Source organism: Erpetoichthys calabaricus, chromosome 5 (assembly GCF_900747795.2).
Source record: "Erpetoichthys calabaricus chromosome 5, fErpCal1.3, whole genome shotgun sequence".
Lineage (NCBI taxonomy): Eukaryota > Metazoa > Chordata > Cladistia > Polypteriformes > Polypteridae > Erpetoichthys > Erpetoichthys calabaricus.
The window spans coordinates 99,494,535-99,566,623 of record NC_041398.2 but is presented as its reverse complement, the minus strand read 5'-3'; the positions used below and the strand labels follow the sequence as shown (position 1 = coordinate 99,566,623).

Sequence of the window (72,089 nt, the reverse complement as noted above, 5' to 3'; positions counted from 1 at the left end):
CACTCCACTATACTCAAACACTACAATAATACAATACAATCAATAATCAATACACAATCCTCCACTCCCAGACACTTAGCCACCCTTCCTCCCAGCTCAGCTCACTCGTCTGGGGCTTCCCACAGTCCTTTATAGTCCCTGACCCGGAAGTGGTTCCAACCCTGTAGTCCATGACTTGTTATCACTTCCGGGTCAGATTAAAAGTCCTTTTCTTCATCCCGGAAGCATGTCGTTCCTTCTGGTCATGTGATCAGGACGTACTTCCGGGTTATAGGGCATGTATAAGTCCTTGAGCCTCCCTGCAGCATCCTCTGGTGGGCCCTACGGTGTCCAGCAGGGTTGGGAATAAAAACTCCATTGTCCATGATTTCCTGCTGGTCTTCGGGGCACTCCCATGTTACAGGGAGGGCTCCATGTAGCGGCCTGGGGGTATTGGCCGGGATGAACAGCCGGCCATCTCCCACATCATTAAAGTGAATGTTGTGCCTCTCAGCCCAACACTCTTTTCACCACGACTGACTTGTGAACAAGACCATGAAATACTTAACCTCCTCTGTTTGAGGCAGCACCTTATGCCTAACCTGGAAAGAGTACTCCACCCTTTTCTGAATGAAAAACATGACCTCAGACGTGGAGGTGCTCATCCCCATCTTGGCTGCTTTACAATCAGCTACAAAACAGAGATCCGATCCTGAGGTGACCGAACTGGAGTCCCTATACTCCTTGGCTACACCTAGAAATTCTGTCAATAAAAATTATGAACAAAATCAGTGACAGAGGGCAGCCCTGGACAAGTCCCACACCTTCTGGGAAAGAGTCTGACTTACTGCTGGCAATGTGAACCAAGCTTTCCCTCTGGTTGTAAAGGGACTGAAGTGTGGAAGGTCCGGAACTCCATAGTCCTGAAGCAATCCCCAAATGACAACCAGAAGGACATGGTTGCATGCCTTTTTCAAGACCACAAAACAAATGTAGACTGGTTGGACACACTACATGAACACTCCAGAATCTTTGTGAGGGCAAAATACTAGTCCAATGTTGTTTGACGAGGACAAAATCTACATTTTTCCTCCTTTGCTAAGGTTTAAAACTGTTAATGTTTATTTTTCTTGCTGTGTGACTCCCTGGTAGAGTACAGTTTGGGAAAGAGGTATGATAAGAAAACTGGTTTGGCTCTTGCAATAGTTTCCTGTTTCCAGATCCTCTCTTCACATGGATGAATATATGGCCTTTTTTACAAATCATTTTCAGAACTCTTCATCATTTTATTCCATTATATATTTCTCAGCTTCCCCTTTCATACACACTTGATCCGCATTTAAGATCCATTTGCCCCTCAGCTGCATTTACATCCATATCTGGCACTGGTGGTAGGGCATTTTCCTCATTATTTCTCCACTTTTAGAATATCCTTCCCACATACATTAAGATCTGCTGACTGCTGGGTCTGCTGAAAGCTGAGTTTTGAGTTGATGAGCTTTTCTTAAATGCTTATTTAAAATATATTTTTGAATTGAGTGACTTAATCTATTTTTTGGTTGCTGGCAGGCTGACGGTCTGTAGCCTCCTCTCACCAAGAATAAAAGAAATTGCTTTTTATTATAAATTGGTGTTTTTGCCCGTTGTTGTTCTCGACTTTCGTCCACACTCTGCATAAGCAGCAAATTGTAAACACAGATTAGCAGAGACTGAAGGCAGTTTTACACAGAAGATTTTTCTGCACTCAAAAGAGCAGACAGACACCTTTTGCAGACAAATAGGATTTAGAGAAAGGTCAAAACTTTAAAAATAGCAACATTATATATTAAGAAAGGTCAAGTTCTAATGGTCATTTTATGGACTTCCAAAATATGTGAAAAATGTGACACCTTCAAACCACTGATTACCTTTGTGCATACACATCTCGCAAACATGTTTTGATATGGTCTGTTAAAATGACATTGCACAAGACAGGGTGTTCACCTTGGCCCTGAAAATGTTTAAATAGTCAGCTGTTAGAAACAGGAAGAGTGAGAGCCAGGAAGAAGGGCAAGAAGGAAGAACACAGTCACCAAAAAGACTCATGCTGTGTGATGCAGCAATGCAACCTTAATAGATAGAACACCACATACATTAGGTGTAGGTCAGCATCATCTATGACAGCTCCTGAAATATCCAGATTGTATCAGGACTCAAAATAAAAATAAAATCACCAGCAAACACCAATACATGAAAGTTGAGAAATTAACAAAAAAGGTTGTTTCAAAACAATGAAAGCTGCTGTTTATCCTTCCTGCATATTTGAAATACAGAGCAGAATTGGAGTTGAGGTGAACCAGATGGATTAGCACTTATGCACCACTGAATTCACATGTCACAAACTGAGTAGATAAGTGTTCAAAAATAACTTCTTCCAAAAACTGAAAGTATCAGACAGTTCATTTGAGGGGGCAATCCCCCTTTTTCCCCCTGTGGCACCAGGGCTGAATAAAATTTACTGATTCTAATTAACAAAATTCTGAGTTACCATCCCAGCCATGTCATCTCAGGCAGAATAGCCACCCTGAGTGAATTCCTCAGCAGAAACAAATGGTGTCATGATCTAGATTTGCTAAGGGCAGGAACAAACATAACTGTTAGCACATGTATAGTAAAGTTGGGACAGACACTCATTGCTTTACTTTTGCCACAGTATAGAAGCTATATCAGATGGTTACCTAAATGGAGTTTTCTGGCGATACAACCCATATTGGTAATCCCAATATCCTGAGTTTACATCCCATTCATGCCAGCTCAGGAAGGATAATTGGAGGGAGCAGACAGTAATACTTTGAGCAAATTGCCCAAAAGAGGCAGACAATTCTCTACTCTGTGCTTTTAAACTTTACTCTGTCACCTAATTCTCTTTTTGTCCTTTCTTTTTCACTCAATTTCCCATATACAGTTATTATACAGATTACAACACCTATGTCTCTAACATGTAGCAGGCGGCCAACTTCTTCAAATTTTTTACTCTAAATCCCAAAACAAGGTCAGATGCCAGACATCACATTATTTTATTACAACCAGAAAAGAAAACTCAGTGAACAAGACAAAAGAACTGCTTCCCTCACATTTTCCCAGTGCCTACTGTTGTTTTACTTGTAGGAAGGTAGTTGGTCAAGAGTTTGGTCAGTGGCCACACTGAAGTTTAAATACAAAGTGAGGCCACTTAATATATTTCCTATAGTTTTGCAAACTCTTCCCGGTTCCTCCCTGTGTGGATAGCGCTTTGAGTACTGAGAAAAGCGCTATAAAAATGAAATGAATTATTATTATTATTATATGTTGTCACATACATGTGCATGGAGGGGGGAGGGGGTCAGCTCAGATAATAATAATTTACTGATGGAATACCAGTGGGCGCTGTTCACTGTTCTTTTCTCTACAGACCAGAAGATTGACAATTTTAACATCTCTGATGGTATAATGCCTGCCAGGAGTCCATATTTCTGGAAGCACCACCATATTGAGACAGTCTATCTGGAGACTCATGTCTATACGACGTCTATCTTTTGCTTTTTAGATGTTTGAACCTGTGTTTTATTTATATTATACTGGGTTATTTTTCAGGTGCCCTAAAGATGTATAATCTTTCTGTCTCTTTTGTTTCAGTGTATAATTTTAAGTAAGTGAAGAAACAGCTGTGTGAACATTTTAATACCTCTGTATATGTAAATTATGGCCCCATTCACCATCCGCACAAGTTTTGCCTTTCAATTCAGCTTGGAAATCTTTAACAGAACGTTTGGACAATGAATGGAAGTCTAGATAGTATAAAGTTCTTAAATACTGTATGTATCACAACATGCAGAACAAATAGAGACAGAATTCTACAGTACATATTGAGCACAACAAAGTGTAAAAACTACTGCTATGCATCAAGGAAAAATCAGAAAAAGAATGGTGTTGGAGCATCTCATTGTTACTCTGAATGATTATGTAGAAGTTTCAAACTGAACTCAATAGATTGATTCTAATTGTGATTCTGAAATGCCCCGGAAACCAACATACAGTATAGTAGTGTAGCGAGCTGTGAGTTTATATCATAATGGTACGTGACACAGGTTAGCATCTTAGCAAAAGTAAACTGCTCAAAAAAATTAAAGGAACACTTTGAAAATACATCACATCTCAGTGGGAAAAAAAATCATGCTGGATATCTATACTGATATGGATTGGGTAATGTGTTAGGAACTAAAGGATGACACATCGTTTGATGGAAATGAAAGTTATCAACCTATAGAGGGCTGAATTCAAAGACACCCCGAAAATCAAAGTGAAAAAATGGTGCGGCAGGCTAGTCCATTTTGCTGAAATTTCATTTCAGCAACTCAAAATCATACTCAATAGTTTGTATGGCCCCCACATGCTTGTATGCATGCCTGACAACAGGTTGGGGTTGCGGGGGGGCATGCTCCTAATGAGACAATGGATGGTGTCCTGGGGGATCTCCTCCCAGATCTGGACCAGGGCATCACTGAGCTCTTGGACAGTCTGAGGTGCAACCTGGCAGCATTGAATGGACCGAAACATAATGTCTCCATGGATATGACTCTCTAGACCATCACTGACCCACCACCAAACCATTCTCCATGGCTTCTCCAGACCCTTTCACGTCTGTCACATGTGCTCAGGGTGAACCTCCTCTCATCTGTGAAAAGCACAGGGTGCCAGTGGTGGATCTGCTAATTATGGTATTCTATGGCAAATGCCAATCGATTCCATGGTGTTGGGCAGTGAGCACAGGGCCCACTAGAGGACATCGGACCCTCAGACCACCCTCATGAAGTCTGTTTCTGATTGTTTGGTCAAAGACATTTACACCAGTGGTCTGCTGGAGGTCATTTTGTAGGGCTCTGGCAGTGCTCATCCTGTTCCTCCTTGCCCAAAGGAGCAGATACCAGTCCTGCTGATGGGTTAAGGACCTTCTACGGCCCTGTCCAGCTATCCTAGAGTAACTGCCTGTCTCCTGGAATCTCCTCCATGCCCTTGAGACTGCGCTGGGAGACAGAGCAAACCTTCTGGCAATGGCACATATTGATGTGTCATCCTGGAGAACTTGGACTACCTGTGCAACCTCTTTAGGGTCCAGGTATTGCCTCATGCTACCAGTAGTGACACTGACTATAGCCACATGTAAAACTAGTGAAAAAACAGTCAGAAAATATGAGGAGGGAAAAATGTCAGTGGCCTCCACCTGTTAAACCATTCCTGTTTTGGGGGTCATCTCATTTGTGCCCCTCTAGTGCACCTGTTGTTAATTTCATTAACACCAAAGCAGCTGAAACTGATTAATAACCCCCTCTGCTACTTAACTGACCAGATCAATATCCCTGAAGTTTCAGTGACATGATACTGTAGCCTGATTAAAAAGTGTTCCTTTAATGTTTTTGAGCAGTATATTTAAGATCAACTATATTGTCTGTTATTTCAAATGCACCGCTGTATATTGCTTTTTCAAATTTAGTTGATATATAACCAGAATTCATATTTTTTCCAAATCAACTATGTTAACAGAGTACGGATTTCAAAACAAAATCAGGCTGTGATTTTGACCAAATAAACATGGTATTCAAGTGTTACAATTTATCAATTATCATTTTGTAGTTTTAGCATATTTTGAAGCAAACTGTTTCTGTATTACTCTTAAACAAATGATTCATTATAAAGACAAAAAAACAGTTATAGATGTTGTAATGGCAAATTTTGCTGGGTACAATTACGGAAAACATTCATGCTATTTTGTTTCTTTAGAAGATCAGGTGCCAGTATTTCCACTCATTTTCGTATTATATTTCCTCCCCTCCAGCAGATATACATATGCTATAATTACCTGAAAGATACACGTGGGCAGAGGTTACAAAAGTGGATCAAATTATTGTGAATACTTTAGAAAGTTTAAGTAATGTATTACAAACCCCTAGGGAAGAAGATAATAAACATGGGTGCTTAAAGCATCATTATTGCATAAGTTAAATCTCTTCATTGACTCAAGCTTATTAATGTATGTTTTTTGTCAGAACATTTTACACAAATATTATACACTGAATATAATACATATTCTGAAACAGCATCAGGGAAAGAAAGAAAGAAAGAAAGAAAGAAAGAAAGAAAGAAAGAAAGAAAGAAAGAAAGAAAGAAAGAAAGAAAGAAACTTTGTTTTTATCAGCTAATTATTAACATTATGATAGTTTGGTAGGAATCTAGCAATAGTTGAGAAAAAGCCTTTTTCTTATTCCAGATGTTTGAACCCTCCAAGAAAAAGAGTTTCCAGTGCTGGGAGTTCACTTACTTTCATGAAGAGTCTGTGGTTGGATCTGAAAACCTCTTGGCAAATAAAAGAATACTTCTGTGTTTAAGGAGAAAGAATAGATGAGTATTCATTGCCTGATACAGACAAGTGTGAGCGCCAGTGTGAGACAGAAAAAAATGGAAAAATTGTGCTTTGTGACAAAAATAGCTGAAGAAGACTTGAACCAAAGTTGAACAAAGAGTAGCATTAGTGTATTGGAAAGTAACTGTCGAGTGGTGCTTGTGCTTGGTGGGATAACTTGAAGATGTGTAGCCTTTATAGATCGAAATGGCTGAAAAACATGATTAATCTCATGTGAAAGGTGGGCGATAACTTGGGTCTGTGAAATAGATTTGAGGGTGTTTTACAAGCAAAAACCTTGGATATAAGTGGTATACAGTACAGTTGGTTTTATAAGGTTTTATATAGCTAAGCACCCCAGGTGGCAGCAGTGGAATTCGATTGTCATGAATACTGAGTATGCTGCACAAGGGATTTCTGCCTTAATGGTTTTGGGAGGTTACAAGAGACAGGCTATTTACCTAATGTTTTAAAGTAATTGTTTAGGGAGGAGAGGTTTTTCGACTTAGGGTGTCTTGCTGTATGTCCGACTTGTACACACTGAAAATGCTTGGGTTTTACTCTGCACATGTGCACATGTTTAAGAAGATTAACTGATTCTGACCTTAGATTATACTGGGTGAGATATCAGGTTAGTGCTCTAAGTAATGACTTTTAATTTTAAAGAGATTCCTGGTTATGTTTCCTAACTTTAAAATTTTGATTCCAGATTTGTCTGGTGTCTGGGTTGCCTAAGGTTCTGCCATTCCAGGTAAAATGAAAAATCTAACAGCCATTAAGAAAATTCATTTTAATTTTTTTACAGCAAATTGGATCTTGTCGTTTAACTTTTTTTCATAATTTTCCAGTTGGAATGATGTATACCTTAGATCTTCTTTTGAAGATACGGACTGTGTTTTAAATTTTGCAAAACATCTGCAACCAGTTTTTATGTGTTGGATGTATAATATAGACTTAGACCAACAGGAAATTTAATGCTGGACATAGTATTGTATTTGGGCAAGAACATTTTATACATGTTTTGATGAAAGTGTTGCCATTTGTGTATTTATAGATTTGTGCCAGGTATACAGTGAAATAAAAAATTAACAACCTAGGTAGAATTCAAGAGAAATTCATTAATTTATTCATTCATTCATTCTTTTTCCACCACTACTCTGAGACCAGGTTGCTGGGGAAAAAGTTTCAGCAGTGAGATCCATACGTCCCTTTCCACAGGCACAAATGCCAAATCATATGGTGGGATCCCAAGGCATTCAAAGGTCATCTGAGAAATACAATCCTCCCCACTGGTCGTGTCTGTAAAACCTCCACAGATAGGGGACTGGGAGGCATCCTTATGAGATGCCCGAACAGCCTCAATTGTCTTCTCTCAATGCAGAGGGTTAACGGCTCTACTCCAGGCCTCTTTGAGATGTTTATGCTTCTCACCCTATTTCTAAGGGAGAGGGCAGCGACCCTGTGGAGAAAGCTTGTTTGAGCTACTTTTACCCACTATCTTGTCCTTTTTATCATTATCCATAGCTCATGTCCATAGGTGAGGGTGGGGATGAAAATTGACTGGAAAATTGAGCGCTTTGCCTTCTAGCTCATCTCCTTCTTCACCACTACAGATTGTTATAGTAGCCGCATAACTATGCTTGCTGCCTCGATCCGTCTGTCAATTTCACCATCCCGCTTTCTCTCACTCAAGAAAAAAATGTTGATTTTTAAAAAAATATTATGTTTGCTTTGTGGCATAAGAATTTTACATGCTCAAAATATTATTTGAAGTATATTCTGAGATAATAAATGCCAGTCTTCTTCATTTTTAACATTACTTGAGGTGAAAAAAACCAAAATCAAGTATTTGCAACACTTTTTGCTTGATTTTATTTCTCTGTTGTTATTACTTCAAAATAACAGTCAGCAGAATATGCTAAGATTATTCAAATGAGGTTTGTAACAGAATATTGCTGAAAAAGTTGTGTAATGTAACAGGGCCTTTAAGCAAGCATAAGCTCAATGTTTTGACTTTAAACAACATCTGCTTCCCGAAATTTTGAATGTATAAATAAGCCTCCCCATTAATGAATTCAGACAGATCTGTATGGTGAGATTTCTCTTCATTTTAAGGAAGCTTTTGATAAGGCCCCATAAGAGAGAGATCAAAGTAAAAGAAGTGGGGATTTAGGTAGGTTTGTAAATAGGTACTTAATAGATATAGTGAGAATAACTTATTTTTCATAATTAAGCGATGTTAAAAGTGGAGTCACTCATCAGGGATGTGTGCTGGGGTCACTGTGGATTTTAATATGCATAAATGATCTGTATAAGAATATAAACAACCTTGTGAAGTTTGCATATTATACTAATCTAGGTGGAAATGTACATAACGTAGAATCAGCTGAATCATTCCAGAGAGACCAAGACAGAATACAAGCTTGGAAAGATTATCTGAAATAAACAAAATATTAAATGTGTACACTGCCAAACTTGCCTTGCTACTTCAAGAAGCACAAATACTATATTATATAAAATAATAACAGCTATTACTGAAAATTTTGATTAACTACAGTTCATTTAGAATATCATTGCCAGAGTTAATGAGTCTCCACCTATTTCAATCCATCAAGCATACATCAGTGTTCATTAGTCTCATGGAAATGGGCCAGTGGGTTCCTACTGGTCCTACCAGATGGACTAAGAGGTTGTCATTATTTAATGGTGCTGCCTAATAGCTTCAGAGCCCAGATACTGTCTCTGTGGAAAGTGCCCACTCGTCTTGTGTCTCTACTTTTTTGGTAATTCTCACATCCAAAAAAATGAACAGATTATTCTATGATAATCCTGTTTGCAAGGATAACTGCCAGCTTCCATATTTTTATATTGTAATAAGTGAATCTTAAAAATAAATGAATGAATTTTAACAAACAATGCATTCTCATATTTAAACTGACAAAATGTAATACACTAGTACAAAAACGTTTCACTTTTAACACACTAATGTATACTTAATTATCAAGATTAGAAGTGTTAAAGAGTAAGTTACAACTTACAAAAAATTCTACATTCATGTTGTATATGCAAACATTAGTTATCTAGTGTGCCTGGTTTTGAGTCTGAATACTGGGATATCCAAAAATGGGTGCTGCCACAACTAAAAGGCATCCACTGAGGATTTTACATCATGAAAAAGGCAGATAAACAAAATAGCATATGGTGTTTAAAACTCTAAAATGTGAATCATTAGCCTTAAATTGGAAGCTAATTTTGAGGGCCTTATAGATGAAGCCACCAATATTTGCTTTGCCTAAATTAAAAAAAATATATAATATATAATAAATCAGCACCTGCCTGCATTAAACTAACTCCTGCAAAGCAAGCAGAATACCACAGAAATAAAAAAAATCAAACTACATACTGTACATATTAATAGAAGAAACAGAGTAAATGTCAAAAATTAAACAAGCTCAAACAAGAAGGAAAACTAAAATGCACACGGCACAGGCAAAGATGATAGCAGTAATGTAATAGTAATAGTAGACATATCATCACATGAACGGAGCATAGTGAAATTCTTACTTGCATACTCATTAGAAAAAGTGTTTAAACAATCTGAAACAAAGGCAGAACCTGGAAATTCGGAACACCCACTGATTTTATCATTGTTACAAAGTTACTTATACAGCAAAAAGAATAGCCATCAGAACATTTTGGACCACAACAGATAAGGGAAAGAATGCAAGCAAACAAACAACTAAATGCAAAAAAACAGAGCACAAATGCTATGAGCTGGATGTGACCAGGTGGACATCCATTTCACTCACCCATTCTTACTCACAACAGGCCAATTTAGAGTTACTCAGTACTCACACCCATAGTCGGAAAAACCACAATAACTTAATAAAATTCATCCACCTATGGATTGAACATGTAAACGCCACACAAACTATGACTAATCAACGCAATTCTTCTGAAGCTGTGAGGCAGCAGTGCTAACCAGTTTTCTAGCATGACACTCTTTAGTAAAGTGATTTACTAATATTTATCATCAATATCAAAAAGTACATCAACAAAATAATACTCACTAGTGGTAAATGAAATAATGTATTTCATATATTTCATGTATTGTGATATTACATACAGAGACAATAAACAATCTAAAGACATTTCTATAATGTATAAGACACAAGCTGAGTATTCTGGCTAGACTTCATTTCTGTGATCAAAGGAAAATTGAGGAGAGTGTTGTAGACAATGACAATAGTAATCATGTATTGTGAGCTGGCAGTCTTCAAAAGATCCCAGTTGCCTTACCGGTTTATACAAGTCAAATAACAGACAAGCAGTTATAAAAAATCAGAATTCTTAAACTTGATACACAGATATTTGAATCCAAGTCAAAGAAATGTTACTAAACTGTAGATTACATTTTAAACATGACAGTGGCATTCATTGGCACTTTTATCTTAGTTTTGTATGTCAGTCAGTAACAATAGTGAATAACGTGTCAAAAAAGAAAATAGGAAGGACATGTAGTTTATGTAATCAGATTTGCTTATATCTGTAACTCTCAAAAGAATCATGTTAAAAGCATAAATAAATCTTTCTGCTCCTAGCAATGACTTATTTCTGAGGTAATTTTTGCAGCATGAAGGTACTTTTCTTTCCCAGCCTTTTATTTATCTTTTTGTGTTAACTTGTACATGAATGGGTAGTGCTGAGCAAACCATCAGATTGTTCTGTACACTGAGTTTCAATATGGAATAGCTATATACACCAAAATCCCTTTAGTATAGAAAATTAGATATAATCAAGATGTCATAAATTCTTAATTAAGCAATACTTTTATCCTAATTAGCTATTATACACCAATCAGCTAGAATATTAAAACCACTATCAGGTGAAGGGAATACCATTTGTTATTTTGTTACAATAGCACCTGTTAAGGGTGAGATATATTAGGCAGCAATTGACCAGTCATTTCTTGAAGGTGATGTGCTGGAAGCAGGAAAAATTGGCAAGTATGAGGATGTGATTGACTTTGACAAGGGTCAAATTGTGATAGCTAGATGTCTGGGTCAGTCACTGCTGCAAATTACCTTTTTATATTGGCAGAAACATGTCATGTTTTATGTATGAACATCCACACCATATGAAAACTGGACGTTGCGCCTTGCTGGTCAGATAATGGCTTCCAGCAGAGCGGGCATGACAGAGTGAAATTTGGCAGAGATATTCCCAGCCTGTCAACCAGTTCCTTGATAAGCGACAACAGCTAGCTGATATAAATTGACATACAACCAAAAAAAGTTATTCAGTGCAAATATGCAGCATTGGCCCTCTTAAAAGAGAATTAAAATATACTCTGTACATCGTATGAGCCCCAAACACCAGTCACAACTCAGCTGAACAGTTTCAAGGTTTAAAAAAAAAGTTATTTTGTACAAACAAGCAACCTGGCCAGGATACGTGTCCATCCACATCTTTCCATTATGGAATCCTGCCCAGGCAAAGAATTGCAATCCATCTCTGTTGGGATGCCCGTCTCTCCATTAGGGCATTCACAAGGTGTAATATGTTTGTCGTGTTAATGCATGTTACAGTACCGGCTTGGTAATATGTATTATTATGTGTGCTAGTCATTATTTAGCTGGTTTGGCTGCATTTCACTACTTGATCAAGGGTGCCAACATTTCTCCAAAATGTTGCATTTATGTGGGTCAGAGTTGCCATAAATATACAGTATGTATGTTTTCCCTGCCATGTTTTTTTTTTTTTTATAAATACCGGTGTTTACGTGGGAAGTTGTGTATGCATGTATTAAGCCTTTTTTGGGCATACGCAGACTTTATAAATTAGGGTCCTTGTTATCACCCTTTTCGGCAATCCAGTACAAAAGGCAAAACATTCACTGATTTAGAGTTTACTTCCACAAAATGATCTAACATTACTGAAAGGTTATCACAAAATTAGGATTCCAGAAGCAGGGATGAAATGTTACTGTGCAACATGCAAGGGGTGTGTCAGCAAATGAATGCGAACAAAGCATACCAATGGTCTCCGAGAGTGAGGCAAAAGTTTAAACAGAGGAGGACAAGGTTAACTACTGAAAAATGAAAATAAACTTTAGCCTAGACTTAGACTGATGGTTGGAGAAGTAATAGAAAAGGCTTTGACAGGGTGTTTAAGGAGATGGAAAGAATCAATCATATTCAGATCTGAAATAAATGTATAAAATGACAGTGCTGAATGAGGTACACACTGGTAGAGAGGGATCAGGGATTTAGGAGAGGGTTTATATACGCCTTTACATTTATTCCCACTATAATCGCACAATCTTTCATTTGAAGGATTTAGTTAGTTATACAGGAGAAGAATGGAAGGCTTATATATCATTGGACTATGATTCTACATGTAACTGAGTGTAGTTTTCTTCACATATGTCAGTCTGAGCAGTGCAAAATGTTCCAAAGTCACTGGAGAATGAGTCTAGAATTTTAATATGCAGTTTACAAAGCATTGGAATGACCAGACATTTTTTTCTTCAGGTAGTAAGAGCAGGTGACTCCAGTTTTGGAACATCAACCCCTAGTATCTTAGTCTCATGCAGAAGCTCTATAACAAATGTATTATGCAACAGACACTCACGATTTTCTTAATGTTCAATCCCAGGTTCCACACCTTCCATGAGGCAGCTGGCAAGATAGTCATTAATAAACAGTGTAACAGTAGAGGCGTGGAGCCACCTCTAACACCCTCAGGTACCACTCCAGACACTGGATAAAAGTCCAAGACTGTTTTATTTTCTTTAAGCACAGTGCACAAAGCACCCTCCACTCCACACTCATATACACAATAAACTCTCAATAAACCAATCCTCCTCGCCCAGACACGTCGCCACCCTACCTCCCAGCTCAGCTCAGTGTCTGGGCTTTCCCACAGTCCTTTTATACACCCTGACCCGGAGGTGCCTCTGTTCCAATACCCACAAGTCCGTATTCCTTCTGGGTCAGGGTAAACAGTTCTTTTCTTCACCCCGGGAGTACGACGTTTCTTCCGGTCACGTGACTGTGATGCACTCCCGGGTTATAGGGCACGCAAGAGCCCACTAGCTCCCCTACAGCGACTCCCGGTGGTCCCCAAGGTATCCAGCAGGACTGTGTATATAAACTACAAAGTCCATGAGGCCCTGCTGGAACTCGGGGCACCATCATGCTGTCCGGAGGGCTCCTCCTAGCGGCCTGGGGGTGGCGACCGAGTCTGTAGCCGGTCGTCCATCACAACAGATTGAAAGAAAAAGAGCAAAAGTATGAAAAACGATAAAGAGAGGACAAGTGATAGGGAAGAGTTGCAGCACCAATCCTCAGTTCTCCCAGTATTGGACAAGTTTTTTTTGCAGTTTTGGCTTTTCTCATTTTGATCAGATCATAACACTTACCACCTTCAGTCTAGGTCCCAAACCAAACTAACAACAAGCAACCATTCAGCCAAAACCTGAATCGCTCCCTACCTTACATGAAAATAATGTAATAGTACAAACAAAGCAGGTCAGAAAACTGCACACTGACACATCTCCCCCAGCACACCCCACTTCAACAACAGCGATCCTACAAAGGAATGAGAGGCCATTAATAAATCAAGTGGCTTCTTTGTCATATCATCCATACAAAATGTTGCAGTATACACTGGCATAAAATAAAGGTGTAACATGTAGACTGGTAGTACATAAATTACATAAAACAGGACCAGTGTAAGTCAAGTTAAGCAAAAAAAAAAATACTAAACTATACTAAATAAATAACAGGTAAATTAATATAAAGTAACAAATTCAAATTGTTAATATAATATATATTGTGACACTTTCCCGGACACCACCAGTCGGAAACCATGGGGGTATTTTTCGTACGTGGATTACTCGCTTAGCCGGATGTAATTGTTGACGATTTGGCCTGATCCTGGATCTGTCGGTTTTTTGAAACTCTTGCTGGAAGTGTTGTCATAGCAACACATCCAAATCCGCAAACCTGCTCGGAGCAGGTTTGTTCTGCGTAAACAAGGATTAGTTTACACACGTGATCAGTGACGGTGTGTGGAAGTCATCCAGTCAGGGCTTCGCCGTTCATGAATGAGCGACCAATTGATATTGGTGTGCAAATTATACGAAGAGAATTTCATATAAAGAGGGTTTTGTGCGATCGGCAAGATCCTTTATTGCCCCCGGAGGAAATTCTGTACGAAAGATACCGCTTTAGCCGAGGGGGAATATTGTACCTCAAAGATTTATTAGCTCCGTATATTCGAAGTCAAACTCGGCGAAGTCGGGCTCTCACAACCACACAGACAGTAGGCATTGCTTTGAGGTTTCTTGCAAGCGGCACTTTTTTATATACTGTAGGCGATGCGGAACATCTATCGAAAAGTGCAGTTTGCCAGGCAATTCGTAAAGTCTGTTTGGCTCTGAAACATTTCCTTCAGGTTTTCATTGTGTTTCCTGGACACCTGCGTGTGCAGACAATAAAAGAGGCGTTTCATGCCATTGCAGGTAGGTAATACACAGGCTAAAACACCCACAGTTCCACGAAGAATCCCACAATCAGCCTAACATTCTCATTACCAGGATTTCCAAATGTGATTGGAGCACATGGAACTGATCAGAGTGGAGTTTGATCAAACATTATTTGGAAAATGTACCTCTCCTCCTGATGAATAATCAGACACAGTGTCTTCATCAAATATTTGACCTTCGTTAATATCTCGTTGGTCAGACACAGGTTCAAGGGATATGATATTCCCTGCAACTGACCCAACAAAAAAGAGGGCTATATGGAACATACCTATAGCACACATGGAGGACAAATATGCAATGACCATCCTTTACCTGAAATGAAGTGACCACTACTTCCTGCCACTGGTTCTGAGGAGGAGCTTCCCCCTGGAATGCCCTCAGAAACAGGGCGATGGGCATTTTGCTGGAGAGCCAACTCTTCTGCAGGGGTTAGGTCTGGACCGCGTGGACCTCCACCTGTTTTTTGCTTGTCTGCCTCCTTATTAGCTTTAAAATTAATGTTTTTTATATTATATATGATTCTTTATGTCAACAATTCTTTAAATAGTTATATACCAATATTTACCAGTTTGAAGTATATTCTTGTACTTCACTTTAACCTGTTCCCATGTTCTCCTTGTGCTCACGTTTGATCTGGAATTATGACATATTAAATAATAATTAATCTGACACATAGGAAATGAAACGCTGCATTCACTAAGTACAATGTACACTACTTAGCGTTAAATTTTTTCGGCCACTTTTTGCCAGCCGTCTTTTCTGGTCTGGGCTGCTTTTGCAGTGTTACCGCTTGTGTATATTAAATCTTGAAATTCTTCGTGTCCTTCGAATAAAAGGTCTTGCGCCGCGTGTGTGAAAAAAAAATGCGCCCGTTCTTTCGTCATTTTGTTACAGCCTATCAAAGACTTGCTGATCATGTTTTCTAGACTCAATATATATGGGCTTTTCACTCAGCGCGGGCGCGCGCATTCATCTCGTATGATTAGATCCAGCTACACTAATCTAATACACATCTGCGTTTGAAAAACCGACTTATCTGGATGAGTTTCACTGGCATTAACTCATTCAAGATGAGGCACCTGATCTCGGATGGTTTAAGCGACGTACGAAAAATACCCCCCATATCTTTATAAAAGCACACGTTTATTTAAGCACAAATAAACACAGTCCCAAACACACACAGTGTACTCAACACTAATCACTCCTCTTTCGGGCTTCTCTCACAATGTCCTTGGCCGCCTGTCTCCTCCTGGGAACTTTGTCCTACTCCCACTCCCAACTCTGGCTCCCAGATTGCTGGATGGCGGCCCCTTTTATTCCTGCCCAGATGTGCTCCAGGTGACTGATGACATCCATCTGGCAGCACTTCCTGGTGTGGCGGAAGTGCTGCCCTTTGCACCAGAAGCACTCCTGGTGTCCCCGGCAGGTTCCTCCGCCATCTTGCCGAGTGTGGCGGAAGTAACTATTTCCAGGTCCCACGAGGTTTAAGGCGCCCTCTGGCGGTGGCCACGGGTCCCAACAAGTTAGAACCTTTTCTCTCTTTTCCCGTGGTCCTCTCCTGCTCCAGGTTGGTTGCCCTCTCGTGGCCCGGAAGCTATTCATGCGACCTCCTGGTCCTTTTAGGCGTCCTGGCCGGGTCAGAACCCCAGTTGTCTGTGACAATATAAATAATGTTTGGTAATTAAACTATACAAATTATTGAAAGAACAAATGCAATATAAAGGGAAAAGGCTACTAACAATAAAAGTTGCCCACAGATATACCCAGCACAGGAGGTGATCAGTGCTGCGCTACACCTGACATACAGAAGCCAATCTGTTGTACTAGGTCAGAGGTCTGCATTCCCTGAGCTAATAAGTCAAGAATTGAATAGCTATGAAAATAGCATATATCTTTTTATTTTCTTAATTTTTTTCTAACATAAAACAATGCCAAAATAATAAAAAATAAATGGCTTCAGACAAGGGAGATTGTGTTTTACTAATATGCTAGAATTCAATGAGGAAGCAACAAAAAGCTACTATCAGAGTGGTGCATATGAAATTGTTTATCTTGATTTCCAAGAAGCATGTGATGAGGTCTTACTTTAGAGATTGGGCATCAAACTAAAAGGACTGGTAGTTCAGGCTGTAGTGACAGGTGCAGAATTGGCTAAATAATCGAAAGTAGAGGATTACGGTGTGAGGAACCATATCAGACCTGATGATGTTCAGAGTGATGACCCTCAGGGATCAATGCTGGGGCCATTGCTATTTATATATATTTATTTATATATATATATATATATATATATATATATATATATATATATATATATATATATATATATATATATATTATATATATATATATACACACACACTAGTGTAATGAAAATTGCATAATTAGATCTGGACCACCCTATATATATACTGTATATATAAATAATCTGAATAGGTATATTAAAAAAAGCTGGTTAAGTTCGCAAATCATACTAAGCTAGGTGCGTTGGCAGGCTTGTACCTAAATGTAAGACATTACATGTAATAAGTAAAAACATTAGTTTTGAATATACCATGAGAGGTCTGAAAATTGAAAGCACACCTCATAAAAATGACTTAATAGTTGTAGTGGACTCGTTACTATCAACCTCTAGACAGTGTTAAAAAGCCATTAAGAATGCTAAGAGAATATTACGTTATATAGCAGGTTAAGTACAGTACACGACCATGGAGGTTATATTTAAGCTTTATAATGCACCAGGGAGGCCTCACCTGGAGTACTGTGAGCAATATTAATCTTTGGGCTACAAAAGACATACCAACACTAGAAAAAGTCCAGAGAAGAGCGACTAAACTGATTTTAAGACCGCAGGGTATGAATTACAAAGAAAGATTAAAAGGGTTTAAACTTTTCTGTTTTAGTAAATGGAGATTAAGAGGTGACATGATTAAAGTTTTCAAAATTATGAAAGAAATTAGTACAGTTGATCCAAGGCTTTTATTTTAAAACGACTTTTAAAACACAAGAACACAGTTGGAAACTTGTTACGGGTAGATTTTGCACAAATACTTGAAAAATTTTCTTCACAGAGAACTACACACACATGGAATAAGTTACCAAGTGATGTGGTAGACAGTTGGACTCTAGGGACATTCAGAATTCTACTTGATGTTATTTTGGAGAAATTAGATGGATAGGATTGTTAAGCTTGGTTGGACTGAATGGCCTGTTCTCATCACAGTTTTTCTAATGTTCTAATGTTATGCAGTAAAATAAGAGAATTAATTTGAGGGATGAATATTTTCCCAAGGCACTCTATATACTGCATAATGCTTCCATACTTATACAGTATTTCAACAATAAAAAGTAAGGATTTATATTTATTTAGTGCTTCTTTTTTCTCTATATTTTAATTACAAAATAATATGCTTGGATCTAATTAGTGTACTAATCCAAAACCAGTTCTGAAAATGAATGCAGTTAAATCAAAAATTCAAAGTTATTACAAGTTAAACTTTCTCAGATGCTTCCTGAAAATACTGTATGCTTCCTTTTTTGATAGATTTAATTATCTAGAGTGTAACGGAAATGTTTAATACCTGCTTTTTACTATTTTGTTTTTAAGAGCAGCTAAAGGTGTAGCTAGTTACATTAATCTCAAAGTAGTTATTTTTATTTCTAGATAATTTGGCACATGTGTACATCTATGTGCAATTAAAGTACACTGTAGCCATTGCGACACTTGCAAATTTCAATGACAGAATTTGTAGCAGGGTAATATATTCATATAGAGATCTAAGCAACCACAGAACACATTTTATATGTCACAAAATAAAAAAACTTATACAGGAAAGGGTGGTGTACACAGTAATAATTAATTGCACAGGATTCAAAGAGAAGGTAAAATTCTAGGGATCGACTGTTCTCTGGAACAATGGGAAGACAATTTGTACTTAACTTAGGCCAAATGGCCCTTCTGCTTCTCTCCCATACACAAGGGCTCGGTGGTGCAAATATTTGTGTTAAATAAGATGTTACCTGGATGCTGTGCCCATCACCAGTGATGTCACCGGCTTCAGACCATTCATGCGCCAATTGCCACAGCAGGACCGCAACAATGAAAAAGACAACAAACCGATGAGACATACAGCTAAAATTACAGTGTTATTAAGAGAATACTACTCTAAAGTATGGAGCCTTTAGCTTTGATTTAAATGCTAACACTAATGTTGCATCTCTCAATGATCATTTCAAAATGTAAAAATCTTGTAGCAAAAGGCTTGACATCCTATAGCAGAGCCATATCTTGTGATCATTGAGTACACTCTAAAAAATAGACGTAAAATACATTTTGTAAAGTAATGGTGGGGTAGAGAGACAATCCATTAAAAGCTTTTGAAGTCACTATTTCCCTAGTATTTTTTCTAAGTAAGCTAAAGAATATCTTTACAGCAAAGGGCGCAGAAGAGGAACTACTAACTGTGGATGGCAGCTTACATGAACATTTTGTAAAATTGGATTGATGATAGTATTGAGATCATGCAGCATACATGAAAATATTTTTGTTCAAAAAATACAATTTATTTTGGGTAATCAATTGTATTTTTCTCAATTTTAAATTGACCTGATCAACTAATTACTAGTAATAAAATCTTAAGACTTACATATACTCAGTCTTCTAGTTATGTGCTGCTGCTGTCTTTAGCGGAAATGTCACCATATTTAATGTTTCTCAAGGTGCCATGCAAAATTTAGAAAAAGAATACAACTATGGTTATCTCTTAATGTTCTTTAATCACTTGTTTGTATTTTTGTGACATTTATGTTTCTGTAATTATTAGTACTCTTCGGCAAATCAACCCATCAATTTTCCGAACATAATTAATCCAGTTTAAGTTTGAAAGGGGCCATAGTCTCACCCCAGCAGCTATGGAGCAAGGCAAAAAACAACTGTGGACAGGGTACTAGTTTATTTGCAAATTAGAACTACTAAACGTTGAATAGTATTCACCACCCACTGTTACGAGATTTAATTTTAATTTATTGGCCATAAAATTGCTCACTTCAGTATTTTTTAATCATTATTATTATTATTAATCATAAGTTTTCATGCGCATTTGTGTCAGGGTGGGAAAATCCATTTTGCCCTTTAGTACGTCTCAAATCAGTGCAAAGTTCTGTTCCATCATCTCCTTTAGGCATACTGACATCGGATTGCCTATTTGTAAATATGTTCCCATTAGATTCGTTTATATTTTAAGGGACGGTCTCCTGAAAATAAGTTTATTATATACGATGGTAACCAGTGTGAGACTGAGATAAAGCCTGAGAGTTGTCATTCTATCTACAGCACTACCATTTCTACCATCACTTTATGTAATTACCAATATCCCCTAACATATTCAAAAATGATTAAATTAAACAAACAGATTGATGACACCACTTTTCGCTTCAACTAGCCCCTTTTCACTTTACGACTTGACCTCCAGCCTCATCCGGAAGTAAACAGACGAGGTGCATGCTGCCCTCGCTATTCAACTAATTTTGTCCCGCCCCTAAGGTATGATTGACAGTACAGTACTACGAGGAGTCAGGTCTTGAACTGAGAGCGGCAAGATGGCAGAGGATGGCGAATTAGCTGCTTTGCGAAATAGGTTTAGGCAAAAAGCAGAATTATTAATTCAAGGAAGTCCAGGACAAAGCGGCACAAACTATAGTAAGTCAAGTAATCTTCACTAGAAGGTGATCATTCTGTTTTGTGCATTTTGTAATATTATTTAATTTATTTGAGGTTTCATTCATGAGTCTTTTGATTAAAAGTGAAAGAGTGGTGCGTCACTGAGGCAAACTTTATAAGATGTACTTTTTAAACAACCAGTAACAACATCTTTTCTACTTTTCTGTTTTATTCATTTTCATCTTATTTTATCTTGACATTTATTTTTGTTCGCCAAAAACACCCACTTACCAAATTAACTTATTTGCCTCTAACTGAAACTAATTTTAAATGTCAGTGTTTTGATCTTGGTTTGCATTTGTTCTTGTAATACTACTTTGAGGATAAACGCTTCGTATTAAATACATTTGTTGTGCCGTTTCTCGATCCTTTTTGAGTTTAACATTCCCCCTCCGTTTTTATACTCCTCAATAAAACTATAATGAAGGTATTATGACTTGCAAGTCCAAAGTATTTTTAAATTATGCTTTATTCAACTGAAATCAACACAATAAATTGTCATCCCGATTATAACTAGCCTGTTTATCAGCGGTTTACTTCTATTGTAGTATCAACAGCATATAGTGAATGCAAATACAGTATATGAAAATATTACGGTTGGCAACCTCAATGAAGTAATTGTATGGCGGAATATGACGATTAAGTCCATGCATAAATAAGTCCTTTACTTTGATTTACTTCTTTAATAATCTCAATAGGTCAATCAGCTCCCTTCCTTGTTACATTTTTGTTTGAATTTCTAATTAGAGAATATTGAGATGGGTGTGTGGACTTACGAAAAAGGACAGGATAACAAATGACACAATCAGAGGTACAACAAAAGTGGGAGAGATATAAGAAAGTACAGGAAAGTAGGTTAAAGTGCTATGAATATGTGGTGAGGAGAGACAATGAGTATGTGGGCAGAACAGTGATGTCTGGAATGACAGTACATGGGAAGAGAAAGCGAGGCAGGCCAAAGCAGAGGTGAATGGATAAAGTAAAACGGAATGAGCTGTTTGGAAAAAGGATGATCAAGCACATCGACCCCACATAGAAGTGGGAAAAGATGAAGAAGTTGTTTAAAATTTGCCATTGAAAGGGGGTCGGGGGGGGGGGGGGGTAAATATAAAATTGTACTTTTGGTAAAACCCTCCATGTTAATCACTGACATATTAATATCTGGCATCTAACTGGTAATAGTACATCTGGGGACCAAGTATTTTTCCCCTCCTGGACCAACGTGAAAAATATAGTCGCCTCAGTTTGTATCCTTAATTGTAATTTATTGATGAGCATTTAATTTCTTTTCGAACTGTCCTTATAACGAAATGGGATTTGTGTTTGTCTGTGCTTAGGCATGTGGAAAGTATTGCAAGGCAGCACTTCTATTAAAATGTTTAAAAAGTACTGTGATATGAAGAAATTCTTTTTTATATTTTAAAGAAATAATTTAGATAATTAAAAGAAATTATTTTTTATACCTGGTGCCTCTCTTAGTTGCAGAGGACACAAGGGTGGAACCCACCCATAACAGGATACCATTTAATTGCTGGGCACACTCAACCACACCATTCACACTGGGTCGAATAACAGTTAATAAACACTTTACATGCACTTCTTTGGGATGTGATGAGTAGAACAAAATAAGACATGGAGAGAACATGCAATGCCTGGGGTGTGAAGCAGCAGTGATGTATCTGGCACTACTTTACAGAGTACAGCACAAGCATTACTTCTAAGCAGTACTGTAGTGATGATGTATGTCAAACATTCAAAATTGCTTGAAGCTTTTTAGTCTAATGGCCGGAATGAGATTTTAATACACTTTACTTGCTTTTAATACAGGCTTGTAGGATCCTGTTAATTTGACTTCCGAGAAAAAGAAAGAGGGAACAAGACTCGGCATGCGGAGTAACTGTGTCATGATTGATTTAGCAACTTTCTGGCTGTAGCTCCGTAGTTTTCAAGGAGGAGAATAATAGTTGCTAATTCAGTACTAAATATTGAGTATGTTAAGATACTTTTAACACATTTTATAGAAAATACCTCAACCCCCATCAATCATTTCAGTTTTGTATTCTGAATGTGCTTTTCCATTATTAGATGACAGTAGGATTGAGCCTGTTAAACAGAGATTTTCTTTAATGGGTGTTCTAAATGAGGTCCAGCTTTGACTTTATTTGGAGTTGAGAAGCAATGGTTTAAGTAATATGTTTATTTTTTTTTTTATTGTTTTTATTTGTAAATTGCAGCTAATGAATGAACCTTACTGTTAAATGTGTGTACATTATTCAGACTAGTCTAAATTTAAATTATTTATGGTTGAATTTTTATTGTTGCTATTAGTTAGTATGCTTCAAATAACCCCTGAAATTACTGTAAATTTAAAGGAAATTATGACTGTACATTTTTGAACAATTTCTTTATGGTATGTATTAATGAAATATTTATTTTGTAGATTCAGAAGATAAAGAGAAGAAAGAAAAACCATTGCCCAGAATCAATTTTCACTCTGTATTTTGGATATTGGCTTCAATTGCTTTAACCTACTACATTGATTTCTTTTTTATAATTAAAGAAGATTTGGACATTAAAAGGTAAAAACACTTTTTGTAAATTGTACACATTTCCGTTCCTTTATTTAACATGTATCCTGTATTTTTATAGCATTAAATCATATTTATTTTACTTCTTTGTTGGCCAGTCTGATTTGACTTCTTTAAAGTACTTGCATGTTGTCCTAGGCTCTCACTACAACAGCTTTACATAATACTGCCAGTTGAGCATTATATTTTATGGTGCATTGGTAGTGCCCTGAAGTCAGGTTTATAAAACTTTCATGTGCACAAAATGTGGCGTGAAATGTGTGTGCTCGGCTTTCCACGCAAATGTTTGCACTTAACAGGAGCATGTGCATATGTTTGTGACAGCTCTGACCCATCCATATGCAACATTTTGGAGAAACGGGAAAATGACAACACCCTTGATAAAGTAGGGAAATGTAGCCAAACCAATTAAATGAGGACTTGTGTATAATAATTCATATCAGAGTTACTGTTAAAATGTATGTTGACTTGATAAACGTATTACACCTCAGAAGTAATAATTATGATGTGTTGACTGTATTTTAGTTCCCTTTTAAGGGAGTCAATGCTGCATATTTGCACTGAAATACTTTTTGGTTTTTCATCAGTTTCTATAAGCTACCTGTTGTCACTTCTCAGGAAACTGGTGACAAGTCAGGAATATCTCAGCCAAGCTTCACTCCTTCTTGTTCGCTATACAAGAAATCATTAAAAAATCAGTGAGGGCAATACATATAGTTTTCATGTGGTGTGGTTGTACGTACATAGCACATTTTTACCAACTTAAAAAGAAAATTTGCAGAAATGTCTGGCTTTCTTAATGTAGTCAGAACACTGTACAGTATTGCACTTATATTGCAATAAGGGCATCTAGTGAGAATAAAGCTGCTTGTTTTTATCCATAAGCAGTTATATTCTGTTAACACACAAGCCACTACACTGTCATTTACAGAACTTAGCCAGGTACTCTTGAATGCAGTTGACAGGTCTCTGTGCATAAGAATTGAGGATGCTGTACCAGCCAGTGAAGTTCTGCAGCATCGTGATTACATGTGTATGAAAATGATTAGCATAGTCCACGTGTAGTTGTATGATCATTTAGAAAGGTAAATTGTGTAGCAATGTGTGCATGCTGGATTTTATAATCAAATAATTTTTTTTTATTATTTTCTTTGGTTTGCATATTTAAATGTTTGCATTGCTTTTGATCTAAACACTCCAAAACTTTTTAATGATACAAGAATACAGATCAAAGCATTACCTTAAACTCTCACTGAAGTTACAATTTTTTACAGGATGGGCTACAGGGTGAAATTATACAAGAAATTCCCATTATTTAACTAATTACCTGTTAGAATTTAAAAGAATACAGTTTCCTGTAAAATTGCGTTTTCCAGTGACCATCAACAAATTTCAAGGCCATTTATAAAGAAAAACAGGAAGTGATCTATTTTTTTTTTTTTTTCTTTATAAAATGGCCTTGAAAAAAAAAAAAACAGGAAGTGATCTAGCACCCATGGGGCTCGGCCGGGCACAGCCCGAAGAGGCAACGTGGGTCCCCCTTCCCATGGGCTCACCACCTATGGGAGGGGCCAAGGAGGTCGGGTGCAGTGTGAGTTGGGTGGTGGCCGAAGGCGGGGACCTTGGCGGTCCGATCCTCGGCTACAGAAACTGGCTCTTGGGACGTGGAATGTCACCTCTCTGAAGGGGAAGGAGCCTGAGCTAGTGCGCGAAGTTGAGAGGTTCCGGCTAGATATAGTCGGACTCACCTCGACGCACAGCTTGGACTCTGGAACCAATCTCCTTGAGAGGGGCTGGACTCTCTACCACTCTGGAGTTGCCCCGGTGAGAGGCGCCGAGCAGGTGTGGGTATACTTATTGCCCCCCAACTTGGAGCCTGTACATTGGGGTTTACCCCGGTGGACGAGAGGGTAGCCTCCCTCCGCCTTCGGGTGGGGGGACGGGTCCTAACTGTTGTTTGTGCGTATGCACCGAACAGCAGTTCGGAGTACCCACCCTTTTTGGAGTCCCTGGAGGGGGTGCTAGAGGGCATACCTTCTGGGGACTCCCTCGTTCTGCTGGGAGACTTCAATGCTCACGTGGGCAATGACAGTGAGACCTGGAAGGGCGTGATTGGGAGGAATGGCCCCCCTGATCTGAACCCGAGCGGTGTTTTGTTATTGGACTTCTGTGCTCGTCACGGATTGTCCATAACGGACATCATGTTCAAGCATAGGGGTGTTCATATGTGCACTTGGCACCAGGACACCCTAGGCCTCAGTTCGATGATCGACTTTGTGGTCGTGTCGTCGGACTTGCGGCCACATGTCTTGAACACTCGGGTGAAGAGAGGGGCGGAGCTGTCAACTGATCACCACCTGGTGGTGAGTTGGCTTCGATGGTGGGGGAAGATGCCGGTCAGGCGTGGTAGGCCCAAACGTGTTGTGAGGGTCTGCTGGGAACGTCTGGCAGAGCCCCCTGTCAGAAGTAGCTTCAACTCCCACCTTCGGCAGAACTTCGACCACATCCCGAGGGAGGTGGGGGACATTGAGTCTGAATGGGCCATGTTCCGTGCCTCTATTGTTGAGGCAGCTGACCGGAGCTGTGGCCGTAAGGTGGTCGGTGCCTGTCGTGGCGGCAATCCCCGAACCCGCTGGTGGACACCGGCAGTGAAGGATGCCGTCAAGCTGAAGAAGGAGTCCTACAGGACCCTTTTGTCCTGTGGGACCCCGGAGGCAGCTGATAGGTACCGGCAGGCCAAGCGGAATGCGGCTTTGGTGGTTGCTGAGGCAAAAACTCGGGCGTGGGAGGAGTTTGGGGAGGCCATGGAGAATGACTTTCGGACGGCTTCGAGGAGATTCTGGTCCACCATCCGGCGTCTCAGGAAGGGGAAGCAGTGCAGTGTCAACACTGTATATGGTGGGGATGGTGCGCTGCTGACCTCGACTCGGGACGTTGTGGGTCGGTGGGGGGAGTACTTCGAAGACCTCCTCAATCCCATTAACATGCCTTCCAATGAGGAAGCAGAGCCTGGGGACTCAGAGGTGGGCTCCCCCATCTCTGGGACTGAGGTCACCGAGGTGGTCAAAAAACTCCTTGGTGGCAGGGCCCCGGGGGTGGATGAGATACGTCCGGAGTTCCTCAAGGCTCTGGATGTTGTAGGACTGTCTTGGCTGACACGCCTCTGCAACATCGCATGGACATCAGGGACAGTGCCTCTGGATTGGCAGACCGGGGTGGTGGTCCCCCTCTTTAAGAAGGGGGATCGGAGGGTGTGTTCCAACTACAGAGGGATCACACTCCTCAGCCTCCCTGGAAAAGTCTATTCAGGGGTCCTGGAGAGGAGGGTCCGTCGGATAGTCGAGCCTCGGATTCAGGAGGAACAGTGTGGTTTTCGTCCTGGTCGCGGAACAGTGGACCAGCTCTATACCCTTAGCAGGGTCCTGGAGGGTGCATGGAGTTTGCCCAACCAGTCTACATGTGTTTTGTGGACTTGGAAAAGGCATTCGACCGTGTCCCTCGGGGAATCCTGTGGGGGGTACTCCGAGAGTATGGGGTACCGGCCCCCCTGATAAGGGCTGTTCAGTCCCTGTACGATCGGTGCCAGAGCTTGGTCCGCATTGCCGGCAGTAAGTCGAACCCGTTTCCAGTGAGAGTTGGACTCCGCCAGGGCTGCCCTTTGTCACCGATTCTGTTCATAACTTTTATGGACAGAATTTCTAGGCGCAGCCAGGGTGTTGAGGGGGTCCGGTTTGGTGGGCTCAGGATTGGGTCACTGCTTTTTGCAGATGATGTTGTCCTGTTTGCTTCATCAGGCCGTGATCTTCAGCTCTCTCTGGATCGGTTCGCAGCCGAGTGTGAAGCGGCTGGGATAAGAATCAGCACCTCCAAATCCGAGACCATGGTCCTCAGCCGGAAAAGGGGTGGAGTGCCCTCTCAGGGTTGGTAGCGAGATCCTGCCCCAAGTGGAGGAGTTCAAGTATCTCGGGGTCTTGTTCACGAGTGAGGGAAGAATGGAGCGTGAGATCGACAGGCGGATCGGTGCGGCATCCGCAGTAATGCGGGCATTGCATCGGTCTGTCGTGGTGAAAAAGGAGCTGAGCCGCAAGGCGAAGCTCTCAATTTACCAGTCGATCTATGTTCCTACCCTCACCTATGGTCATGAGCTATGGGTAGTGACCGAAAGAACGAGATCGTGAATACAAGCGGCTGAAATGAGTTTCCTCCGCAGGGTGTCTGGGCTTTCCCTTAAAGATAGGGTGAGAAGCTCAGTCATCCGGGAGGGGCTCAGAGTAGAGCCGCTGCTCCTCCGCATCGAGAGGAGTCAGATGAGGTGGCTCGGGCATCTGATCAGGATGCCTCCTGGACGCCTCCCTGGTGAGGTGTTCCGGGCACGTCCAACCGGGAGGAGGCCCCGGGGAAGACCCAGGACACGCTGGAGGGACTATGTCTCTCGACTGGCCTGGGAACGCCTTGGGATTCTCCCGGAAGAGCTAGAAGAAGTGGCCGGGGAGAGGGAAGTCTGGGCATCTCTGCTCAAGCTGCTGCCCCCGCGACCCGACCTCGGATAAGCGGGAGACAATGGATGGATGGATGGATGGATGGAAGTGATCTATGGCAGGAATGTTTTACTCAAGGGCAATTGTATGTAAAATTATTAAAACAAAAATACAAATATTGCATATAGAAAAGTACTTGGGAACATAGTACTTTTCATACATTTGATTAATTGGTGGCACTATAACTGAGGCTCATTGTTTTTGAAAATTCAGCTTCCATGTGTATATAAATTTGATCCACTTCTGAGGCAGAGCTCCATATCTCTAATGTGGGTCCATTAATGAATGATCACTTCCGGTGGCTTGTGAGGTTTTATTGTAGGAGAGGAAATGAGATCACTAGTTTTCAGGCAATACCCTCAGAACTACTCCTCAAAAGGGAGATGGTGTTGGCAACAGGGAACCCTCTCTGCCAGGGGTTGGTTTGGGGGGATTATTTGCCATGTCAGTGCATAGCTATATATAAATAAAATTGGTATAATTCTGAAAAAAAAAATACATAAACAAGTTATCTAATTATTACAAATTTTTGTTTTAGTTACCATCCTTTTATTGCATATTTTGTTTTAAAATGACCTTGCTTTTACTGCTATTTATTTTATTTAACAATGGGGCTTTTCTTAATGGCATATTTCCTTATTCATTTTGGTAATGCCAGTTTTATTTGTTTCAAAATGCCTCTTTTTTTATGGTTTTGCAATTTGTTGATCAAGACAATGGCCAAGAGGCTGAACGTATTTTTGTTTTTTATCCTTTTGAAGTAAATTACTTTTCCTAATTGTAGGCGTTAGTCTACCAAAGATCTGGAGGCAGTTAAAAGTTGAGATAGTTTTGTAGAAAAAAGAGAGATTTCTGAACATGTGACACTATTTTTAGACAAATTGACAATATTTTGGAAATACTCCAACTGACATTTTTCTTTTTTTGCTAAGCACTCTATTCAGATGTGGCATAATCAATTGTTGATTGAACAAAATCATCACTTTCATATGCTTCACTAACATTAGAGTTAGAATAAATCGCTCTCTCCATCACAAACTTTACAGTCTGAAGGCCTATAATTAGTCGGCCCTGTCACTGCAAACTTTGTGTCAAAACACACACTGTGGCACTAGCTACTGTTCACTGGAGACACGTAAACTTGAGGATGATGGTGGGCATGCATCTAGCTGTGGATGAGTTATTTTATGAATAATGGTAAATGGATTAAAGAAGATTCTTTAATCCATGTGAATAAGTCTAATGGCTGGAATATTGATTTGAAAAATACAGAATACATTTGTATTTCTATTTTAATTAATTTTGAATGGCTACATCCAGAGATGTGAAATAACAAAGTATAATAATAATGATAATACATTTTATTTATACAAGGCGCCTTTCTGAGAACTCAAGGACGCCGAACAAACAAACAAACAAACAATAAATGAATAAAAGACACACTATAAACTACTTAAAACATCAGAAAATATAAAAAAATAAAACCAAACAAAGCCACTGTAATCATAAAGAAAAAGCCATTTTAAACAGATGCGTTTTAAGTTTACATTTGAAGGACAATAATGATTTGGTATTTCTAAGCTCGGTAGGTAATGAATTCCAGAGCTTGGGAGCAGAACAGCTGAATGCTCTGCTCTCCATGGTGGTTAGACAGGCAAGAGGGACAGTCAGATGGATGGAAGAAGAGGATCTAAGGTTACGGGAGGGAATGGCAACATGGAGAAGGTTGGACAGATATGGAGGAGCAAGGTTATGAATAGTCTTAAATGTTAATAGCAGAATTTTAAAATCAATTCGAGACTTAATCAGGAGCCAATGAAGCTGCTGCAGGACTGGAGTAATATGGTGAATAGATATGGTTCAAGTAATGATGATAATGCTGCAGAATTCTGGACTAGCTGAAGCTTTTGGAGAGATTTATTAGAGAGACAAAAGAGGAGTGAATAGTAGTCGAGACGAGAAGTAACAAGACTGTGTACAAGAATGGCAGTGGTATGAGGAGTGAGGGAGGGGCAGATGCGATTAATATTACATAGGTGGAAGTAAGCGTACCGGGTGATGTTATTAGTGTGAGATTGGAAAGATAGAGTACTGTCGAGGATGACACCCAGACTCTTGACCTGAGGTGAAGGGGAAACAACAGAGTTATCAATAACAAGAGAAAGATTATTGACTTTGGATAATGATGATTTTGAGCCAATGAGGAGAACCTCAGTTTTGCCACTGTTTAATTTAAGAAAATTCTAAGAAAACCAGGATTTAATTTCAGCAATGCAGTCGACAAGCGAAGATGGTGGAAAGGAAAAGATGGGTTTACTAACAAGGTAGAGCTAGGTGTCATCAGCATAACAGTGAAATTAATGTTATATTTATGAAAAATATTGCCAAGGGGAAGAAGGTAAATAATAAAAAGAAGAGGCCCAAGGACAGAGAACTGGGGCACGCCTGAAGTAACAGCAGTGGGTTGGGATGTCAAGGTTTTAAGCTGAATGAACTGAGTGCGGCCTGAAAGGTAGGATCTAAACCAATCAAGTGGAATATGTGTAATCCCAATCAAAGATAATCTATTAAGGAGAGTGGTATAACAAATAGTATCAAAGGCCGCACTCAGATCAAGGAGGATGAGAATGGTAATTAGACTGGAGTCAGCAGCCATAAGAAGGTCATTGGTAATTTTAACAAGTGCTGTTTCTGTACTGTGAAGGGGGTGAAAACCAGACTGGAAATTTTCACATAGATTATTATGTGATAAGTGGGAGTGAAGTTGGATAGCTACTATTTTTTCAAGATTTTTAGAGATAAAGGGCAAATTAGAAATAGGGTGAAAATTATTGAAGTTAGTAGGATCAGCACCAGGTTTTTTCAGTATTGGGGTTATTGCAGCAGTTTTAAAAGATGAGGGAATAATACCAGTAGTAAGAGAAGAGTGAATTATGGCAGAAATGAGAGGGACCAAAGAGGGGTGGCAGGCTTTAACCAGAACTGTAGGGAGGGGTTCCAGCTGACAAGTGGATGACTTAGATTTGCAGATGAGATCTGATCTTTTTGAGGAAGTGGGAAGCTGGAAAGAAGAAAGAGTGAAGAGGCGAGTGTAGTTCAAAGGAAGTACAGAGAGAATCTGGACCGAGGTGCTGATGTATCCTCTGGATTTTCTCATTTAAAAAAAGGACATAAGAGAATTACAGAAAGCAGTTGAGTAAAGGTGAGATGGTAAAGAGTCTAGAGGTTGTGTAACATTATTAAGTAGTGAAAACAAAGACTTGATGTTACCTGTATCACTAGTAATTAACTGAGTGTAATAGTTGGATTTAGTTTGGGCTATACAATCCTTGTAAAAGAGTATATGAATTTTATGCTTCTCTTTGTGGACAAAGAGTCCAGATTTTTTATATAACCTTTCAAGTTGCCTTCCTTTAGCTTTCAGAAGCCGAAGTTCAGGGGGCAGAAAAAGAAACGAATCTGGTTTTTAACGGAGCAAGAGAATTAAGAATACCATTGAGACAAGTGTTATAATACGAGACCAATTCTACGGGAGTGGATAAATGATAAAAGTCCATTTGAGAATCAATTCTAGAAGACAGAGAATTCAAGTTAATATATTTAATATTACGAAAAGATATGAGACGGGGGAGCTTAGTAATAGAAAAAGTAAAAGGGGCTGGGGATTTGGATGGATTCATTAAGTTGTGAGAAGTTTTGAGGTTGCTGCCAAGTCTCGGTTAAACAGAGAAAGTCAAACATACGGTCAATAAGGAGATCCTGAATGAGATGTCCCTTGCTCGTGAGTGAGCAGATGTTCAGTAGACCAAAGCTGACATTGTTGCTGTCGCATTTGACAGTGGTGTTAGTCAACCGAGCAAAGCTGGCTAACACACTGTGGTCTGCATTCCTATCTATGTTACGTGGAGTGTGCCGAGAGTTGGACCAGAAAGAGTGAATTCCTTTTGAGGCGTCTATTCAGAATCTCCAGCGGGACCCACGATGGATATATCTCCAACGAGGGAGAAATATGATATCCGAGTCAAAATGCAGCACAGACTGGAGGAAACGCAGTCGAAGAAGCTCCGCAGCGGAGTACTGGAGGAGGCCCATCGCAGGCAGGATAGCGAGCGACAGAAGACACCAAACAAACATTAACCAGGTGAATATCCTACCAGTCCACATTGTAGGTGCGACCACAGACAGCTCAGGTGTCCAGAGAACAAACCAGGTAAGTTTCGAAACGAAACAGGGGTTAGGCTGAAGCTATTGTATACACAGCCACGCAGAGATATCGGCAAAAATACCAACAAAATTACCAGTCAGAGCAAAATCAATAGCCTAGTTACTGGCGAGTAGCGGCGACCAGTCCTACCAGCATTCACTCAAACTGGAAGTTCGCTTTGTTGGGCAGACTAGTTCATTACTTAGTTATATTTCCAGGTATTACAATCATGAAAATCTGGTCAGCCTAGTTATAGTTCAGCGTTACTTAGACACAGCCAATAGATTGCTGTATCTCATTCAAAAGTAAAAGTGCCATAGCACAACTTGCGCTTATTTGGAGGCTGTTCCCATGCTTCCCACTTACTGTTAACACATGGAAACTGTGCATTTTCCCCACGACCGTATTTGAAAACTTTGCTCAAATTTGTAAATTGCAAAGGTTATTTGAAAATATGCAGTGTCTTCTGTGCCAGCCAGCACCTAAAGAAATCTCTGTGTTCATGAATTTGCCTTCAAATTTAATTGAAACATGTTGAGGTAAGCATTTTATTCCTCATCTTAAGCTATCTTAAATTGAGCCCCTTGAATTCCAACAAGCTGAGTCTTTTGAATTTTGTGCAAAAAATATTTTATGGGCACAAGTGATATCTTGAGATCTCAAGTTATATATCAAGTAAACAATATCCATTTGTTGTATACACAAGACACTTCCATGGAACACTAGAGTGAGCTTGACTGTAAAGGTCGCTGATTAACTGGTCAAGACAGACTTGAGGTTTAAGAACAATCACAAAAGATTTCCCTGTGCCTGGACGCCAAGATCTTGTTTGTCCCTTTTTATTTGAGTGCTAATAAAAGGTCTGTCAGCTTTCATACAAGCAGAGATGAGTATTTTTGTTACATTATGGAATATGAATTTGGGGAAAGCTAATGGAACACTGCCCTGCCAATTAGAATCTAGTCTAGAACTGCAGTGACTAAGGAAAGTACAGGTGACTTGTTAAGTTAATATTCTAGATTTGTGTTTAAGAGTGAACTTGGAGCAGCGATATATTTTTGTCTTTATAAATTACTGAAGAATTACTTCATGTGTTATTCTGTCTTTCACTAAACTGCAAAGTGTGTGACTGCTGTTATCTATGAGCGGTTTTTTTATTAGATCTGTTTTTGTTATTTCATTCAGGAGAGAGCATTTAAATGTAATAGAATTGACTCCTGAAGAGGAGTATTCTTCAGAAGAGCACTGACCCTCAGATTTGTATTTTCCATTTTATTGTGTTATACTGAAGTTCAATTATTGTAGTGTAATATTATTGAAAGTTGTTATGTACAGTATGTGTGGGAAAATTTTATCTACTGGAGTGTATTAAAATAGGAATATGCATTATGAGACAACTGGTACACATCTGGTTATGTTGGACAGTTAATAATATGCTTTAAGTTTAGTTATGGTAAATTGCATAGTTTACACATGTGCTCGAGAGTAATGTAAAGATAAAATTGGGTACCAAACTAAGCAAGAAAAATCATAGCTTTCTTAAGAGAATTCAGGTCAATAACAAAACTACAATTCTGAAATTCAATGTGATAATTGTCCTATTTAAGTCTCTGTTTCAGTAAAGTGTAATAAACCCAACTTATGTTAATTTTCACTGAGGTTGTTTTTAATATTGTGTGCCTATTGAAGTAATAATGTTGTGAGATGTTCACTTATTTTTATATTTTTTTCATCTCTCTCTGGATTAGGGACATCTCATCTAATGCTGCTGGGTATTTAGTAGGGGAGGCACAGTGTAAGTCATATTCACACTTCATGTCAACACTGTGACACTAATTCAATCCTGGAGCCCCAACTGTCTGTACACTCTTCTGTGTTTCTGTCATTCACATAGATTAGGTAGTTTATACCCCTACTAAGAGGTTTCAGTGCTGCACTCTACATTAAAACATCTTTCTCAGTTTATTGCTGTCTTTTTTAATAAGAGTAATAGAAATTGAGTTTTGTTAACTAGTTGTGGGAAAAAAATTAATTAACATAAATAATTTGTAGCACGTTTCAGTAATCATGATCAATGTGGATGGCAGCCTGCATTTGTATAAAGTAGTATAGTGTGATACAATACAAAGAATGTCTTTGTAAAACAGAGTTTAAAGTATAACTTTGTTCACCAATCCATATGTATTCACAAAGTTTCACTCACATAAGGCTTACTCTACTTGTCCTTGAAGAAGCAAGAAACACATTTTTTGGTCACACGATAATATGTTGTGCATACAATATATTACTTTTGGTCCCACAAGTTAATACTTTACACACATAATATACATATCTAGTGTGTACAATGTACAACTTGTGAGCACTACATAAGACCTTACAAAAACTCAATAGAGCCATATTAAAAATAACTTTTTTTTTTCGTAATTTTATTGGAGGAAAGTAATATTCCATACATTTAAGTTAAACTTGTATAACAGAAAAAAACATTCCATACAATCAAGTCGAACTTAACGAAACAGAATTCAAACTCCACCAGAGAAAAAGAGGAGAGCCAACAACATGGAAAAAAATAAAAAGAGAGAGAATCTCTATTCATCCAATATAAATGCTTATTCTAAAATTTTATTAAATAGATCTTGCCATATTTAAAAAAAAAAACAAAAAAAAAAAAAACTTTTGAACATTTCCTCTATGTGAGAATTTGATTTTTTTTTTTCCAATTTCAAATATATAGACCATCAAAAGGTGGGTTGGGATTCTTCCAGATAAACGGGATAAGTCTACATGCTTGTAGTGTGGTGTAGGCAATTACAACTGTGTTTTCTTGCTCCACTTGAAGGTCCCTCTGTGAGTACATCAAACACAGCTGTTAATGGGTTTGGGGTAATTATGACACCAAGGCTATCTGATTGACATTTAAAGATTTTTGTTTGAAGTGATGTTAATGTGGTACACTCCTCAAACTTGTGGCCCAGTGAGGCTAGAGCTAGATTGCAACATTCACAGGTTGGATCAATTTTAAACAAGATAAATGTGATCAATAAAAGATTTTAAGGTGAATGATTAAATGCTTATCTTCTATATGTAGTATTCTTAGGTTTTTATATATCTTCTGGAATAGAAATGGGTGGGAGGTGTGGAAAATTGGGTAGGTTCATTTTAGCAAAATGTCTGATTTGAAAGTAGTGGAACAATTGTGATGCTGGAAAGTTAAATTTGAAATGTAATTGTTCGTAAAACGGTAAAACATTAAATACAGTTCTCTTAAGTGATTTAATCCCGAATGTTTTCCAAAGGTTAAATACTGCGCAAGTTTGAGAGGGCTGAAAAAATTGATTATCATGTTCAGGTACAACAGATAAAAATTTATCTGCCTTACAGTGCATCCTGCATTTGTTCCATATTTTGAATATCAATGAACAATTGGATTATTAGTATATTGACGATAATTAGTGTTTACTGGGGCACAAAGCATGGCGTATAAATAAGTACAGCATAATTTTATTTCTATTGCAGTTAAGGCTTGTGTATATTCATCAATTTGTATCTTATTTCCAGGTCTTTATAGCATGTATATTTGCCTGCCTGTAATAAAACTGAAAATTAGATAGTGCCATGCCACCTTCTGTTTTAGGTGTTTGTAGAGTCGCCTTGTGAATGTGTGGATGTCTCTAATTCCAGATGAATCAGATTATAATTAATTCCAATTTCTTAAAGAATGTTTTGTTAATATGTATAGGGATGCTGTGAAATGGAAAACAAAGCTTGGAAAGGATTTGCATATTTACAGTATTGATTCTCCCAGCTAATGTGAGATAGAGGGTAGACCATCTGTTCACATCTTGTTTGATTTTTACTTTTAAGTCGCAGTATAAATGCATCCTCTTTGATGTCTGAAATCTTCAGCATTTTCATATTTATAATGGAAGAAGTTTGTGGTGGCTCTTTAATGTTTTTTACTGCTAATGGGATTCATCTCGTGACTATTGTTGTTTGAAAATGAAATGTTCCGGAATGCAGGGATTTTTTTTAAACCCTAGACAAGCACGGTTGTTATTTTGAAAAACAGGTACTATTTAAGCGAAGCAGAAAGCTTTACAGTTTAAGTACATAATATGTTTTGAAGGAAAATTAGAAGCTCCTCTGACTGTAGTTATGCACTGATCAAAGGCACAATTTTTATTGTTAACATAAACACTTTATGTACTTGATGACTTTTGAAAGTACATGTGTTTTACTTTTGCTCAAGTATTTTTTAACTGAAATAGTTCTTTCTTCAGTGAAAATAAAAGTTTGACGAAGTACTTCAACTCTTACTCAAGGAATCATTTCTGAGTATTTTTTTATTTTACAATTTTGGCAGCATCCTAGGTTAGCCCATGCATAAGACCAATTTTGAATGAGCCTTTTTATTAATAGCTTTTTTCTATAATGAAAACCTTGTTATAGACCAATTCAGATTTCCACTATATTATATCTAGGAATGCAAAAATGCCAATACTGATATTGGGCTTTGGACCGATACAGTGCTCATGTATTTGTACTCGTAAAAATGCACTGATGCCTATAATGGATACTATTAACACTCATAAGTGATTGTGTGAACATTATGAAGCAAAACAAAAACTAAACAGAACACAAAATGTCTGTGGTGTGGTAGTTCTTTAAAATTAACAATGAAAACCACTGTAAACCATGTTCAGCTAAAATATCAAGTAGAGGTACGAAAACAAGTTAATACACACTAGTAGCCTAATTAAATATCTCAAAAGTAAACCTAGGAATGAGTACAGCGAAATTACCTCTGGTGGTGGCACGTGGCATCAACCAACGTTGCGGCAGACTCTAGCTAGGAGAGGAAATATGTCAAATGATAACCTGCAGGCATTGAAAATAACAGAAGCTCTTGCCCAGTACATTGTTCTTGACAATCCACCACTGACAGTTTTTGATAATGTTTTGGAACCCAAGTGCAACATTCTGAGTCGTATACACGTCACAGATGTTGTATTAAACAACCTGCAAAGTTTGTTAAAAAGTATGTCAGCAGCTTATTGCATAATGTAACAGTCGTCATTGTCACCACTGACACTGGACAAACACTGCTGCTCCAAATGTTTATCATCTTAACTACACCGTAGATAGATGAGACTTTTGCTCTTCAAAGGGTTATGCCTCATGCAAAGTAGTTTCGAGGCTTCCATACAGGCCAAGCAATAGCAGATGCATTTCATGAAATGCCTGGCACTTTGGCTATTCTGAAAAGTTATGTGCATATATTGGTCCATAACAATGCCAAAAATCTGAAAAAGGCACACTATAGTCCCAAGATTTTCCCGTGTTGCCCTCTGCCACTGCCAACTGGAGTGTGTTTTGTTTACTTTACTTATGCCAATAAACAATTCTTTATTACACTTGCTTCCATGTGGATGACTAAGTCCACCCCTGAAAACTGCCTTAAAACTAACATTTATACTTGCCGTAAAACAAACCTCCATTACTGACATCTAGTGGTCATTATACATTAAATTTCAATACGGATGGTATGAAAGAAAAAGAAAATAGCGACACGTCCACACATACACACAATGCTTTTACCAGAAATGAATCACATTGTCTATTAAATGGGCATAACTTTTATTGAATAGAGTGGCTTAACACTAGAATTACCAGAGCCTATGAAAAAACTCGTAGATCCGTCCCACCTTAAATCGCTTCGCACCTCTCCATCAGCGTCTCTTGTCCTGTGAATCGCATCCCCCACCGCCGCACAGTTTCTCGGCTCAAGTCTGTTTACCTGTGTGTCAGTTGCTTGGAGTTGTAAAGAGTGAGAAGTCACGTAAAATGACACCATTTATAAATACTATATCGTTATTTGGAACACGTGCATTTCATGTGTGTTCCGTGTCTACAACAATCTATGTACAGTAAACACATCGTTAAAACGTAAACATTTTTCATGTTTTAGAAATAATTGACAAAATGTAGACATGAAGTGTATAATGTGTTAGGCCTGAATTCCAAATATCAAATAAACACTTTCACAAAAGGTACAAATATAACAGAACAAGTGCGCTTCTATTCAAGAATATAACTGCAGAAAAAGAACCCGCGTTATGGTGCGACATTAACACACATTTGCTACGACCGCTTCTGTGGCACAACGGTATCAACTGTTGCAATCAAAACTTCACAGGATTCGATCCTAAGAAGTTTGAGAAGTGAGTGGCTCTTATTCTTACTATTTTAGAATAAAAACATATATTTGATTTCAGTCTGTAACAGCTGGTGTAAATGTATGGTTAGGTTTTTTTTTTTTTTTTTTTTTTTTATTCAGTTTTATTCTCTGTCACGTTCACGATCCCGCCTCCCAACCCCCCATATGACACTGCAGTTTTCACATAAAGACGCGCTATAACAGAGGTGAACTCAGATGATGACGACAGTTCTACATCAGAGCAAGAATGCACGTCACACTTTTGATATCGCTGTACTTTGAATATGTACAAGGGAAAGCTCTGCAGTCTACTTGTGACTTTACGCTGTAGGAAGGTGTATAAAAGGTGTCATTTTGCTTGACTTCTCACTCTATACAACTCCAAGCAACTGACACGCAGGTAAACAGACCTGAGCTGAGAAAACTGTGCGGCGTTGAGGGATGTGATAGTAGGGTGTTTGCTGCTTGTCGACACATTTACAGGACAAAAGACACTGATGGAGAGGTGCGAAGCAATTTAAGGTGGGACGGATCTACGAGTTTTTTCATAGGCTCTGGCAATTCTAGTGTTAAGCCACTCTATTCAATACAGGTTATGCCCATTTAATAGACAATGTGATTCATTTCTGGTAAAAGCAGTGTGTGTGTGTGTGGACGTGTCGCTATTTTCTTTTTCTTGGTCACATACTCTATTTGTAATGGGGAAACTAAACAGTAAATTCTAATTTACTTAAAATTCTAAAAAATAAAGAATTTTACTATTTAAACTACACTACGCATTTTTCACGAATTTGTAATCAAAGAGTTTGTTTCAGACACAATAAGTCACTTTTGACTAAGTGACTAAGTCATGATTTGTCACTTTGTGTTTTAATCAATGAAATGAAACACTCAAGGGTTACTTAATATAAATACTAACTTCGGCTGATTGTATTAAAAGTAAATGCGTTTTTTTTTTATAGACACGAAGAGTGTGTTTGTTTTGCAAATGACGGTATCCGAATCATCTGTTTTCTAACAGAATGCGACAGAATAGTATCCATGCTATGATTTTTTGGTGCTGCATAATGTGAAGCATTTTTGGTGTAGAGTTTAATATCTACTAGCAAAATACCCGCGCTTCACAGCGGAGAAGTAGTGTGTTAAAGAGGTTATGTAAACATATATATATATATACATAAACATATATACATATATACATATCTACATATACACATCTACATATATATATATATATATATATATATATATATATATATATATATATATATATATATATACACACACACATATCAACATATATACACATACATATACACACATACATACATATATACATATACACATACATACATACGCATATATATATATATATATATATATATATATATATATATATACACACATACATACATACACACACACACATATATACATCTACATATCTACATATATATACACATAGACGCCATATAAGGTCTTCCTTTTTCCTTGCTTCGCCATGGAAGGAGCCTTTTTATTTAATCCACGGGTTCTTCAGTTTTTTTTTTTTTTCTTTTTTTTTCTTTTTTTACGATTGTTATAGTTCTGTTTGTATACCACGTTGTCAGTTCAGCACTCCGGTTGTAATATGACCAAGCCGTGCAAGCTTACTGTTAAAAATGCAACGTATAGTTGTACAGGAGAAAAGCAATCTTGCCTCAAATCAATGGCAACCTTTTGTAGGTCTATGAACTTAATTTAAACTTTAGGTTTACACGGTGCTTTGTTTCCGAAGTACCTGCACTCATGAATATGTCTGTATGCGTCAGTCGCTCAAATCCCCGCGCTTTGCACCGGCAAAGTACTGCTTTTAAATTTTTATTAAGAAGAAAAGAAAACCTTTTTAAATTGAGGGAAAATATACCAATAACAATTTGTTAAGGATCTGTTTTTTTTGTGAAGCTGCCTTCACGTAGCCTCTCCGCTGTTTTATAAATGAACACCATATAAGGTCTTCCTTTTTTGTTGCTTCGCCAACGGAAGCAGCCTTTTTATTTAATCCACGGGTTGACCTCTGTTTTTTTTGTTCGTTTATTACGATTGCTATAGTTCTGTTTGTATACCACGTTGTCAGTTCAGCACTCCGGTTGTAATATGACCAACCCGTGCAAGCACACTCTTGAGAATGCAACGTATAGTTGTACAGGAGAAAAGCAATCTTGCCTCAAATCAATGGCAACCTTTTGTAGGTCTATGAACTTAATTTAAACTTTAGGTTTACACGGTGCTTTGTTTCCGACGTGCTGCATTCAGTCAGTTCACGTGAGCCGCTGTCTTGTGTGATGTTGCGATGTCCACGGCTCTATTTAATGTTAGCTAAGACCCGGCACTTAAAAGTTTCTCGCTACAGCAATTTTTAATCCATTACAAAGTCATCCAAAGTCTCGTTTATACCTTGTGTCTTCTCATTAAACTTGTATCTCGCGAATATGGTATTGCAAACGGCAGTGGTAGTGTTTCTATAAACTTAATTTAAACTTACTGTGGAAACAAAGCACGGTGTAAAACGTATCGAAGTGATCACTCGTGCTGCATTCAGTCAGTTCACGTGAGCCGCTCTTTTGTGCCTTCTCAATTGTGTAATGAATGTTTTCTTCAGCGCTCTTTGGGGCTCTTCCTTGTTTTCAGTTCACGTGATTACGTAGGAAGCGTGATGATGCGATACGCGACTCTGCCTCCTCCATTTCAGTATATGGACAAAAAAGAGGTTCCAGTTATGACCATTACGCGTAGAATTTTGAAATGAAACCTGCCTAACTTTTGTAAGTAAGCTGTAAGGAATGAGCCTGCCAAATTTCAGCCTTCCACCTACACGGGAAGTTGGAGAATTAGTGATGGATGAGTGAGTGAGTGAGGGCTTTGCCTTTTATTAGTATAGATGTATTGTAACATTGCAGACAAGCACTGAACATAAAATTTACATGTTGGTTTTATTGGTATATGTGTCTGCATCAATATTGACAACTCTGCATTCACTTTGATTATTTTACTAGAGCAATACTGTTTTTGCATTTCCAAATTGAACTGCAGGCTGGTTAATGGTCTGGAGACAGATTACAGATAAGAGGAGAATACCCTGGGATGAGATTATTATCATTTTAATTACCTAAGTACCAAGTAGACTAGTCAAGTTTTCTGATTTAACCAAAACTCTAAGGATAGCAAATACTGAAACAGCAGAAACAATTCAGCATTTGAAACTAGGCATAAATTTGAAAATGCAGTTAGAAAATGAGATGCTTGGTTACACTATAAAAACTATCTGAAATAAATGAAGGGACACTCTGCTCAAGCAGTAGAATGTTCTGGTGAGATTCCATTTGAAGTACTGAATGGATTTGAGGTCATCATGCATCAAGAAGCAACTCTAAATCCTGTACAGAAAATCTCAACCAATTCAATAAATGGAATAAGAGGTAAGTTTTCCGAAAGGTTAATTGAACTAAACCTCTTTAATCTTGAAGAGAGAAATCTGCTTGGGGACAATTTCAATGATACAATTCAATACCACACCTATGCTGCAAACAGAATGGTGAACTTGAGTACTGTATTAGTATAAAATACCATGTTACTATGTATCATAAATTAGTTTTCTGCCAGTAGAGGTCATGCAAGTTGCAGTTTAGGATTACTAATAGATGTTTCCTTGTTTTTGAGGAAAAACTACTTTAGGAACTGATTGTGAAAAATAACTATTGCAGGATTAGTGTGTAGCAGCAGTTACATGTGTTAAAGCAATATTTAAAAATTTTTGCTATTCTGTGATCTGGATGAGTTAAAAAGTAACACCAAATTGCTTTAGTGCATTACATGTTTAGTCATGTACAATTTGAGCTTTTATGTTGTAAGTTTTGCTTAGCTAAAAACAATTGTGTATTACATATTTTGTGTATCAGTTAATTTCAAACCACATGATGGAAGGTACAAGTATAACTCAAACCTGGATGACTGGAAGTCATTGGAATATCTAAGCCATACACCAAACTGGTGGTACCATATACACGTCACAGGTAACTAATCAATTAATTATGTGCCAAGTACAGTGTAAACTGGATTGACTGTTCATGGAATGAAATTGATGTAAATGATCTGGAAGGGTAAGCCATTTTCTTTCCAAACAAACGAAATACAGCTGAAACCCAGAGAAAAGAGTACATGCCAGTTAGAGTGAAACATATTTTTCTTGCACTGTCCTATTTGTCATCCTCTGGATTTATCAAACTTCATGATAATGTTCATGAAAACAGAATTTTGTGCAATACACAGGATTAGCAGTAGCCTTTTCAGTTTGAATTATGATTTTGCTTATGGCACATAAATTAGAAAAAAAATTTGGATGCAATACAGTTGTATATGTATATATTGCACAGTTGGAAAATGAGCGATTTAAGTGTCTTTTAAAGTAGTGTTGAACAGTGGGCTGGATAAATGAAATAAACCATCCATCTAGTGGTGTAAAGTCTGTTGCCTTAGAAACTAAACAACAATGCCAAACAAGTATTGTCATGTGAAGAAGAGCAGGAGGAGGTTGGGAGCGTGTGCTGATTACAGCACGTTGTCGCACCCACCACACCACCCGGATTGAGATCTAAGTGCAGCTGTGCAGAGAGACATCTAATCTTACTCTTACATGGGAGATGGTGGTGGCCTTGTAGACGTCATACATCTTTGTCATTCAATAATGATTTTTTTCCCTCCCTATTTTCCTCAAAGGTGCATCTCAATATGGACGGTCTGAAAGAATCAGTTAGAATCTAATTTATTTTGTTATCATAGGTTTAATGCAAAAACTCAGCATTTTATATCCAGTGGTTCCTTGCAGCTCCACAGTTCCAGGTGTAAATTATTCCTACTGACTGTTAAACCTCCAACATCATGTATGAATTCTCACAGTGAGTGTGTTGCTGATTAAGTACAATAACATGCACATGTATAAATTGTGCCTATTCACTCAGGGGCTAAAAAGCAGAAGTGAAATGAGTTTTGGTCAAATGTTAATACAGGAGCCTCATGAATAAAAGTTTCCTGGAGTAAGAGCCACAAAGCTAAATTTAAATACCTCCTGGTATATCATTTTGCAAAGGAAACCCATAGTTCTGCCTAGAGTAATCTCCAGGAATCTTTAATTCCACATTACAGGTAACCAGCCCAAGGATGCACATTGGCTGTTATGGAATAATAAAGGCAGAAGGACTAATGATTAAGAAGTTGCAGTATAAGTTCTAATCTTACCAGCTGAATCCCTATAACTGTGTGTCACTGAGCAAGCCACTTATAACCCCACCTCATCCTCAATTTGTAAAAAAAATATCGTAACATAGCTTTATGCCTAAATGTCTTGAAGTGGTATTCACCATAGAAGGGCACTATATAAAGTATATTTTATTTATATTTATATAACTAATGTAGAAGTAATGTATTGCTTTTTTTGTTTTCAAGTATGCCCGAAAGGATTTAAATCAGAATTAAAGCACTGACAAATGCTTGTTAGTGTTGAAATGCATGTCTCAGCGCTTTTTATCAGTTTATGTTGCACTTTCACAATCAAGAAGTTTGTAAACCATTGTTATTCAAAAGAGACTGCAAGATGAGTTACTATATAATTAATTCAAGCCTTATATTGTGCAAGAATCAAAAAAGCTTTTTTCTTGATCTTTATGCCTATTGTTAGTAAATAAAGGGGCGGCATGGTGGCGCAGTGGGTAGCGCTGCTGCCTCGCCATTGGGAGACCTGGGGACCTGGGTTCGCTTCCCGGGTCCTCCCTGCGTGGAGTTTGCATGTTCTCGCCGTGTCTGCGTGGGTTTCCTCCGGGCACTCCGGTTTCCTCCCACAGTCCAAAGACATGCAGGTTAGGTGGATTGGTGATTCTAAATTGGCCCCAGTGTGTGCTTGGTGTATGGGTGTGTTTGTGTGTGTCCTGCGGTGGGTTGGCATCCTGCCCGGGATTGGTTCCTGCCTTGTGCCCTGTGTTGGCTGGGATTGGCTCCGGCAGACCCCCGTGACCCTGTGTTCGGATTCAGCGGGTTGGAAAATGGATAGATGGATAGTAAATAAAGGAAGCTTTTAAATGAATAGAAAGCTACTAAAATTTAATGGGGAAATGTGAGTTGTTTGTAATTTAAATGTATCACTTTTGTTCGTTCTTAGGTGGTGGTTTAACATTGGCAGTCTGTTGCTGGCTGTGAGCTTAGTTTTGGCCTTTTACTGCATTGCCTACCTAGATTGGTTTTGCGGTATCCGAGATTATGACAAAGAATATCCAGCTCTGGCCCCAGTCACCACAGCTACATTTATTGCAGCATCAATAAGGTGAGTTAATGGTTATTTTGACAAATGACTTGTAAAATATATCTGTTTCTAAGCAGAAGGTATTGAAAAGTGAAAACTGTATTCGCAGCAGAGGAAAACACATGGTCTATTACTATCTGTGGCTTATGGCATGGTTTATTTGTACCCGGGAAATGACAATGGTATAGTAGTGTTATTTTTTCAGTGGAAACTACAGTGCCCACCCCTTATAAAAAATTAGTAAGAAGGGTTAGAAAAAAATCACTGTTTGCTGAAGAACCGCCATCTTGCACTGAAAAAATGAGAAACATCTGATTTTTAAGTGAAATAAGTTTATTTAAAAAAAACAAAGCCCTCATCAAGAAATAAATATTTTTTAACAAAAACACATGTTCCACAATTGTTGGCACCCTTGGAAATGAATGTGAAACAATGTAACTAAAACATGCTTCCCATTTAAATTGGACATTGTTAAGCTGATTGGAGTGTATAGGAACTTTCCAGCTGAAATTAATGACTTCCTGATTAACTGGGATACAAATGTGAGGAGACACAGAACCAAGGATTATTGTTGGAGAAGTGCAAGAAGAAGTAAAATCCTGGGGTTATCAAATCTCCAGAACATCCATCAGACGGCATCTCCATGCCAACAGATTATTTGGAAGGTTTGCCAGAAAGAAGCCTTTTCTGTCAGTTGTCCACAAATGTAAGCTCCTCGAGTTTGTAAAACGTTACTACAGCTTTGATTGGAATCGTGTTCTATGGTCTGATGAAACAAAAATTGAACTTTTTGGCACTAAACATGCAAAGTGGGTTCGGTGTAAAAAGAAGGATGGCTATAATGAAAAGAACCTTGCCCCAGCTGTTAAATATGGTGGAGGTTCTATGATATTGTAGGGCTGTTTTTCTTCCAAAGGCCCTGAAAATATTGTTAGGGTACATGGCACAATGGATTCCATGAAATATCAGGAGATTTTAAATCAAAACCTCTCTGCCTCTGCCAGGAAACTAAAACTGGGTCGTTACTGGATCTTCCAGCAGGATAGTGATCCGAAACACATGTTCAAACCAACCCTGTAATGGTTATCTGACCACAAAATCAAAGTTCTGCCATGGCCATCTCAGTTCCCTGACCTGAACCTTATTGAAAACCTGTGGAGTGAACTGAAGAGGCAAGTACATAGGAGAGGGGCCTAGTACTCTGGATGAGCTGGAAAGGTTATGTAAAGAAGAATGGTCTCAGATGCAATGCTTTGTATTCTCCAACCTTATAAAAGGTTACAAGAGAAGACCCTGTGCTGTTATATTGGCAAACAATTGTGGCACGTGTTTTTGTTAAAAATATTTATTTCTTGATAAAGGCTTTGTTTTCTTTGAATGAACTTCAATTAAAAGTCAGATGTTTCTCATTTTTTCAGTTCAAGATGATGGTTCTTCAGCAAACTTTTTTTTTTTCTAACCCTTCTTAATAATTTTTACAAGGGGTGCCAATAATTGAGAGGGCACTGTATATACACAGAAAAAACATGAAACAAGAAATGAAGCCCAGTTTAGGCTTATATATATGGGATTTCTCATTTGTTAACTGTGTGCAATTAAGTACTCTAGTATGTAGAGTTCATAATCAGTTTGTTTTAAATTTTGGGGCATGCTATACTATTTCTGACTGTTATCGCTTAGACTAAAACTGAAAGGGATGCCACGTAATTTAGTAACAGATTTAAGTACGTGGCTTAGAAAGAAATATGGTCATGCTTTACAGTTTCACATTGCAGAGAAGGTTTAAAGCAAACATAATTCAATCACATAAATAATGTGAAATGGCTGTGGTACCACTTGTCCATGTTGCACTGCTCCACTTATATTTTGTGCTTCTTTTAAATCCGGAAGCACCAATAAATGATGGCCATTGAAACTAAGTGCTTGTGGTAGCAGCATTGGCAAAACTTGCATATACTGCTAGTTGGGGTATACACAAGTGTTGATTTATGTGGCTTTTTTGTAAATCTTTCACAATGACCTCCATCCAGCTTAGCCAACAGAAAATTTTGATTTTGTTCATTTGGTTCCCCATTCTCCTTTGCTTTGAAGTCAAAAGTGTTGCAAAATATGGCAAGGTTTATCTTTTTTGTCACTCATTTGCCTGAGTGTTCCTTTATTACGTGAGGTATTTTAGTGCCTTATTACAGTGCATGGCTATTAATTAGAGTCTGACTGATATATCACTTGGCAGATCAAATCGTAATTGGCATTTGCAGAACTGGAGCTGATCAGGCGCTGGCATTTTGAGTAATGGAATTCGTCAAAGCACGCAGGTTTCGGTGTACACACAAACGGCTTGATCCACAAATTAGTAAGTGCAGTTGAGAAGAACTCATTCTTTCATATAGTAAATAAATCTTATTTGTTCTTGGAGCATAAATATAAACATTGTGTACATACTGTATACAGTGCCAGTGTCAAGATTGTTCTTTAAGCTTAATGAGAATCTGATTTATTTTTACCATAGCCAGCAATTGTTAAGTGCTTTGTCTTTTCATTATATGATAATAATTATCCTATGCTTCCATTTCAAAAGTAGTTACGCCACAGATAATTAACATAAATGCTTAAACTATATGTGAATTTACCTTTGCATGCCTTCTTCAAATTACAAAAAACAGCTCTGTGGCTTCAGTAGACTACATAAATAATGTGCATTTGCCCTTGTTGTTTTTGTCAAAGTTGACAAAAAAATTTTACATCTTTAACTAGCTATTACTTTTGCTTGACAAATGTAGTTTGTTATGGTAGATGTAGATTATCTTACCAAGTTTTGAAAGACGGACATTCAAAGTACAAGCTACTCTGTAGCCTCACTGACTATATTCCTGCTACTCTGAACACTTGGGGTAAATAACTTAGCTCTTTTGTCTATTTTTGTTTAAACTCTGTGAAGCATTAGTACTTCTCTAGCAATATAGAAAGGCCATATTAATACTAGTGGGCGGCATGGTGGCGCAGTGGGTAGCGCTGCTGCCTCGCAGTTGGGAGACCTGGGGACCCGGGTTCGCTTCCCGGGTCCTCCCTGCGTGGAGTTTGCATGTTCTCCCCGTGTCTGCGTGGGTTTCCTCCGGGCGCTCCGGTTTGGCCCTAGTGTGTGCTTAGTGTGTGGGCGTGTTTGTGTGTACCCTGCGGTGGGTTGGCACCCTGCCTGGGATTGGTTCCTACCTTGTGCCCTGTGTTGGCTGGGATTGGCTCCAGCAGACCCCCGTGACCCTGTGTTCGGATTCAGCGGGTTGGAAAATGGATGGATAAAATGTTTGCTCAAGCAGATGAAGCAAATCAGACAGCAATGCATTCTTCCAGTATGAGTAATTTCACAATTTTTGGGGATTATGAAGTTTGCTTACTAGTTATGAGAATTTGTAATTTAGCTACTCTTATTGCAGACCAAAGAAGACTCCAGGTTTGGTTTGTAGATAAAATAGAATTCCATGACCAAGGAGATCACTTTGTTCGTAAACTGTTTTTACAGTAATTTTTATAACTTTGTAAATACTTTGTTTATTTTTAGAAATAATAATTCTAGCAAGACCCATTCTGTCTTAAATTATTTAAATGTTTACATTTATCCAGAGCATATTAAGGGTAACCTATTTTTGTAGGGGCTTGCTGTTTACTTCTACACTAAATAGTTTTGTAGTTAGTTCTTCTGTTTTACTTTTACATTGAAGACTAAGTTTAATTTTTTTGTTTGTTGATATTGTTGAATATGTGTTTAAACCTATTTAGTTAATTTGTGCATAATATGGCATCATACTGTTGGCTAAAATGTATAGTTGTTTTTCATATTGTCATTAATGTCATACTCACAAAAATGTAATAAAATTAAAAATCAAATCAAAAATGAAATACTGTGTTAGAATTTTAAACTCATATCACTCAACCATTTCATTTTGAGATCTTTGTTTTGGCTTCAGACACTGATTACAAACATAATTATTATCGCAAGCCCCATCTATGTTGCTACTACACATCCACCCTTCATGTGCATTAACTATTCTTGCTGCTTGCACTTTTTACATGCTTTCATCCTTGTTGAAGCATCATTTTTATGAATAGACTGACTTTGAGAACAACAGCAAAGGTGAGATGTACTTGGGGACAAAATAAAGTGACAATATGATATTTGTGGTTTAATTAAAAAAGTAATATATTAGCAATGTACAGCTGCATTTAACCTTAATTGAAGAAATAAAAGTATAAAGTACTCATATAAAGGAAAAAAGAACATTAGTGTAAAATTCATGTAAACCGTGAGTAGATTTAGGTTGAAAGAGATTCAGTAGACTGAAATGTTGTTGTATTTGATGATAACAAATATTAAACTAATTGAAAATATCTTTTTTTTTTTTCCCCTTTTCTTTTCTAGTTTTAATATAGCATTGTGGCCTGTCTGGTCTTTCTTCACTCCAGTGATTCTCTTTACGCAGTTCATGGGAGTTGTAATGTTTGTCTCGTTGCTCGGATAAAGGTAACCTCATAATTATGTTTGTGTTATATTTAGCTTTTTTTTTTTTTTAAGTTAATCCCCTGTGGTTTTACTACTTAATTGATTATCAATATTAAAAATAAATTAAAGGAGAATTAAATTTATCATGTCGAGTAGAAGCTTAAATATTTTTAAAACCCTTTATTGGCTTTTGAAACAAGGTATTTTAACATTTTAACCTATACAGTAATCCCTCCTCCATCGCGGGGGTTGCGTTCCAGAGCCACCCGCGAAATAAGAAAATCCGCGAAGTAGAAACCATATGTTTATATGGTTATTTTTATATTGTCATGCTTGGGTCACAGATTTGCGCAGAAACACAGGAGGTTGTAGAGAGACAGGAACGTTATTCAAACACTGCAAACAAACATTTGTCTCTTTTTCAAAAGTTTAAACTGTGCTCCATGACAAGACAGAGATGACAGTTCCGTCTCACAATTAAAAGAATGCAAACATATCTTCCTCTTCAAAGGAGTGCGCGTCAGGAGCAGATTATATCAGAGAGATAGAGAAAAGCAAACAAATCAATAGGGCTGTTTGGCTTTTAAGTATGCGAAGCACCGCGGCACAAAGCTGTTGAAGGCGGTAGCTCACACCCCCTCCGTCAGGAGCAGAGAAAGAGAGAGAGAGAGACAGAGTTTGTTTTTCAATCAAAAATCAATACGTGCCCTTCGAGCTTTTAAGTATGCGAAGCACCGTGCAGCATGTCGCTTCAGGAAGCAGCTGCACAGAAGGTAGCAACGTAAAGATAATCTTTCAGCATTTTTAGACGAGCGTCCGTATAGTCTAGGTGTGCGAACAGCCCCCCTGCTCAATCCCCCTACGTCAGGATCAGAGAAAGTCAGCGCAAGAGTGAGAGAAAAGTAAGTTGGGTAGCTTCTCAGCCATCTGCCAATAGCGTCCCTTGTATGAAATCAACTGGGCAAACCAACTGAGGAAGCATGTACCAGAAATTAAAAGACCCATTGTCCGCAGAAATCCGCGAACCATCAAAAAATCCGCGATATATATTTAAATATGCTTACATATAAAATCCGCGATGGTGTGAAGCCGCGAAAGGCGAAGCGCGATATAGCGAGGGATTACTGTACTGTGTTTTTTATTAAGCTAATACAGAATATTTGTCAGTAATTAAGTCGCTAATGATAAAATACTTTTGTTGCAGTTTCATAAAAAGGTTATTGCATTCTATTCTTAATTTATTGTTTGCACTGTAAATTGCATGGTATCAATTTCTATACTTATTTACTGTATACAGTACAATAAATGTTATGTTTTGTATTGGTTAAAGTATATACTGTATCTGTTACATGTCCTTACCTGTTGTCCGACATCAGTAATCTTGTACAAATAATACAAAGTTGTTGTTTCTTTTATCCAGAGCTATGCAGTTATTGGTAACATTTAGATTGCTTCTGTAAACTGCAGGAATGGCACAATTTTAGTTTTTGTTTGTGCTTACAAGAAGAATTTTGACACAAGACTAAAGCATTCTGACCCTGTACTTAATGATGAATGGTACACAAAAATGAATTGAAGACTTTTCAGTGCCTTGGACTTCTACTTATTGTCCATTTTCTCTCTGGCCTGTGGTGAAGGGCCTGTACATCAGCAAACGTGGAATCTTTTGTTTCAAGTTCATAGGAAGATTATGCATTCGAGATCTGTACTGTAAATATCCAGAGCTTGCTAGACTTGTTTTAGAGTTGCAATAATCTACTTGCAATGTTCAGTACATCTCAGCCAAGCCTGACAAATTTGGCATAAAGTTTTGCATTGCGGCAAAACTTCACTCCATCTTTCCACAGTACAAATCTTAACGTTTTTGACATTTTGTTTTCTTTTTCAGTTCAAAGATTTGCTTTGAGGAGAACTGTCTGTGTATTGAGTCGTAAACCCACAACCTAAAACTCAGAGGCAAGTGCCTTGCAGTGTGAGCTAAATGGAAATCTCCATCTGTCAGCCATGTACAGCACATCACTGAAAACTGTGAGCAGTGCACCTTCTGGTGACATCAGCTGAACTTTTTCTGTGTCAGCCGCCACTGTCCCCGTGCAAAATCACCACTGCAATAGTACAGGCTATATTTCTCTCTTTTATTATTCATTACTGAAAGTAGTAAGTTTAAAGTCTGTGTATACAACATTTAGGCTTTTTGTTTGGCTCTCTAATTGGTCTGAGTTTTTGTCTGCTATGTTATGTTTATTTGTTCTCTTCAGACTGAGATTTTATATGTTTTCCTTAGTTTTTGTCTGCTATGTTATGTTTATTTGTTCTCGTCAGAGTGAGATTTTATGTTTTTCTTAAAAGATAAATATAATTTTCTTGAACTGTGGAACATAAGACATTGAACTTCACACAGCAAGTTTGCCTGTTCAGTTTGTGTCTGACAAGCTGTGTGACCATGAGTATGTCTTAACCTACTTGTGCTTCAACTGTAAATATATCTAGCAAAATAACTGTAATATCATTATTATCTTGTAAATCACATTTGATAAAGGCAACGTGCACACACGCAGTAAAAATGTTTAAATATTTGCATCAATATTTGTTGTTTTTATATCATTGGATATTGTGTGGTTGTAAAAGAATCTGTTTCATGACATGACAGGTCCTTTAAATTAACATTAACTGAATCAGCTAATATTGAGAAACATGTAGTATAAAATTAAAGTTTTATTTTTCTCTGTATTTTTCATTTACGAAGGTGCGTCATTTTTTGAGTGGTTGTTAGTCAATTATTTCCTGTACACAGTTTGAATGCTGTAGCTGATAGGGGAGAAAAAAAATAATGGGTGGTACTGTATATGATGAGGCCCAGGGGCCTCATGTATAGCGTCGTGCGTAGAACTCACACTATAACATGGCGTAAGCACAAAAGCGGGAATGTGCGTACGCACAGAAAAATCCAGATGCAGGAATCTGTACGTACGCAAACTTTCACGTTCTTCCACTACATAAATCACAATCAGCGTGAAAAGTAACACACGTTCACACGCCTTCTATCCCGCCCCAACTCCTCCCAGAATTACGCCTCTTTGAATATGCAAATCGATATAGCCTTCTGAGAAAAGACAATGGGAAAAGCACGGGGGAAAATAAAAGAATTTCAGCGAATACCAAGTGGAGGCAAAGGGAAAACGTACTATTTGTTGGTTTAAACAGTGGTATAATCAACAAAAGGAAGTTGATCGAGTAACAGAGTGTCAGAGAAACTCGAAAGCTCAAGTTCACAAAGTTGCACAGTGCCCAAAATAAAAAAGAAATCACATATCAAAGTTGCCATCAAAAGGCAAGTCGTAGCCCACCGTCTGAGTGTCATACGAAAGCTTATTAGGGTACAGACAAAAAAAATAGGCACACAGTGGAGAAAAAAGCACGAAATGTCAACTTTAATCTTGAAATTTCCACTTTAATCACGTAGTTTATTTTGCCATTAAAATAGAACATCATAAACTTCATCTTAAAATCATTTAATTTACTAGTTTCTCAAATCCCATTGTAACTAAAGTAGGACGTTAAATGCTTTGTTCTGTATTTGATCTTCTTTGTGCTCTGTGTGTGAATCACTACCTGCTTCTTAAACGGGCTTTCTCTTTCTCCGACAGGACACATAATCCATTACATTCGTGATATTACAGCTCTCTGAATAATTAAAATACTGAGATGTATACATGATATCTTTTTCATGATGATAGGAATGAAAGCATGTTATTAAACATGGGAACACGGTGGCGCAGTGCTTGTTCATATCTCACGCAAGAGGCTTGCTGCGCCATGCGCGACCTTCAATGACATAATTTATCACAGCAGTACTGTCTCTTTCAAACGTACCAACCTCCAATTCCTGTCCTTACTTTTCTTTCTCCAAATACTCAATCGCCACACAATCAGCTATGTAATAGACGTGAAGCTATTTGTAAGCTTAGAACGCAGATTCTTCAGAACTTTTAAGGAACATTGAAATATCTTCGTAGTACATGTTTAATTATTCTATCCGTCTATCTTTCCAGTGTCGCGTCAGCGCAAGAATACAACGCAATGCAGGAACAATCCATGAACTAGCTAGTGCTGCGGCACCGTGTCCTCACATGCTTAATTATTAACAATACAGATTATTTAAATGAAGTTAAAGTTTTATCTGTATAATATAATCAACATATTTGCTGCATTTCATCTTAAAAATGAATACCATCATCATATGTAAATACGCGCTTTATAAAGTGGCACAGGTTGTGCAATATTATAACTGTAGTGCAAGTTTACAGTGAGGTAATTGTACTTATAAGTAAACAGTTCTACAAGGAGCACTTGATGGACTGATTGAGTGCGTTTAGAGTTCTTGGGATGAAACTTTTTCTAAACCGCGAAGTCCGTAATGGGAAGTCTCTAAAGTGTATTGCCGTGGCTGAGTCAGCGTCTGCTTCATGCTGTATACCGATAATTCTCTTTCCGATCAGCTGCTGCTGTGATTCCCCACTCAGATACAGTGATATAAATACTCCGAGTGGTGCAGTGAGAGTAATATGGAAAAAGATGATCTGCTGTGGCAACCCTTAACGTGAGCAGCTGAAAGAAGAAGAAGATGCAGTGAGAGTTACAACGCTAAAGCAGTTATGGTATTTGGAATACTATGGCTATTCCCTGGACCATTATATTGCTGCAGGTTAATTACAATCAGATGCATTACACTAATAAACAATATGCAGTTAGTTTCAGTGTATTTATAAAGCCACGTCAGGAATGAGGAGCTAAGAAAGAAAGGGTGACCACACAGGAACAGTAGCACTGCTTTGACGCTGGGTGCCGCCAGTCTGCAAAACCCAGCGGAGAAATTGCATACGCCAAGGTATGAGGTACCGTGGAAATGTGCGTGGCTTTACGCCAAGTTTAGGTTTTATACATCGTGATTTGAGCGTGGAAACGCTCGTACACAACATTTCTGTGCGTACGCACCGTTTATACATGAGGCCCCTGGTCTTAAGGCTCACCTTTACATAGAGATAAAAAAGAAAATAAAATTGACCAAGAAAAGCAAAGCAGTTGACAGAGCACGTGAACATCGTCAAGCAGGCACATAACATACACACAGACATATAGAAATAAAATGCTAAAGCCAGCACCCACAAAATCAAGATTAACTCTTCCTATTGCTTCAAACTTGCTTGCTGCTGAATTGTAACAAGATGCATACTGTTGATGTATTTGGAATTTTGCAGTAGCATGGAATTGTTAAGCAGGTTCCAAAAGATACAAGAAAACTAGTAGTTTCACAATGTAACCATACTGTATATGTTTCATTATGTCTTCCTGGGTAAAGCCTTTAGCGTTTGCAAGTAAGTAACATTCCGTACAAAGAAGTCAAACATAATAAAACTAAATTCTATTAAACCCCCAACAAGTAATTTGTTTTAAGTGAAATGTAATTGTATTCATATCAGCCACAAAGCTGATTCCCCTGTGTCCCCCTCCGTCCCATTAATAATATACAGTTGGTTAGTTTGCTATATGTAAGGCATTTATTCATACAAACTCTTTAAGCCCTGTGTCCACAAGGTGTAACTTGGTTACTTTTTTTTCTCTCCCTCTTTTTTTAAGTTTGAAAAAGTCTTGCTAGTTTCTTAATGAGCTTAAATTTAGTATATCTAAATGTGTCCCTTTAGTTGACAGCCAGGATCATCCCGAAAAATCATGATCATTAGACTTAAAGTGCACAGCAGAGAAGTCTCTATATAATTTAAAACACAATTTAAGAATCAGTTTTGTTCGAAATAGGGGAAAAAGCTATTCAAAAGAATTCTTAAAGCAAATAATCAGAACATTGGATAATATTTAGACATGGTCACATCTGAGTAACATCAGCAAATGAAAAAGTGATTAACTGACTGTTTTGGTATTCTGAAGATGAATATCAGTATTATAGTGCTTGTCTGAGAACATTCCTATTTTTTTTTACATGAAATCTTACTTTTGAAGAAGCTCATTTTAAATAGAATGAGATTGATAGAACGTTATTGCAAAAGATTCATTTTGGCATTCCACAAATTGATATGACATTATAGAAAATATGAAATAAAGCCTCAACATAAATTATGAGTTCTACATCTTGATATCCATATTACTAACCGAGAATGCTAAACCGGATGATGGACGCAGGCACATCCGGCCATGGGCCGTAGCTGCAAAAAGACGTACTGCGCAGGCGCAAAAAGAGTCCGCGAGAGTCGGCTGAGGAGCCGAGAGAGGCGGATGAGGGGCCGCGAGAGGCGCAGGCGCAAAAAGAGTCCGCGAGAGTCGGAGAAAGGCGGAGAAAAGAGGGCGACAAAGGCGGATGAGGGGCCGCGAGTGGCGGACAAGACCACAGAAAAAAGGAGTGAGCACATACAAAAAGGAGAAATGAGGCGCAAAGTCAAACGCAGGAAAAGCACGAAACACATTGCACACGAAACTAAACCCGAAAAAGAAAAAAAAAAAAAAAAAAAAAAAAGAGGCTCGCGCACAACAGCAAGGCACCCCCCCCCCCCCCCCCCCCCCCTACAGGCACCGGACGGGACACACACCAAGAGGGGGATTCAACAAGCCCATGGAACACAAAAAAAAGAACACAAAACCACCCCACAGACCCTACAAGCGAGGGACGGGACACACACAAAGAGGGGGATTCAACAAGACACAGGAACACAAAAAGAAAGAAGACGCTCGCGCAACAACAATCCCCCCCCCCCCCCCACCCACATCCATAAGAAGTCACACCCAAAGCCACATATTCTAAAGTGAACGTCAGCACCTTCACACTAGACAGCATAGGTGTCAGCATTGGTGGATCTCCTTACAATAAAGCACTATTAACCGTTCAACTGCAGAAAAGGAAACATATTAACAGTGACTGCGACCCTCCTTATTACTTATCCATATTTCGGATGCTGAGAAAGAAACAAGTCATGAATACACGGTCACGGGTACAAAACGAAAAGGAAAGGATAACAGGAACAAACACACGAACACGAAAGAAACAACAAAATAGACGGCTATGCAGCATAGGTGGATCTCATTACAATAAGGCACTATTAACCGTTCAACCGCAGAAAAGTCTCCATATTAACAGTGAGTGCAATACTCCTTATTACTTATCCATATTTCTAAAAGAAAAAATGTCTCGACTCCAAAAACGCAAAGCTCAACTAAAGCTTCTAACTAACGATGTACCTAAAAGTAAAAACTTTATGAACTACGTTAGATCCTACAATAGTTCATTTGCTTTTAGTAAATATCAGGCCACCAAAAGGCAATGGCCCATACTGCTTTCCCATATGTGCACAAATACTGCATCGCATTGGAACAGTGCACCCTGAAACAAATCAACAACGCAAATATGCACAAATCTACATCCTGGATCCACATGACGCAAACTATCAATCAAAGTGCTGCATCACAACAGGCACGGATTCAAAACGAAACACCTCCCGTCTCAGACATACGTTAATGGCAAGGAAGGCTACAACGGGCGTCTCACACAGCACAGGCAAATCGATTACAGCTCCAAAACAACACGTCCCAAATACTACATATGCAACAACGCGCCTCTCAAACGGCACAAGCAAAACATACACCGGGAAAATTCATTCGGATTAATGAATGTCATTTGCAATCATTGTCATTCAGTTCACTTCCCTGAAGAAACAACTGGCAATACAAGTAATACATTTAGACGTTGTTGTCAAAAGGTTCAAATTAGACTGCCTTCTTTACATTCATATACTGAATATCTACAGAAGATTCTAACTGACGATGTACCTGAAAGTGAAATCTTTATCAACTGCATTAGATCCTACAAATCGGTATCCACTATGAACATTAACGGTGGCACTGCACGTGACATCCGTCTTCAAAAAATGTTGTTTATTGATGAATGTACAATGGCATGAAGTCACTTACTCAACACCATTCATAAACTTCTACAAACGTTTATGAATAATAATATTCGATTTGGAGGAAAGGTACTTTTATTAGGAGGAGATTTTAAACAGTGATTAGCTATTCTTCTAGATGCCATGCACTCAGCTATTGTTCAGTGCACCTTAAAATACGCAGACAATTGGCATTGCTTTCAAAAGATACAGTTAGTAAAAAAGATACGATGTCCAGAACCAGATCATAACAATTGCTTATTACAACTGAGAGATGGTACACTCACCAATACAGATGGACTTCAGCCACATATTATTACAATTCCTCAAGCCTTTATCTGCGACGACTTAGTTACAGAGAGATTTGGAACAGCAATCTCATTAGACCAAATGCCCCCTTTTAACACAACGCACTATATTATGTCCAAAAAATATTAATGTGGAAAACATAAATACCCAAGTCATTCCATTACTTCCTGGAGAGACACAACTCTTTCTAAGCTCTGACAAACTTGACTCTGATCACGATAAAGACCATCTTCATTGACCTTACAAGTTCTGACCTGGAATTACCTTTTACACTTAAACGGCGTGTACAAAGAAATTTTCCAATAAACCTTTTCACTGTGCCACACACTTTATTGTTTGCTTTCTATTTGCATCATCTACACCGTCACACTATTCTATATCTCATTCATACATCACGCTCTTTGTCATTCCCAACACCAGGGGTTGGCGAGCGAAGCGAGCAGGGGGCGGAGCCCCCTAGTATTAAATAAGATAGGAATATTACTTATTTTTTAAACTAAAATTTTGCATTGATGGTGTACTATGAAACATCTTTCAGTAACACAGCAATTTGTTTAACATACTAGATGTTGTAATGCTGTATTTTAACTATTTTTACACAAGAAGCATTTACTTTTTTCAGGTCTTTCTGATAACAAAAATTTTAAATTGCAAGTGAAGATTACAGAACCAGCATCTTCAAGGGAAAAACGTGTCTGCTTACTGCTTCTTTATTCTACATTTTTTTATTGTTCCATAAAATAGTGTTTGTTTTTAATGTCACACTATAAACACCTTTTTACTACAGATGTTATTAACAACAAATTAATGTAATGTTTCAAGAAGATGTGTAGTATTGGACCTTTAAAAAATGAAATTGTAGTTCCAAAGGTCTTATTACTTTAAATGCTAATAATCCTGACAGTTTTTTTTCTTTTTGCTATAATGGAAACTTCACTTTCATTTTTTGTAATTAGGTCTGTTTAAAAAAAAAAGTGATTAGTCAACATTTGCAAAGTAGTTTCCATTTTTCCACCAGTTATTATGCTTCAAATTTGCCAACCTTGAACTTTATGCAGGATAATCTTTTACACTGACTATTGCCACAGTGCAGAACACAAGTCATAAGATATGCATGTCAGAGTTACAGTTGTTACTCTCTTTTTTTCCCACCCAATCAAAGATTTGTAGCAGTCTCAAATTTTTTGCTGATGCAAGCTGTTGTTTCTTGTCCTCTCCATGGTTGTACAACAAATTAAACTCTGTTTATCATTACCCTGCCCTATTAGTTACCCTTGTGTAATGTATTTGAGTTTTTAGGAAACCTAGACTTTTTTTTTTTTGCCTTAATTATGAATGAACTCTTGAAGCACATCTTGTGGCATGATACAGTGTGTTGTATGCCTTATGTTCATGCAGAATGTGTGTCACTCTGCCCACCCAGTGGACTGAATCTGGAATACCACCTGTGAGAGGTGCCCATGAGAGACTGCAGTCTTTGAGAAGAGGGAACAGTAAAGACACAACTATTGCCTTGCTGGCTGCATTCCACTGAAGACATTGTTTGCAGTAGAAATCAAAATGGGCAATTGCTTTATTTCAATGGGGATGTTTTTGTTTGTTTGTTCTCTGTTTTTGTTTTAATCACTTGTTTACTGTATCTAAAATTTTTTTTTTTCATTTTCAACACTTGGGGGAAAAAAATTGAACACCACATATAAAGCTAAATAAATGACAAAAATTAAGCATGAATGTATACTCTGGTTACAATTGTCAGCTGTTCTGTCAAATGGTCCTAAGGCATCAAATTGTGACCATTTTGTTTTCATTAGTTTAAATGCCCCTTGTTTGTGTCACCGCTGTACTTTATCAAAGAGCCTTCAAAGTATTGTATGTTTATACATTGTTGTTTGCTTTTTTCGTAGCCACACTCTGTTTATCAATTAGTGTTTTAAAATTTACTCCTGGTATTTGTTATCAAAGAAAGGGCAAATACGGATTTCAGTATACTGCTTAAACATGGCTAATAAAGCTTGAACACACCCTTGTCATTATTGAAAGCAGTGTTGAACTCAAACTGAAAAAATGAGATGCAGATGCACTTTCATGGGTTTGGTCTGTAAAGATTTTTCTAGGACAGTCACTCAAACTGAAGAACAATCTGGTAAAATTTGATGAGCTGGTAACTCCACTCTGCACATTGTCAACAGAAAGGAATGCATTGAAAAATTTCAGACCAGCACTGGAGAAATGGGTGGGAAGGAATGAAAAACAAGAATCTGAATTCAAGAGAAGTTATGCAATTTTTCACATTGATGACTTTAATGACTTTCAAGTGACTAATGGTGTAGTCCAAACTGAATATAATTTACATCCATAACAAATAATGTTAAGAATAAAGAAATGTGGGTAAAAATGAGTGTTATACTGTGGCTGCTGGGTTTGAAACTCTGCCCCAGCCACTGTCCATTTGTAATTTTCCTTGTGTTTGTGTGGATTGTGCCCCCAACAGCTCCTAGCTATTTGCCGACTCTAAATTGGCCCTAGGTGGTTGAAGGTGCTTCAGTATGCTTCTCATTACAGATCTGGTTTTTCTCTTCTGATTAATTAAAATAAAAAAAAAAGGTTCTTGAAGTAAAAGTAAGCTTTTGCTTTTCCACATTTGTACTCTGCATCCCTGAATGAGATTAAGCAGGTTTGATAATGGATGACTGGTATAAATTATTTTAAAAAGTATGTATTTGGGGAGATTACAATTGTAGTTATTGATGCATAAAATGTGGTACTATTTCTGTAGGGATTCCCTGGTTCACTTGGTCAAATTATATACAATTTATTTAAATCCAGAATGCAGACTTTACAGTTTTATTAGTCCAGCAATAGATTATACCCATCACCAATTAATCTTGTAATCCTTTCCAAATTCTGTCCACTCTTGGTTTTTTTGCCACAGGAGCTTTTTAACGTGAACTTACTGACAATCTGGTATTTCACAAACATCACTGAGCCGCGCCATGCCGTAAGATGATTGAATTATCTGATTGTCATCCAGGTATCTAAGATTTCCTTACACTGTTGTTGAACTGGGAAACATCAAAGCACATTTTGCAGCAACATCAGTTTTTCCAAATGTAATCAGAGTGGTCAATTGCATGCACATTGCTATTGTAACAATGCTGGACAGTTTACATCAGCCAGGGATGAATCACCAAAATTAGCTGGAATTACATCATCCATAGCAGGAGAGCTTAACAAATTGCCGTTCCGCACAGTCGCAGGTGCTTTTTCCAACTAGCGCTGCAAAAGGCAAGCAGATCTTTTAATGTGCTGCTCTGTAGTTCACAGAAAGTGTGTTACATTGTGCAAGCATGTAGCGTGTTGCATATTGTGGCGCACAATCGTGGCTTGTCTGTACCTGAGGAGATACAGTATGATGAACTTGACCCACTAAATGATCAGCCAAATCAGACAGTGTTACAACTGCGTTTGAATGTAATTAGCAGAATGTGAAAACAAGTAATCAGATACAGCATTTATTTTTTAACCAATTAATTTAATTTGTGGTCAATGTCACATAGTACAGCCCTTATATTCAATAGTTCATTGGCCACATCTTGTACAGCATGCACTATTGCATTTTGTGACCCCAATACAAATGTGATCTTAGTACCAAGTGAAGAGATAGACGGGTTGAAACACGCAAGTACATCCACAAAAGAAAGAACACGTATCTGCTCCTCATCAGCCTATAGGATCAGTGAGAGGAGCTTGCCAGCTTCAGTCACTTTAGCTTAATATTATGTTTGTTTATAAAATACAAACACATTCCCACCATATTCCTTCTTTTATCCTCCTATGACATTCAGTGAATTCTGGAGTAGGTATCCCAGTTTCTTGCTATCTAGTTACAAAGCTGCCTGTGTTTGTCTAAAAAGGTAATTCCTTAGTTGTCTTTATGGGGTCTAGATGATATTTTCTGCATTCCTGCCCAACATGACTTGTCTTTTCTGTGAGACTTCCCTTGTACAATATGCTTTATTAAAAAAAACTGTAGGGTACAGATGGTTTTAATTAGAAGAAAGGCTGTAGCTTACTTTGCCGGTATACAACATATAGCACATCTTTCTAGCACACAGGATTGCCCTTAATTGATCGGATGTGTTTCTCTCTGATGCCATTTACTCTTTCTTGAAACCCACAGCTAAAACAGTTTGTGTAAGAAAAAATAAAGCAAACCTAAGTCATTAGAAACTTTGTACTAAAACCAATTATAATCTGAATGGTTTTAAATTTCTTCACATGTCCAGTCACCTAGTTATCCACTTTTTAGGCCTGTCTTTCCAGTGAAGATTGTGAAGGCAGCAAGCTATGAGAAGCAGACCAGATTTCCTTTCCTCAGTAGTTGATTCAAGTTCTTCCTAAGGGATTACAAAACAATCCCATACCAACTATCAAATGTAATAACTCCAATATTTCCCAGCACACCACCAGTTAATGATACCTCGACAGAATCCCCAGCAAAAGTGAAACCACTTGATCTAATTCTCTCTGGACCAACATCCAATTAGCCTGACATTTCTCTTGAATTGCAGGGTTCAGCTGCCCTTTTCAGGCATTATGTCTGACCCCAACAATTCACGCTCATGCTAATCTGTAAATAGAAATTTTTAGCCCTATTAGACCAGACAATGATTTTGTTTCCTGTACACTTTTGGGTGAATCAATTTTATTGTAATCTATTTTTGTGATTTCCTCTTATATTCAGAGTATACATATAAAGTTCAACAAATGTAACTGGAACATCTGTGTCAATCTAAAACCAATGTCACTGGTACTAGGAACGTGACTTGGATAAACTGAGTACTGTTGTTTCATTTGTAAATTGGACAGCCAGGCTGAAGAATCTCATTACATAAAAAAGAAAAGGCCACTCTGTAAATATTTGGTTCCTCTGCAGGAAAGTGTAGCACAGTAACAACTTTTCAACCCAACAAAGATATTTTGCCTCCTCTTCATATAAAACTTGGACTGATGAAAATTTTTATTGAAACAGTGAACAAGGCTGGTGAAGAATTTGGATATATTGGCGGCATTTTCAGAAAGCAAAAAATTTTTGAAAAAAATGGAAGTAAATGAAGTTCAGCATTACGTGGGTGGTCAAGCTGTCTAGGAACTGTAGTATGTGTCAGAGTGGCCCTTCCCTTGTCTGACACTCACTTTCTGTTTGGTGTTGGTGACTTCACCTTCATGATATCACATTCAAAATCTTTCTTAGAGTTGTACAGGGGGGATTGTATTGGTATTTTTTTCAGTTGTCCACAGAAGCCCCTTGACCCTAAGCTGTTTAAACAAGTTAGAAATATATGCATCTGTGTAGGTAATATTAGTGATTAAAATGTATTATTATCACTGGATTATCCTGCAAGAGTCAATAACAGGGTTTAATGTATACAATGTTGAAACAATCATTGCAGTGCCAGCTTAATCTTATGTAAGCCTCCAATTGCTTAGCAATTTACCTACTGTATTTGAAAAACAAAAACCTTTACCACCTTCAGTCGGGTACCAATATTACATTTTGGAGTGCACATCAGACAGATTTGGACAATCGGACTCATATGCTTCTAGTTTATCCTTCAGTGTCAATTTTTGTAGCTTTTACCATCTAACCCCAAGCCAAAAATCTCATTTAGGTTAACTGAGAGATATGGGGATGGACTATGATGAACCATTAATAATTATATGTTTCCTATATCTTATATGTGTATTGATTAAACACAAATACTAGAAAACATAGGATTGTTTAGGGTTCATTGTACTTTGTCTAGCAATTTTAAGATGTGTTGAATTTGCTGCATGACATGCCAGAACCAGTATTGGGGTGGGGGTTTGAGGGCAGCGAAGGTGTAAAAGCACAAGCTATGTCTTGAGAGGCTGTTTTCATGGGTAAAACATTGACTAATGGAAGAATTGAGAAGAAATACAGGAGCCTGGTAAGCATTGGTTGAGTAGCCAGAGGCCACCATGGGAAGGGTCTTTGCTCCTACTCTTTGACGTCCCATTGGCCCAAAAATACCATAGGGAAGTGTGAAAAGAGACATAAATATCAGGGCAAATTGCTACTCTGGATTCCATCCCAGCCATTGGAGTCAGAGGCCCTGCCAGAAAGATCGACCAACAAACTGTGTAACTCAAGAAGACCTTCCAGCTGACCACTAGGCACATTGGGTGTCTAGCGTTTGGCAAGAAACTCTCCTATCCATCCAGGTTGCATTTGAGGTAAATGTAACACTCATATTTAATTGTTTTGCTTCAGCTTCAGGCTTATTTTAGGAATTGAGTACATTTATGTTTAAGACTCATAATGAGTGAATTAAAGTTGTACTCATTCCTGCTTGATTGCTATATGTTCTGTTTACTATAAAGATACAATAAATGATTTATGCAGACAGTCCTGGCTTCATCTGTCTGTAATTGGTGTCAGTGAAAGATATCACACCCTGACTGATAGATAAACAGATAGAGGGTAAATTGGTAATATATGTGGAGGTCTGTGGTGGGCTGGTGCCCTGCCCGGAGTTTGTTTCCTGCCTTGCGCCCTGTGTTGGCTGGGATTGGCACCAGCAGACCCCTGTGACCCTGTAGTTAGGATATATCGGGTTGGCTAATGGATGGATGGATATGTGGAGATGGGGTCTATCTGTGACACCACCAATGACAAAACACTAAGTACTCCCCATACGCTGCTCAAAAAAAGTAAGGGAACACTTAATCGTCACAGTCTAACACCAAGTCATTTAAGCTTCGGATTTCAGTTTGTCCAGTTAGAAAGCAGAAGTGATTGGGAATCAACTTCACCTGCTTTTTGTGCAAATAAGGGAATGGTTTTGCAGGTGGTGGCCACAGACAATTGTTCTCTCCTTATCCTTCCTGAATGATCCTTCTGTAGTTTTGCATTTTGCTGGAGTCCTTGTCACTACTGGATAGCATGAGGCGGTACCTGCCGCCGATTCAGTTTGTAAAGGTAGTCCAGCTCCTCCAGGATGGGACAGCCATATGTGCCCTTGAATGACAATGTCTCCTAGCACAGTCTCAAGACCATGGAGGAGATATACAGGAGATGGGCCATTACATGAGGAGAGCTGGACAGGGTCGTAGAAGGGCATCAACACAGCAGCAGGACTGGTATCTGCTTCTTTGTGTGAGGAGGAACAGGAGGAGCACTGCCAGAGCCCTACAAAATGACCTGCAGCTGGCTACTGGTACGTATAGTCAGAAACGGACAACATGAGGGTCCAACATCCTCTAGTTGGACCTGTGCTAACAGCCCTTCATTGTGCAGCTCGATTGGCATTTGCCAGAGAATACCACAATTGGCAGCTGTGGCATTGGTACACTGTTCTCTTAAGCCCCACTCTCTTAGTGTGAATAAATTTAGTGTATTGCATATTATGATTTTGTTTCAAGACACAATGGAGGTGTTTGGCACAGAAGCACAATGGTTGGAGCTGCTGCATCATAGATTCAGCATTCTGGGTCTGAATCTGGGGCTGAATCATTATCCACGTGGAGTTTGCATGTTCTCCCTGTGAGTGTTTGGCTTTTCCTTCTATATCTCAGTGACATACGGATTAGGTTAATTGATGTATATTAGCTCAGTGGTAATAATAGAGGTTCCATTAGAATCATGTGTACAAAGTACAGTGAAATGTTCTGTGAGTGTGTATGTGATGGCTCCCTGCAGCAGACTGCTGCTCCAACCCAGGGCTTCCAACACTGGCTCCAGCTTTCCAGAAACCTTGAATTAGACTGAACAGGTTTGAGAATGTTATGTTATTTAAAATTAATGTTCCTTGTTTTAGAGCTACAAGAGAGCTGTATTATACACCACAGTACAGTTCTTTTTAAATAAAAATAATTCATAAATAATCCTGGGCGGCCACTGCACAGAAACCCTATTGAGGGGTCAGCTTTCATACTTTAAGTTAACCTTTACTCTAAATAATGGGGTGTATCTCTCTTGTTGTGTCATTTTTTTATCTTTCGTTTTTACTTCGGTTATGGCCAGTGGTATGTTTAAAGGTGTGATTTTTTTCGGGGGAATGTGTGTTTCACTTTTTATAGTCCATTTCATTGGTGTAAAGGATGGGCGGATGTGTTTTCAGTAGGGTGGTATGTGGTTCATGTTGTATGGTTAATAATGTTGTTGTTTCAAAATATTGAACAGCTGGTTAGCAACAGGTACAATGGTTAGGTCTGCTACCTCTCTGTAATTTCCAGGCTGATTAATGTTTGCCTAAAATTTCCATGTTCTCCACCATGTGTGTGTTTCTCAGGTTTTGCTTCCACATCTCAAAGATATGCCTTGGCAGTCCTAAACTGGCATTGTGAGAGTGATTATGGGTGCATGCCTTGAAAGTATGGGAATGGTTCATATACAGAGCCCAACTAGACTGGGGTTGCCTTTGGCTCCCATGTTCCTATATTTGAATAAGTATGTTCTGAAAGATAAAGAGAAGGTTAATCAAATTTGAAGATTCAGATATTTTAAACTTAAAATGTTTTTCTGCTTTCTTCCAACGTTAGATCTTTGCAGTGGGTCACAGCTTGACCTCATCGTATTTGTCAGTGCATGGCGAAAATATTTCTCGTCTGTTCTCAACAACAGAAAATTACATTTAAGGTCCTCTTGAATATTCCGAAACTCTACTAACAAGGTATAGTCTACACTTTCCTGGGACCACTTCTGACCGCAGCCTTTTATGCAGTAGGTTAGTATGTGATGACAATAAGTTTTTTTTATATTCTCAGTATATACTCTGTCACAGCTACAGATTTTGCTTGTATCTGCCATGTTCATTCTTTCTTTGTCTACTGTTTAATTTGTCCTCTTGAGGACAAATCAAGTATAATTAATCTAATCTAATATAATCATGTTATATATACACGTTATTCTCTTTCATTATAATAATTGTTTTATAAAGCACTTTATAATGCCATTTGTCAAAAAAAACCAAATTAAATCGGACAGAAAGGCAATTTAGTAAATGTACTTTACATAAGTGACATGAATGTGAAACCATAAAAATATTAACCAACATGCCAATCCTAGCATGCAAGGCAGGAAACAATCCCTGGGCAGGGCGTCAGCCCACTGCAGGGCATACACACACACACACACACACACACACCCAAGTACACACTAGGCACAATTTAGGATCGCCAATGCACCCAACCTGCATGTCTTTGGACTGTGGGAGGAAACTGGAGCACCCAGAGGAAACCCATGCAGACACGGGGAGAACCCTAACTGCGAGGCAGCAGTGCTACCACTGTGTCACCGTGCTGCCCAAATATTAACCATTTTTAATAATTTTTTACCTGCGAAGGAAAGAACTTTTTTTTTTATTTTTAATAAAGCTTACGTTTTGTTGAAATCTGTGGTGTATGTAGATTAAGTTAAAATTATTTCATCACAATTATCTTAATTCCTTGATATTTGTCCTCGAAAGCTTTTCCTAACATACCAAGATTGCAACAAATATCTTTCAGAGCCTTCTTAAATCCTGTATACAGGTATGCGGTCTTCACAGAATTAAAACAGGATTTAAGCAATCTGGCTGGGTAATTATATGGTATTGTATTGCTCACTAATAATAACAGTCTACTGTACAAGAGACTTTTGGTTACACAACTAAAGGCTCAGTAACTCACATGTTTTAAAATGATTTTGTGCAGACAGGGGAGACAATGGGTGTGCCGAAGTTTTGATTCCCAAATTGGTTGCTTCCCCCTGTCTTTCACCTTGGACACTTATCCGTAAAGTTTCTACTTCTGGAATGCTGATGTGCGCCTGCTAGAGAGTGTATTTTTCCTGGATTCACGTAATGCTTAAGTTTAAAATGCAATACTGCATATCTCAGAAAATAATAATACTTATGGCAGTACACTTTTATAATGCTTCACTGTGACTGCTTAAGCAGAGGTTTTCCTTGAGTTTTATGATTCTTCTTTGTGTTTTATGGGGTTGTTATAAAAATAAAGCAAAATATATTTCATGAGATTCCATAAAAGCAAAATTTCACCCATCGCGCAAATAAAGTGTTAGTTTTCTAAAGAATACTACTTTGAAGAATTCCTAGAGAGAGAAAGAAACAAGGTGATGTCACATTACACAACTCCTCCAGCAATTTTCAGTTGTAGACTTCATTTATATAATCTTAGTAATTCAGAGGCAGTTGCTGTGCAATGTGGTGATGGCTAACAGGGTTGATTTTGTCTTAAGTTGTAGGGGCTGGCTTGGTGCGCGTGAGAGTTGACAATCAATGAGCGCTCACCCAGAAGTATAATACATATAAGTCAGCGATGGGGAATGTGGAACACAGCTATTTAAGACCCAATAAAAAGAAGACAGACTTGTACATTTGATTTCATATTTTTATGTAGTATGACAGATTGGAAAAAAAGATGTAATGGGCAGAGATTGTGGCTGAACCCACTGTACCTGTAAACCCGATGCATGGACGCCAGCTCAGTCAGGCAACTCATTGTTGGCTGTTGGCAAAAGGGATGCACTCACGATATTTTGGAAATGTAAAACTGTGATGCAGTCATGTAAATTGACATGCTCTGGAAATCGGAACTGGAACTGTACTCATCACATTTCACATCCCCTTTGACTGGAAGCCTTGTGACGTGACATTGGCTTAAGTCTTGCCTAATTTTGATTGTCCTTGTTTTAATGGTCATGGGCCCAATCTGGCCAACATTTGCACTCACTCTGACCCACCACACGTTTCTTTTTATCTGGCTTTGTTCTTTTTTCTACTTTGATCAAAGTATTCTGCAGCCTTTGAGTTTGGGAGGGAAGAGGATGTTGGAGATCTCTGAGGATGGTGCATGATAAGAATATGTTACTTTTTCACATTTGTGTATTGTTGAATGTCTAGTGGGGGTTTGCATGGGTGGCTAGGTGGTCTTTTGGCTTTGGAGCCCTTAGAAGTTTATTTTCCCCAACATCCCACCAACTGGAGTTTTTGTTTTCCTCTTCCTCTTGGCCATCTGACAATAGCATTGGACTTTACCATCTTAACTATTAGAGATTGAAAACTGCATATAGTTTATAGTGATTTAAGGGGTGCTAAATTTCATCATGGACTCCACCATTATTACTTATTTTTTCTATTTTCTATTTTTTCATTTGCTTTATGTATTTTTATTTTTTGTTTTTGTTATTGTAATTCTTTCTTTTTTATTGTGTAAAGCCCAAAAAAATCTCTCTATTATAAAAAAAAATCTTGTAAGGAGACGAGACATGATTTTCTCGGAGAGACACTTATACGTCCCGCGGGAAAGAGATTTAACCACTCCCGGGGCCGGATTTAAAGGACAAAGAGTAGATGACAAAGTAGAATGTCATAAAGAATTCAAAAATGTTGGCGCGATAGACATGCAGAGCAGATTAGAGATAATGGAAGTACGAAAATTTGAAAGTCTTAAAAAAAGGATAGGAAAGATCGCATTAGCGCAAACAAACGGAAATTATTACTTGGTGACATAACAGAACAGTGAAAAGAGATCAGATATATTGCTTGGATTTAAACTTTAAGTCAGAGACTTGTAGATCGTCTAGTTCATGTTGCCATCAGGGAAAAAAAAAAATAGTGTTTCTTCCCAATGAAGAGGCGTATCTGTGAGAATTAAAAGATTCCAAAAACATTGGTGTGGTACACATGCAGAGCAGGCTAGAGATAATGGAAGTAAGAAAATTCGAAAGTCTCAAAAAAAGTATAATAAAGATCGCATTAGCGCAAACAAACGGAAATTATTACTCAGTGAAATAACAGAACAGCGAAAAGAGATCGAATATATTGTCTGGATTTAAACTTAAAATCGGAGACTTGTAGATCGTCTAATTCAGGGGTAGGCAACGTCGGTCCTGGAGTGCCACAGTATGTGCAGGTTTTTGTTCCAACCCAGTTCCTTAACGAGAACTCAATTATTGCTGATGAAGCACATATTGCTTAAGTGACATTTTAATGCTTCATTTTAGTGGTCTCGCTTGTTAAGGTTCTCCAACCTTAATTGCTTATTTCAATCTTAAACTGCTGCATTCAGTGTTTTAATTGCTCCTTATTAGCAATAAGATGTAAAACAGGGGTAGGCAATGTCGGTCCTGGTGAGCCGCAGTGGCTACAGGTTTTCATTCCAACCCAATTGCTTAATTAGAAACCAATCATTGCCAATCTCAGACCTTATTTAATTTTATGGCTTGTTAGTCTGTGCAATGTAAGGCTTTTATATCGTAGATTTTTTTCCTTTCCAAGGATATCATCCAAATGATTTGAAGCCTAAAACAGATCATTTTCAGTCTGTCACATTTTTCTATTAAGTGTTTTATTAAATCAAACCGTGCATGATGAACACACACAGATGTAATTGGAAAAAAGCTAGCTGGAGAACTGCTGGCTGCTTTGTCTTTTACATCTTATTGCTAATAAGGAGCAATTAAAACACTGAATGCAGCAGTTTAAGATTGAAATAAGCAATTAAGGTTGGAGAACCTTAACAAGCAAGACCACTAAAATGAAGCATTAAAATGTCACTTAAGCAATATGTGCTTCATCAGCAATAATTGAGTTCTCGTTAAGGAACTGGGTTGGAACAAAAACCTGCACATACTGTGGCACTCCAGGACCGACGTTGCCTACCCCTGGTCTAATTCATGTTGCCGGCGAGAATTAAAAGATTCCAAAAACGCTGGCATGGTATGAAGTCCCGTGAAATGGAGACTTTTAACATGACAATCTTTCAAGTCATGCCCTACTTACAACTATTTTCAAACAAGACCACGGTCATCTAACCTCAGTCGTGTGAATGCTTTTGGCAGACACACTTCTTGGGCTCTCATCTCTTATAAATTTTATCAGGACAATAATTTTATACGTTCTAGATGACACGTCAACGACAAAGCGAAGAAGAAAGAGCATGGACAAACATTTGAAAAAGTCGTTTTATTTATCAGAGAGAAAGAAACGATTTTCACTCACAGGCAGTTATACGTTGCATTGTCATGATGTAAGTCCAAACACAGAATCAAAATTCAATGAGATCTTGAAGGAAAGTTAATTCCAAATATTATTTTTACTAAAGTTTTAAAGTAAAAGTGAAAATAATGCATATGTAACAATTTCCATGAAAATAACAATCTCTTTAAATTGTATATCCGGTAAACCAAACCTGGGGGTGGGTGAGTGATGCGAGCAGGGGCAGAGCCCCCTAGTACATAAATAATGTTGTTGTTACTTTCCTTGTTTCACCTATACATTACTCGATTCCAGATACAGTACATGGAGTCATTGCCAGCAAAAAAAGACTTGTTATGCATCTAAAATATAAAATTTCTTTTTCAATGCCTTATAAAAAATGTTCATGAGCACTTTTTGAGGTGAGAATATTTTTGCAAATTTGAATTGTCAGGCAAGCCCATACTGATATTTTAAGCCACCTAAAATCTTTTTTTCCCCCTCCATTTTAAATATGCACTTTTCAATGAACAAATGACAGGAGAGCTGTCTGAAAAAAATGGTGCTTCATTTTTTCCCAAAATTTATACTCACGAGTTAATAAAGTAATTATAATGACTACCTTACTCATTTTGTTCAATTTTCTGCAATTATACCTTTTGACGAATGCTTGCCTTTGGCTTTTACCTATTCTATAATTGTCAGTATTAGTTAAATGTTATTCTAACACAGCATTTTTTTTAAAGTGACTATTATTATTTTCCTAATAATCTTCAAGTTCTCATTAAAGCTCTTTGTTGCCATTTTTTCGCCTTTAAAGCATTTCTTTTGATACTGTTAGCCTGTAATTTGTGTTGTTTATAATGGAGAGAAATGTAAAGTTTTAAACAGTGATAATAACATAATGTTCAAAGGTAATGACAGCATACAACTATTACTAACAAAGCAAAGTCAAACCCAGTGAATCCAGTTAACTCACGTGAGAGGGCTGAAGCTTATCATGACAGCAACAAGCACAAGGCAGGAACTAGTTCTAGTTAGGGGGCCACTCATACACACCTGCCTTCAGATGGAGTCTATTACCAGTCAATCACTATTATTTATAAATATTTTTGAACAGTGAAGCATACAGTGATTGTTAATATTCATTTTAATTAAAAATTCCAACATAGGCTTTAAGCATTGCGTTTAAAGAGGTAATTTGTATTCTAGTATTGTAATGCATTGTGTAAATGGTTACCTTCCATCGTCATCATTATTTTAATTAGAAAACGTTGTGCATCTCTGCGGCCGGCAGTGCAGTCTGTGATTTGAATACAAAAAGAAAATTAAAAACAAAAGTGAAAACATTTTTGGAGAACTTAGTGGTACAGTGTTTAGCACTACTAAGCTGGCACCATGATTAAAAAGTCTGATGATCCCTGCTTTAGAAGGGTTGTTTTGCTGTTTTTTTTCAGCTGCCCAAAGTATGTTGTGAGTGACGTGTGTGTGTGTGTGTGTGTCTGTGCGTGTGTGTGTGTGCGTGTGTGTGTGTGTGTGTGTGTGTGTGTGTGTGTGTGTGTGTGTGTGTGTGTGCTGCTTGGCTTCACAAGTGAGGAAAGTGGTAGTGGTGCCGAAGTCAACAGACGTTGGTTTTCTGCAGAACAACAGAAGCAATCACAGTAAATAAATAATTAACAAACCTCATATTTGTTATTAATAAATGATTGAGTGTATTTCCCTGTAAGAAAGGAAACAAAAATGGACTATTTAAGTCAGGTATGTAGCATGGAATCAGACAAGCATTGATACTA

The 72,089-nt window shown here is 38.1% G+C and overlaps 1 protein-coding gene across 1 annotated transcript; it reads left to right on the top strand.

The window, feature by feature from the left end:
* The first annotated feature begins 20,489 nt into the window (after positions 1-20,489).
* tmem128 (transmembrane protein 128) lies at positions 20,490-51,767 on the top strand. The gene is made up of 5 exons (XM_028801823.2): positions 20,490-20,643; positions 23,105-23,243; positions 44,402-44,563; positions 48,957-49,058; positions 50,926-51,767. The coding sequence occupies exons 1-4, from the start codon at positions 20,544-20,546 to the stop codon at positions 49,054-49,056; spliced, it is 501 nt and encodes a 166-aa protein (XP_028657656.1). The 5' UTR covers positions 20,490-20,543; the 3' UTR covers positions 49,057-49,058; positions 50,926-51,767.
* The last annotated feature ends 20,322 nt before the right edge of the window (positions 51,768-72,089 follow it).

Coding starts and splice junctions, on each gene's coding strand:
- tmem128 (XM_028801823.2), top strand. CDS start 20,544: ATGGCAGAGGATGGCGAATTAGCTGCTTTGCGAAATAGGTTTAGGCAA. Junction 20,644..23,104: donor ACAAAGCGGCACAAACTATA/GTAAGTCAAGTA, acceptor TTTATTTTGTAG/ATTCAGAAGATAAAGAGAAG. Junction 23,244..44,401: donor GAAGATTTGGACATTAAAAG/GTAAAAACACTT, acceptor GTTCGTTCTTAG/GTGGTGGTTTAACATTGGCA.